We start from the raw sequence: 72089 nt of genomic DNA, 5'->3' as shown, positions 1-72089 counted from the left end.
AATAGCTCATTGGTTAGCTCCTATTTTCTGTGTAACTACAAGTATTACAATATATTTCTCCAATGATAGCATTTCTTTTTAGACAAGTTAAGATTTAGTAGATAGAATCAAAGCTTGAATTTGGGTACACTACAATGAGTTTCAGTGATATCAATTATATTATGGCACTTTGGTGAAAAGTAAATTTGGAGAAAGGAAAATTAAAAAGCATTTATAGTTTGGAGCACAGGCTACCAATGGGTTCTGTCTTGATGTCTTTGTGTTGCTGAATTATGCTTAACTTAGTTGTGTGGCTTAATCCAGAATTCATTTAATCCTCTCCTAAAAGTTGTCTTCAGGTAATAATTATGAGACAACAAACCACAGAATCTACGTACACCATTGCATTCTCATCCACATCATTCACGCTGGTGAATTTCATCAAGAGCTAAGAACATCGCAACATCTTGGTCATCACATTTTCAGTTACTAAAGGATCTCAGAAAACATACACAAGGTATATATTGGTGATTGCTCCTCTATCAACATACTAAATCATTGTAATATGGCCCGTTTCCCTCCTTCTTCCATCTTCATAGATAGGATTTCAAATCAATCACTGTAAATTAGTGGCCATAACTTGTTTTACACAGTGATTTTTCTAATTGAATAGGATGCAGTTCTGTGGTAATATGATTAAAGTTGACCTTTAGTACAATGTAGCTATTATAAACTGGATAATAAGAAACTGAGATTGCTGCTCTGTTTTATTATAAACTATATATGCAGTAAGTACTCATTATTGAATATTGTTGAATGTTTATCTATCTATCTATCTATCTATCTATCTATCTATCTATCTGATCTGTCTATCTGAAAAGAGACCAAAAAGTTATTCCTAGTGACCCCTGTTGGCTTCCTGCTGCTCTTAGCATCAAAAGGAGCTTCCTGAATTTGCTTTAACTTATTTTTCAGATATTTTTCTTCCTCACACACAGTGTGTATACCTTTTCCACTTTGAAGTAATAGGCTTCAGTAAACATCCAAAATTTATTCTTGCCACGTGACCATCATTCTAAGAACAACAGCTCTCTGAGGAGCAGGGGCATAGCTAGGAATAGAGACTAACACAGTAAAGACATCTAGAAAAGGAATACGTAAGTTACCTCAATACTGTGAATTTAAAATCTTGGTTATGTACTGAAGAAGACAGAAATCTTCTCTGAAGGACTATTTACACATAAGCAATGCTTGAAAAACCTAAAATGTTAATTTTATTTTTATCAGCACAATACTTTGTTTTAAAGTTCTTATTTGTAATTTAATACTTGAGTCTATTTTAAATCTAAAATAAAGTATAACTTTTTAAATATTTTTCATTCATCATATATCAAAATAAAAGGAGGAACATACACATTAGAAAAGAGTTCAAGATGAAAGTAAAGAGATCATAATCAATAAGTGAAGAAAAACAGAAGGTCCTGGTATAGCTCAGCACAGAAACATAAGCTTCTAAACACGTAAATATTAATTCTCAGAGAACAGTGAAATTCAGACAATAATTGAATTCTACTGACCTTTGAAGTGTCAATTTTCAACTACCTGCAGTTCATCAGCCAAAGTAATCCTTAAACTTTGGTGGAGCAGGTCTTTGCTTCGAAAGTAAAATCCAAGAAAAAAACTTTCTTCCGGATAGAATACAGCTAGAAAATTTTAATTGTGTTAACACATATTTCAAAGCACGAAATCTGTTTTATGTGCATGCATATGAGTATGTGCTATGCATAAATATGACAAACTTATGGTATCAGGAAAGATTAACAAATATCTTCCAAGGAAGGTTGCAGGTATGCAGGGGGCAACACTGTAGAAGGTTGGGCTAACCTGTGTCTGTGAGTAAAAGATGATTCCATCAGAATCTCTAGACACTGGACATTGAACTGTAAGATTTATGTTTGCCCTCCTGAGTTTTAATCATTAGTTGGACCTCTCCTTGTTATACCCCTATTCTCTTTTGGGTTGGGATGTTTGTTCTGTTATTTTATACTGCAAATATGTAACTTTTTTTTGTAACACGTTACAGACAAGAGGTTGTATTGTCTCAGGTAATATTTGGACTATGGGCTTTCAAACAGTATTGGAATTTCTAAAGACTATGCATACTTTTTAAGGAAAACTCAATGTACTATGAATTATGAGGTGTCCATGAACCTTTGGCAATAAGAGATGTAAGTCTATGGCTTGAAAGTGATGTGTTTCAGTGTCAAATGATTATTAGGTAGACAGATGGATGAGATGATACGAAGATGGATGGAGAGATGGATAGATAGATAGATTGATAGATGATAGTTAAATAGTTTGATGGTATGTTGATGGTAGATGGTAGATAGTTGTTGGAAAATGAATATACTTTCATATATATATATATATATATATATATATATATATATATATGATATATATATATAGTTAATTGATTGATGTGGGAAGTATCATTCCTGTGGCTTAACATCTACATATGTGTGTATAAACAAATTGTTCAAAAAACATAACTCTGTTGACAACAGTTTTAAGTGAAATAAAGTGATCCAAGGATAAAAGAGGTGAACACAGAAAATCTCTGTCAATAAAATGAAAAGAAGTTCTTATATACCTTAATATTTAACAAGGTAGGTTTCAAACAAAAACAACATTGAACAATATCAAATGTACACTTCCTAATAGCAAGGCTACATTTTATTATGAAAGTATAAATAACAGAGTTATTAATATTTATGCACCAAGTAAAACAGTAGTAACTTCAAAAAGAAAAAAAGTTATAGAGCAGAAAGGAATATTAGAAATATACTAACTTAAATAAATTTTAGCATATCCTTTTAGTCTAAATTAATCAACAAAAAAAAGGATGTAAAAGATTTAATATCACATAGAAAAAATAAAATGGATACATATCTAAAAGCTTGCCAAAAAACACAGATGAAAACAGTGGTTTGCTCCTATGTTTGGAAGCTGAGGAAGAAATTGCTAGAACGTATAATAGTGATTAAGAGTCTGGGAAGACTAAGGAGAGAGGAGGGTAAAGGAAGGATGGATAAGAAGTTCTGAATCACAGATACCATATGTGTGGGATGATGTCAGTTAACAACCTATCACAAGTTACACAATGTTCCAGGAGATGAACTTGGTGAGTCCCAGCATATAATGATAAGCAGAAGAAAATGCTAATGAACCCAATTTGATCTGTCAGGTTGTATGCATATATCAAAATATTAACACAGAAGCATTAGTATGCACAATTATTACATGCTACTCTGAAAATTGGACTTAATTTTAAAAGTGTACTCTCAATAAACAGAAAACATGCCACTTTCAAAGTCACAGCATCTCTACTTTTAAATTTTAGAGACAGGATCTTACTATGTGTTACTCCATCTTCCTGAGATCTTTGAATCCTCCTGCCTCAGCCTCCAGACTAACTGATATTACAGGGGTGCTGAATCACCATGCTTGTTTTAATAAATATTTACAGTAGAGACTCAGGGCCAGGCTTTGATCTCCATCTCTATAAAATATACCATGTAATATAACAAAGAAAATAGCATTAATTTCTACAAAGGAAAAATATAGGTCTAGGTTAAATCACTTGCCTCACAAGAATAAGCATCTTTATTCTAATATCCAGCACTCTGACAGTAGCCAGGTCAGCCTGCAATTCCAGCACTCCTACTGAGAGACAGGAGGTCCAGACAAGAGAATATGCTGAAGTCTGTCATACGCATTGGCAAGCAGCAAAGATACCCTGTGTCAAACAAGCTGGGAGGTGAGGCCTGTCACCAGAGGTTGTCCTCTGAGCTCCACACGCAGACAATGACATGCAAACCACACACAAACACTTGTGCATAAGCAAACATTGTAAAGGTTAATTGCAAAATAGTAAGTGAAAAGATTAAAGAAAACATCAATGAAACACATCAATAACTGAAGAAAGACCACTTCTGGGGGAATAACCAACAATCAACAAAGAGAATAGCAATATTCATATAAGTATTTTTCCCAATCTAATGTGTAGCTGTCATACCAATTTCTCTCAGCAAAAGAACAAAGTTAATGCCTTCCCTACATTTCAGGAGAACATGCATTTCATGAAGACTTTAAAGCTTTCTTATCAGAAGTATAATAATTAATTAACTATGTATGGTAGATTTTTTTAAACATCACTTTTATATTAAATACTGTGTAAGGCAAGAAAACAATCAAGGCAAAAATTTATATACACAGCATCTTTGTATATTTCTAAATATCACTACTCAGTTTATTTGACAATGCTAAGAGAAATTTTTCATTTTTTTGTAGTGGACAAATTTGGACCTTAACCATAACAAATGATCTAATGTAATATGACTAACAGTAAAATTATTTCACAATCTGACTCACTTTACATGATGTGATGTAACACTTCACTGAAGCATTACTGACAAATTTAATATTCTTTCTCATTTAAAGTATCAGAGCTTAGAAGTTTTAATAATGTTCTGGTATCTTTTTTATTAACTGAAGCCTTAAAATGTAACATTATATCTAATTTGTTCTTCTGATCAAACACTGCAGAAAAGAGGGGGCTCCTTTTGCCTGGAGAGACTTACTATTTTTCCTAAGTAAGAATATAAGCAAATATTACTGGAAAATTTATAGTTATTTCAAAAACTCTAAACTGAATTAGTACAAATTAAAATTCTTAATGGTCTCATCTGTTAAAGAGTCCAGAGTTCACTGAATAGTCACACCACTAATCCTGTAGCAATAAAATTTTTTAAATGAATCAATTTCCAGTCTCAGACAAAATTAAAATTTTGAAACCCTTTCCTTCAGTTGATAAAGGCTATAACAGTGATTCATTACTAATAAATGGAGAATAGATAAGAGAGGGGAAATTTTGATTTATCTCTCTCCCTGATACCTGTTTGCTATGATTGATCCAGTGATCTCTGAATTCCACTGAAATTACTGAAGCAGGTAATATGGCAGAAAATATTTACTGTCTGGTTGTTGAGTACAGGGATTTACCTGACCAATCTTTCATGTTTTTGTTCATTAGTTAGTTTGTTTCAGAGACTGGAATTGGAGTATTTGCAATGATAGAAATGTTTGTCACCAGGAGTAATTACTGTAATGTTTTATTTCTTTTTTTATCAGTGTGTGTGTGTGTGATCTGAATGTGGATACACAAGTATGTGGAGGTTTGAGAAGAACTCTGTGGGATCGGTCTCTTCCTCCACCTTTCTGTGGGATTCTGAGAACTTAACTTGGGTGCCAGATTTGTGCAGAAAACACCTTTAACTGAGGAGCCATCTTGGCAGCAGGGGACTAATAACTGACTTTTATATTTTGTCTCCTGTGAATCCTTTATAACTCCTTCATTTTTATTTCTCTTGAAGTTCTGTCTCCCTGGTTCATGGATGCTACACTGAGTGTGGGATGACTCTAGCAACTATGCAAAACATAGAGACTCAAAATCACACATTCCTATCTTCTCTGGCCACAGAGATAACTTGACAGCTTCTAGAGTCACTGAGGAGACAAGCTGCCAAGTTTGTCTGTGAAGAGTTATCTAGATTGGCTGGATGTGTACAGAGTCACATTGAATGTAGGCAGCACTGTTCCTTGGGTTGGATTCCTGGACTTTATAAAAAGGAAGAAAATGAGCTGAGCATGAACACTGATTACTGACAGTGGGCAGTGACATGTGAGTTACATATCCTTGAATGTCATTGGGATCACTAGCATCTCACCCTCCCATTAGGTCAGAACAGAACCTACTCTAGAGCAGTTCATACTCTAGGTGCTGAGACGCAAGAGTGATTTTATTTTTAACCAGCATAATGCAATATATACTGACTGACGTGCAGCAGTAATCTTGAAGACATGGTGCTTGCCCGGGTGTGGCAGTGCTTAGGACTCCGGTCATATGGATATGTCAGGCCTATGACATAAGCACTGGCATCTTGCTATTGACTTTGGGTATTAACAGATTATAGAACCGAAACTCCATGTTTTCCTCAAATCTATATTTGTCATCACTTATCGAGGAATAATCCATCTGAAGTGTGACTATGGAGATATCTCCCTGCTTGTTTTAGCCTAGCAGATTATGATCTGCAAGCATCATCAGCCTTGCTTTGTACTTTGGGCAATTGTGGCATCTATTAGGTTCCTTTCAGGGAAGTCGGACATCAGTTTTGGTGGTTTAATCTGCTTACTCAGTTGATTCCATTCCTCTCAAGCCTAACTCGAGCTGCCTCACAGTTTGCTCAGTGCCCTATATATTGCTTTCCCTTGGGTTTCTAGAGCAGATGTTCATCAAAGGAATGCTTGAAGGTTTTGAAATATGTGGTCTCCCACAGTAAGATCTATGAAACCAATAGAACAAAACATGTCTCCCTTTATCTCCCTGGTTTGGATATCCCTGTGTGTTACTTACATTTTACTTTGCTGTGGCTAAATGCCTAACAGAGGGACCTTGAGGTTGGAAGGAGGTAAGTTTGCTCATAATTTGAAAGCCGTGGTCAGATCCTACACATTGAGTAACTGGCAGAAAAGACTGAGCGTTCCAAGGAAGGGACTCATTTCTTTTAGATTTTCTTTTTCGCAACTATTTTGTTCAATCTAACTTTGCCCTATTAAATTATTTTTAGAGCACTGACTGTTTATAAGTTTCATGTTTAACAACATAGGAATTACAGCACTTAACAAGCTCTACACTTTAACAATTTCCACATTTTATTGGAGATCAAATACTTTGATAAACTTTCATATTGTAACAACCCCCAGATACATAAATTTTACATAGTTGTAAACATCCACAGTATTTCTTATTGGTTTTCTCCTAGCTGTGGTTTAATTGACACCTGATAAGTGTTTATAATTATGGCATATAGTATAAGGATCTGATACATGCATGAACATGGAGTAGGTTTACTGGGAATCCAGGTGTGTAGCTCAGCAATTAAGAGCCAGTGGTAGACCCTGGGTTCAATTTCCAAAGCTCCTAGAGGAAACATGCAATTCATTTCCATCACCTCATATTTTCCTATGATATTTCTATTATGAAAATATTTTAAATTCCCTCTTCTGTTATTCATACTCACCCAGTTGTGCAACAGAACACCAGAGTGTATTCTTCCTATTGGTCACTTTTTACCTCGGGCAGTTTCTCACTAATTCTCTCTTCTACCATCCTTTTTTCCTGACTCCTTCCGTGAGATCTTCTTTAGATGACACATGAGTGAGACAGCATAGTTCCTGCTTTTATATCTGGTTTGTTTACCTTTACATACAGTCTATTTCTTCCATGTTTGCTGTAAAGGACAAGATAGAAGAACTCTCCATCAAGCATCTACCATTTTGCATTATCCATCACCCGTCAGGGAGACAGTTTTCATTTCTTAGCTACTATGAACACTTCTACAAAAATGGAAGTGACATTGATTTGGTTTTTCATTTAGATACACAGCTGGGAGTGGGATGGCTGGATTGTATGGTAGTCCAGTTTTATTTTTTGACATCTTCATATTTTCCAATATCGGCTATAACAATTTTCCTTCCCATCAAGACAGAATCAAAGTTCTACTTTTTTCCACACTCCTAATTTTTCTGAGGCTCCATCATATGGGTAATTTTATCAATGTTTACAAATTTCATTGATTTTTTTTTTACTGTACATTTACCTGGTTTATTGTTTTACAGATAGAGAAATGTGCTAATGTATTATCTTCCTAGTAAGAAATGAATTTTAGTATTTCAGTAAACTGTTTTCTATTTACTCATTCTCTCCTAAGTGTGTGTGTGTGTGTGTGTGTGTGTGTGCATAAATATATATATATATGTATATATGCATTTCATGTGGTTTTGGGGAGGATATTTTAGTGTCCTTTAAAACATACTTTTTGAGATTTTAATGGAGAACTTATGTGGTGGTATTATGTTCCTCAAAATATTGTGCACCCTAATAAACTTATCTGGGATCAGAGAACAGAACAGCCACTAGATACAGAGGCTAGAAAATGGTAGCACTCACACCTTTAATCCTAGCCTTCTGGAGGCATGGATCTCTGTGAGTTCAAGGCCACACTGGAAATAGCCAGGCATGGTGACTCATGCCTTTAATCCCATAAAGTGAGCCTTTAATCCCAGGCAGTGATGGCAGAGAGCAGAAAAGGATCTAATATAAAGCGTGAAGACCAATAACTAGAAGCTTTTGGCTGGTTAAGCTTTTAGGCTTTGAGCAGCACAGTTCAGCTGAGATTCATTCCAGATGAGGACTCAGAAGCTTCCAGTCTGAGGAAGCAGGATCAGCTGAGGAATTAGCAAGGTGAGGTGACTGTGGTATGTTCTGTTTATCTGATCATTCAGCATTCATCCCAATACCTGGCCTTGGGTTTGTTTCTATTAATAAGAATTTTTTAAGATTCATGATATAAACTTATAGTAGGATTTTGCTAATCCAAGCAAATTGCTTGTTGTATTTGTTTACAGGTCATCTGACAAACTCTTTCCTAGGAAGGGGGTTCACTTCAGCATCATGTAGAAACACTCATCAGCTCATTTCCTCCTTAAATCCTCAGTGTTCACCCTGTGAAGTAGTAAATGCCTGCGACTCAAGCTAATTGAGAGGCTGAGGGCAGGGAATGGTTAGTTGTAGGCAGGGTGCCATGAGATAATACTGTTTCAAGTAAGCAAACATTTCTGTATACATTGTGTGTTTCATATTGGCAAATCTGATTCCTTTTTTTGATATTTTATTTTATGACAAGAACATGTTACTTTTTTGTTTTCCTCATGATCTTCATAAAATGAAATGTGCTACACTATTCATTCTCTTCTTGCTCAGCTACTTTTCTCTATTTATTGTTTATAATATGTTTTAATTTCTATTTTACTTATTTTTATTTTCTTTTATTTTTATTTTAGCATGCAAAATACCAGAGAGTTTTTTCCAATGGCATTTTCACACATGCTTGATTTTAGTTGACCCTCCTCTTCCTCAAATTTCACAACCATACATGTACTTATATTTTATGTAAAGGAATATCTCAATTATTTCTTTTACTAAGGAATATATATTTCAGGCAAAGTGTCTCAATGGGTAAATGGTCTTGCATACAGAGCTGAAGATCTGAGTTAAATCTTCATTATCTCATAATGTGGGCTAATTCCTAAGAGCTGTCTTCTGACCTCCACATGTGCACCTTAGTACATATTTGCCTGCAGACATACACACATACACACACACACACATACACATACACACACACACACACACACACACACACACACACTAAATAAAAACATATAGACATAAATAATTTTAAAATCTGTATTTTATATTGCCTTTGAAAAATAAAATCTAAAATGAGTTAATCCTTGATTCAACTTTGACAGAATGATATTTGAGTTTTTATTTTCATATCTAATCTTCCCCATCTCAACCTCAAATTCCTAAAAACATCCCAGTAATATTTGATTCATTTGTGCTATTAAATTTTTTCCAGTGTAAGCCTTCCTGTTATTTGATTATTTTGTAGCAACCACTTCATATTACTCCTCAGGATTGCATATACTTATAGACTAGGTTGCTTCTTTAATAGGTTTATAAAATTATTTATTTTGGGTGTATGTATGTGTGCCTCTGTGAGTTTGTGTGAACCATGTGTGTAGAAGCATTGGTGTCTGTAAGCCACCATGTGAACACTGGGAGCTGAGTATGGCTCCCCTTCAAGAGCAGTGACCCCTTAAGCAAGGGGCTTTCTAGCCCAGTGTTGTGGTTTGAATGAAAATGGACCCTACAGATCATGTTGAGTGCACATTAGAAGGTGTGGCCTTTTGGAGTACGAAGTTGCCTTTTTTGGAGGAAGTGTGTCATTAGGGGTGGGCTTTGATTTCTCAGATATTCAAACCAGCCCCCAGAGTGGATCCTCTTGCCTGCCAATCCAGACGTAGAACTCTCAGCTATCTCTCCAGCACCATGTCTGCTTGTGTATCCCATGCTTCCCTCCATGACGATAATGGACTAAATCTCTGAACTATAAGCCAGTCACAATTTAATGTTTTCCTCTATAAGAGTTGCCAAGATTATGGTGCCTCTTTTCAGCAATGGAAATCCCAACTAAGAACCCAGCAAGATTGATTTTCATCACTGTTTGTCTGCCCTCCATTTTCTAGAGATCACTGATTTCTTCTTATTATTTATTACTTTTCCTATACGGATCTCATATTGGAAATATAAACAGCACTTTCTTCCTTTCTTAAAGGTCTTCATGTGTGTTTCAATCACCCTGAAGTATGAATAACATTTTGGCCATGATGTCCTGTCCTTGGATCAAATCCTTGCTGTGCAACAGACCAAAGTGCTGTTCTGGTGATGCTTACCTCCCATGTTGACTAGAGATGTGTCTGTCTCTGGTCATGTCTTTTGTAACTGAGAAATCCATTCTTTCAGTATTAAAATCTGTATATTTTTAAAATTTTTTGCTTAGAATTTAGAAAATAAGATATGGCCAAGAATAACTTTAGCCCTATTTAAATCATTTTTCCTAAGACAGGAAAGTTGAAATGTATTTTTTCTACTGTCTACTTATTTGTGAAATGCAATTCTGTCTTTTACTCCATAATTTCCATCACTCAGGAGTTTTACTTGGAAGTTGGTTACAATTATATTTTAACTCCATAGTTTGATCTCTTAAGGGGCTCTTTATCCCCACTACTATTCTTCTCATGTTTGAGATATTTTCTTAGTTCTTTGAAAATTCCATATATGTTTTAACCATATTTACCCCCAAACTCATTCCAGACTCATCCCATCCTCCCTACCCACAAACTTTCTATCTTTTTATCCCCATCATACCCAATTAGTGCCTCCTTATATTCTTGGATGAATGGACTTCCACTGGAACATGGCTGACTTATCAGGGGCTACATTCTTAGAGAAAACTGCCTCTCTTTTCCCCAGGAAATAACAATTGCCAATAATTTCTTGGCTAGGGTGGAACTTCCTGTCTTTCTTCCTTCTCCATGCTGGGATTAGTCCTGGTTTGAGATTCCTCAGGTCTTGTGTCTGCTGTTATAACTACTGTGAGTTCACATGTGTAGCTGTCCTGTTTTGCCCAAAAGACACTGTTTCACTGTAGTTATATAACTCCTCTGGGCCTTCGATTCTCTGCATCCTCTTCTATAATAATCCATGAACTTTGGCAGGAGGGTGGGTGATATAGATGTCACATTTAGGGTTCAACATTTTTCAGCCTCTTCTTCTTGGCACCTTGGCCAGTTGTCAGTCTCTGAGTTCATCACCGCCTACTGAAAATAGAAACTTCTCTGATGACAGCTGAGAGATGCCATAATCTATAGGTATAACTCACTAGGCCATCTAGTGCTAAACTTCTCATTATTTTATTTGCTGAATTTTTAAAAGCTATTTTAATTTCAAAAATTATTTTAAATCAAATCTTATTCCCAAAGAATGTTGTTGAATTGCCTACATTTTGCTTAACTGCTTAACTTATAGTATATGTTAAATGCCATGTCTGGTAAAGTGGGAGCAGTCAATTATTACTCACAATAACCAACAAGAATACCAATAATTTTCTTGTTTTGGAGATAATGAAACAAAAATTTTAAGGAATTCAGCAGTTTTCCCAAAGTTATGTATCTAAATCTGCTAGGCTTCAGCCTGGAAGTTAGGGTTTCTTCATTCTCTTTTAATTATATAACATGGATTTATGTTGTAGAGTGAGGTTAAATCTAGCACAGTTGGCATTTTAGTCTGGGATGGGGCCCAGGAAAGCTCTTAGCTTGGGATTTGTTTCCATGTTTGCTAAACATGTCCTCTTCCTTACAATTATCTCAAGAAGGCCTTGGCTTTAACTAGAAGGATTCCATATTTCCCTCCTCTTAACACTTGTAAGAATCACTTGTCATAGGCATTGTATCAGCACTGCTGAGCTCATGAAGAAATATCTAACTCATCTTCATAAAGGAGCAGGTAAGAAAATCAGATCATCTAGAGTTCAGGATTATCTTTATATATCATAGAAACCCTGGCAATAGACACTCAAAGAATAAATAGGAAAGTTTTGTCCAAAAGATTCACAAAATATTTCCTGGCCAGTTTCCACTGAGAAGAATTTACAGTTCACCTTAGTTTAAATCTTAGGAACACCCTTCAGCATGCTCAGCCTTTGATGTTTTATTAAGGAAGGGAAGGCTTTGATGACCCACTCATGGGCCCAGGGACAGTTCCTCTGCCAATCAACATCCCCCACTTGCCAACTATCTTCACTAAAAGCCTAAACTTTGGTAATATTTTGGTCAGACAATGGCCTGTATTTAAAAGCAGCTTATTTCATAACCGCAATTTGAAAAGTAGTCCTTAGGAAAGTATAGAAAAACTGTTGTTTATAATCAAGAAAGTAGAAACATCATTTTGAAAACTACTTTTAGGAGATGCTCATGAGTCTGTAAAAAGGTGTTTTCTTAAAATCTTTAATAGTGTTTTGCTATTGGAGTAATTGGTGTGTACTAAGTATTTACCATTTACTCAGGATCTATGCCCACCTTTTTTAGCCTGCTCTCCCCTTGATCCTGATATTTATGGACTGTGTGAAGACATCTTAGCTCACTTGTTTCTGTTGGGTAAACAGAGCAGACAAGACAGGGCACAGGGCAGGAGGGTAGAGAAAAGAGGAAGAAGGGTGTTTATTCTCTCATTTTCTTTCTAAAGGAGAAGGAAAGGGTTAATGATTCCTTTTACTAAATCTTCCTGTTGCACATTAGAAGCCTTCTCCATTCATCTACCCATTCTGGGTGGCAAAAAACAAAAAGTGCTTTCTTTCCTCTGACTTCAGATTTGGATGACTTCATGCTGATGCCAGCATTAAAAATTGTACTCCCGCTTTATTGATTCCCCTGACCACTGTAAGTCTAACTAAATAGCCCCTGGTTAAACTCTCTTAACCCAGGATGAATCTGATATGTGAGCCTTTTTCTTGCATCGTGGCTGGTGTATTGTGTAAAAATACTCATTTGTGGATTGTTTAACATTAACACACAAAAAAATATATAAGAAAATCATAACTGAAAGCCAAAATATTTGGTCTTAATTTGAATCTACTTTCTGCGACTTTCAGAATTTTAGTGAACTAGAGTTCTCTGTAACTCAGTTTTCTCAAATCTGAACTTCCTTTCTCAGAGGACTGTTTTGCTATCAAGTTTCAATGGGATAGAAATTGTTAGTGTCTTGGAAACATGATACTGTGTGAAGAGACTTTCTAACTATCCCCAGCATGGTTAAGCTAGAACTGACTCCTGAAATGTGTTTAACTGTAAGTGCTTAGAGTTAGTACCAAAGTGTGTGTGTTGGGGAACTTGTCATGACATTTGAAGACAGAAGGGGAACAACAGCTAATTGAATCAGCTTAGATACTGAGCCGATGTCTGCTTCATATCCTGTTTAGTCTGGGGCATCACCTCCCCATATACAGCTCCCCCAGGCGTCTCCTGCATCGTGCCTGAGTTTTTGCCTGGATGCAAAGATTCTGTCTTCTTCCTTAGCTGACCCACCTTATCATACCTGGGAGCACTGAGAGACAGATGTTGATATCTGGTGTCTGGCTTCCAGATCTTCATGGTCCAGTCCAGGTGTTCTTCACAGGTACATTTCTGCAGGGGTATGTCATTTCATGCCCCTAGTTCATAGAAAAGGAATTTCTGCCAAGTTTTTATTTGGCTTCTATAATTGTGGATGCTCTAATCTTTATTTTATTACTTCATCTGCATCATTGATGGTTATTCTGCTTCACTGAGTTCTAACATATATGAGTCCTTTTCTTTATCTTCTCGGTGAGAAGTCTATACTCTCAGTATGAATGAAAAGATAACAGACTATAAGGAATATGTTCCCTGAACAGACTCTCAAATAATCTAATATGCATGTTGCCTTGCTGGATCATGAAGTGAAAGAAAGAAAAGAAAAACATCATAAAAACCTAAAAGTCTTCATTTTAACAATCAAGCTAACCCTACTTCATCAGTTTGAGATTCTTCAGAAAGAGCCTGAAGAGCAAATCTTTATGGTATTTTTTTCCTCCATGGGCATAATACCGAAGCTTTGTTCATGATGAGGAAAGGATATGGGGTGACAATTATTATTAATATTTATTATTAATTTTCACCAGGTTATGAACAAGCCCTGTTTTTCTTTTTTCTAAGATTCCTGTCATTGTTAAAGTTTTACTCTTTGCTCCTCTATAAAATTCCATGCTTATTTAGCATGTGATATATTTGAAGCTGCCAGGAGCAATCCACTTGGAAGAGCCCAGCAACCTTATGCTTGGACCTAGAAAGTTACAGAAATAGTCCTCTTTGTCTCTTTGATTCTCTCTGGGTCATTTAATAGGAACGATTCCTCTTTATTCTTTTTCTTTTTTCAATGTTGCTTTGTGAGTCGGCGTTTCAATGCATCTGTCAAGAACCTTCCACTTCAGAGGTTAAACTACAAGATCTAATGAGGCAAAATTATTTTTAGCTTAGCCTCTAGCACTATCAATTCCAGGAAAATTTTGAATTAAGCTTTGTGACTTTATAGGAGGAAAAATCAGACTGCTAATCAGTCTTTTAACTCTCTCTCTCTCTCTCTCTCTCTCTCTCTCTCTCTCTCTCTCTCTCTGTGTGTGTGTGTGTGTGTCTGTCTGTCTGTCTGTCTCTCTCTCTCTCTCCTCCCTCTTTCCCTTCTCTCCTTTAAAAAAATTAAAATAAACAATGTCTGTGTGTCATAGAGTATCAATTGAGTTGTGGTTTAATTAAAATATTTTATACTCCTCTCCCTCCCTCCCCCACTTTGTGTGTGTGTGTGTGTGTGTGTGTGTGTGTGTGTGTGTGTGTGTGTGGTGTGTTATTGTCCTTCCTTATCTGGTGAGTGCTATTGGATTAGAAATGCAGACTTTCCACAACCAGTTATTTATGACCATAAAACATATTCTATGTTCTTCAAGTAGAAAAATAGCATTTTCTCCATAAGTATAATGTTGAGACTGAAGGAAAAAAGAGGCTACCACTTTATTCTTATGGGTAGACATATTTCTCCTATGGTAAGTGTCCACTCCAATTCAGAGTCCAAAACACACAATGGTATGTAGAAGAAAGTAGACTCAATTCTTAAAGTTACTTGTGACTTTATTACTGAAGAGAATGAAAATGACTCAAACAATGAAACCAGAATAGCTCTGTGATCTTAGGTAGATGACAGTTTATAAGAAAGACAAAATATGAAGTTTGAGTGACATCCTGAAGATGAGTTAAACCAGTTTAAAGAAGATATAAAGAACAAATGGTGTAAAGTTTTATATGCACTTGTAGGACTCTTCAAGATCAGTAAGTCACCGGTCTGGATCTGCTCAAAGGTCACATGTATTTGGGACTTGAGAGATGGTTCAGCAAATAAGAGCACTTGCTGCTCAAGCAGAAAAACCAAGTTTAGTTCCTAGTATCCATGTCAAATGGTTCACAATTGCCTACAACTCCAGTTACAGTGATTTGAAGGTCTCTTCTGACCTCTTGGGAGACATATTTGCACTCACTGAAAAAATCCACCACATAATTGATAATAAAAATAAATAATTTTAGAATGACTTTGGATTAATAATATTATTCATAGATGCAATTTATCCACAGAAACAATCTATTGAAATGTGATCTAAATATGTAGGTATTTGCAATAGAATTCTGCCTCCTTGATTATGCTGTATTGAAGATATGGGTGTCAGTGGAAATCAATGGGAGTCCTAAACAGGATGATTTCTAGCATGTGCACAGCTGGTAAGCATGCCTCATGGACTCTTGATTACTAAAATGTCTGCTACAATGAAAAATTTGATAGGGTGCTTTTAGAGAGCAATTACAATTAAAAAACATGCCTTATAGACAAAATTTGCTTCTATAAATTGCTTTGATTTTTAGTTGGCTGTATCCTTCCCTACAGAATCCACAAATATAATGATTCATGCATATATGAAAGATGGAAAAACATTTCACAAATTGTTAGAAATGTCTAAGTGTGTCAAGGAACAAATATAAATCTTAAAAATACATGAAATGTTATTATTAGGATTTTAAAAGGAACTAAACAAACAAAACCCCAAACAAGACAATGTTCATATGTAAATGTACAGAGTCCATTAAAGATGAACTGTGAATCAAATGTGGTTTAATTTCTGGCATATCCTGGCCCTTCCTTTCTTGTCCTTCACTTCTTTTCTTCTTTCTTTTCATTTCCCCTACCCCCTCCTCTCCTCTCCCCTCACCTCCTCTCCTCCTTTCTCATCTCTTCTCCTCTCCCCCCTCCTCTGTTCTCTCCTTTTTTAATTTCCATGTCTCTCTTAAGCAGAAAATCATCTGTTTTTTCTATATAAGGAGAGGCAGCAAGCACTGAAATTTACCATTGGAAAAGGGGAAGATATAGAGATTTTTGATAGTAGCTCTACTGTGAGGTAGAACTAATGCCAGAAAACAAAACAAAGAAAAATTTAAAAAATCCTTCAATAAATTGTTCAGTAGCATGTATTGAAAAATGTATGCTAGAGTTACTTGTTAGCAACTCTAACATAGGACCCAGAGATGAAAATGAATTAGAGGGAATTTTATCATTAACAGTTCAGTAAACGTCTTTGTTTCCACATATCTTCACTCTTAATGCACCATTATTGAGATTATGATATAGTTAACAGCATTTTTCCATTTCTTTCCTCCCTCCAAGCACTTCTTGCTAACTTTCTGTTAGCTTTTCCTGTGCAATCAGTATCAATGCCATTTGTGTGTGTGTGTGTATTTTCTGGTTTTGTTGGAATTCTAATAAGGAATCATTCTAAAAGATATCTAGACACAAGTATATGACTACACTGTTCTGGGCAACTATAAAGGCAGCTTTTGAAAAGTAAGCCTCAACTTTCTTCCCCATTTTGCCCATTAACATCCACTTGTATAAACAGATGACTTCACTGTTCTTCTGTACAGTTAAGGGGAAGGTTTTTATTGAAGATAAGAGAGAGAGAACAGCCATAGGCACCTGGAAGAGTCCAGAGCAGAAAGAGAAAAGAAATAGACTAAACATGGCCAGCATACTGGACATAACCAGGGTTATCTGTGAAAAAAAAAGAAAGAACAGCTGGAGGTAGAGAATAGACAAAGTATAATGAGATTGGCAGGAACAGGAGAAGAGCTGCGCTATAAGAAAGATGAGCAGCTGTGGGGAGAGATATCCATAAGCTGGAGGAAGTTTTGGGTATAGGAAGAGTTGAAAATGTCTAGGATGCTAGTATGGACTTTGAAATGCTGATAGTCCCAGGTATATGTTAACTGGAGAGACAAATGTCCCTTTTGGTGGGAGGTAAGGGAAATGACTCTGTAGTTGGAGAGCTTCTCTCCAGGTTCCACCAAGCCCCTGCAGTCCCACAACCCATGTATAAAATAATCATTCAGACACTTATATTATTTAAACTGCTTGGCCATTAGCTCAGGCCTACCATTGTCTAGCTCTTACTCTTATATTTAGCCCATTTCTGTTAGTCTATACTTTGTCACATGGCTTGTGGCTTACCAGTATCTTTACATGTTGCTTCTCATGGCAGCGGCTGGCAGTCTCTCCTCCAAGCCTTCTGTTCCCAGCCTTCTCCTCTTCCTTGTCCCGCCTACCCTATCCTTCCTGCCTGGCTACTGGCCAATCATCACTTTATTTACACAGAGTGATATCCACAGCAAGACTCCTTTTGGTAGAACAGAACCAGCTTAACAAGTTCTTGAGAAATGTTACCTTTTGTCTAACAACCAGAAAGGAAATCTTCCTGTAGTCCAGACTGAGCTGAGCCTAGACTCAATTTTGGAGGAGTCTGTGGTTATGCCCTTTGGTGGGGGTACTCTCTGAACCTAGGTTATATAACTTACATGTGAATGTCATGGTCTCAGAAAGGTATGAGTGGCTTGACACAGCTTTCCAAATGATTGAGATATGTACTAGGAACATACATACCATGGCTTCCTCTTCCAAATCCTGTGGGATGCACCTTATTTGCATGCTGATTGAACACTATATCAAGGACAGGCAAACTAGCCTTACATTTACTGGCAAGCATAGGCAAAATATGAAGAAAAGAAGTTCAATATGTAATGTTTGATAATTCACAAAATATTCCAAAGCTTTGGCAAAGTAGTCATTGTAAAATAAGGACCCTGCCTCTTCTTCCTCCTACTTTTTTTTTTTTTTTTTAGTGCAAGAAGGGGTACGGGGAGGGAAAGAGAATAAGTGTGAAAGGCTGTGTTGGAGTGAGGACATGAGAGAAGCAGACAGACAGAATAGGGAAGAGACAAGAGGAAGAAGAGAGTCAGTGGGCAAGAGGCAAGAAAGGGAAGAGAGAGAACTGTGCACCTTTAAGGGGTGCGCATGGCAATAGGTGATGCTGTAACTGTCTCAGAACCATGCTTTCTTTATGGCATAGATTCGATCCTGAGGAAGACCCCAATGGGGACTTTTTATTAGTTTCTGAACATTACAACTATGAGGATTCTAGTGCTCTATAAGGCAAACAGGACTTTAGACATACAGTCTTTTGAACACACAGCATGCTGAGAGTTCAGTTAGAAAGTCATGACTCAACCTTCCCGAAACTGCACTGTATAATTATCAAAGGGTGTCTCCCAAAGACAGCATACAAACACTACTCACAGTAAACTATCATGTGAGGTATTTGGGAAACCTGTGTTCTCTGATGGGTAGTAGACATTCCAATTCTGTCATAACCCGTTCACTACCATGATACACTATGCTGAATAAAAATTAATTTTTAGATTCCTTCTGCTTTTAATAGGCCCTTGTCTAAGAGTAGGTCCCTGCTTTTGCTGTCCTATATAAATAGTATCCCAAGAAAGGCAGTTATTAAGGGGGTTGGTTAATGATCTCACCCTTCTCATCACACCCGACCTTGGTGTTTCTCTTTCACTTCTGGATACCATATTTCAGTACTTGCAGATGTTCAATGAGCACAAAGCTCAAGTTTCAGAAACCCAATGTATAAGAGGAATGCTCCTCTTTGAAAGATTTCAATACCTTTTTAATTTATTTTTGTTTGTTCAACTCACTTTTAAATAAACTTAAGTTTATATAAACTTAGTTTATTTGATTCTTCAGTTCTCACCATTGTGCGATATTTGCTTTATCCCTCTTTTTGTGTATGTTTTCATGCCATGCTATTTTTCCTAACAAAATTTACATTCATAATAACCTTTTACTATTAAACACTTAGCTGTGTGTTTTCTAACAAGGATATCATCTCATATAATCATGGTATAGTTATCTAATTGAGTGTCAGAATCCACTGTCTAACCTAGATTTTATCCAGATTCCCACAGAATTCATGATCAGATACTCTTCTGTAGTTGGAGTTTTCCTGCCTGGCCCACAGTCAGGACAAATCTCTGTCACCTGCCAGGCCCATAGACGCTTAGACCCAACCAAGTAAACACATAGAAACTTATATTGCTTACAAACTATATGCCCATGGCAGGCTTCTTGTTATCTACTTCTTCTATCTTAAATTAACCCATTTCTGTTAGTCTATACTTTGCCACATGGCTTGTGGCTTACCAGTGTCTTTACATGTTGCTTCTCATGGTGGCGGCTGGCAGTGTCTCTCCCTCCGCCCTCCTGTTCCCAGCCTTCTCCTCTTCCTTGTTCCACTTACCTTATCCTTCCTGCCAGGCTACTGGCCAATCAGCACTTTATTTATACAGAGTGATATCCACAGCACTCTTCGGTAAATTTACTGATTCCTACACCACTCCCAGATTGAAGACAACTCAAGTAAGAGGAATTTAAAAGCACACAGAGACATTTTTTCTAAAAGATGTACAACTGGACCATAAATGCATGAGAAATTGGTCAATCTTCTTAGCTCTAAGAGAAATGCAAATCAGTTCCACAATGAGCTAACAACTCATCCCAGTGAGATCAGCTATCATCAAAAAGACAAACAATACTGGCAGAATTGAAGAGAAAGAGGAGCCTTTTACACACGTGATATGAGTGCAAATCAGAACAGCCTTTATGGAAAGCAGTATGGAGGCTTTTGAACACTAGCAAAAAAGTACAACTGTATAGAAACCTACAGATCTTGGCCATGCAGAGATGTAAGTTGGCCTGCTTTTCAGAATTAATCAGAAAAGTGTACCTTTCCCCTTATTTTTCTCTATCTCTTTTATAAGCATGCTTTCCTAATATTTTGGGCTTTCCCTTACTTCAGTATTTTCAAATTTCTGGGAGCTTGTTTGTGTGTCTGGCCTCTGTGCCTGGCTCTTTTCCTTGTCTCCTTCTTCTCTCTTCTGGGTAGCAGCTGAGATTTGACAGCTTACCTGCCCAGCAGTTTTCTCTTGCGATCTAATAAAACTTTCCTTGTGCTTCCATTTGTGTCCATGATTACATCCTTTTGTCAATGAGACTAAAAAACCCAAAGGGACCTCACACATCCTTGCATCAGCCATTCACCTGTAAGAAGTGATGTTTAGTAGGAAGCCAATGAAGATATATCTGCAGGAGTGATAAACCATTTATGTGGGACTTCAATTCTCATTAAAGGTGGTGGTCTTGAACACCTTTAATCTTAACACTCAGCAGACAGAGGCAGCTGTATCTGTGTGAGTGTAAGGCCAGCCTGGTCTACAGACTGAGTTCCAGGATAGCTGGGACTACACAGAGAAACCCTGTCTAGGAAAACAGATAGATATATAGACAGACAGACAGACAGACAGACAGACAGATAGATAGATAGGTAGATAGGTAGATAGTTAGATAGATAGATAGATAGATAGATAGATAGATAGATAGATAGATAGATACATACATACATACATACATACATACATACATACATACATACATACATACATAAAATAAAAGGCATTATAGAGGAGTGAGCCTGACCCCTGAATTTCTCTTGAGAATTCTGCCTTGACATATTCTTGAGAATTTTTGCCTTGACATTTCTCTTGAGAATTCTACCTTGACAAGATCTCAATTCTATGAGATCTTCTACATACTTCTGTGATTCCACTCACTATGATGAGGATGCAACGAAGAGAGATAACACATCATGATGACTGAACTTTACCCTTCCAAAATTGAAAGCTGAATAAACCTGCTACACTGTGAAAGAAAAATGGTACAGCTGCCACATGATCCAACAATTCATTGTACATTTATCGAAAACTAAGCACAAAAAAACAAAATCAACATGTGAAGGTGCATTTGATGAGGAACAAATGCTTATATTTTATTATCTGGGGGTTTAATAATTGCTAATGGCATACATACATATATGTATATATACATATATATCATAATGACATATGTATTGAAACAAAGGATTTTGAATACACTCACCATAAAAAGTGATAAAAATATATGCTAATTATCCTCAGTTGATTCATAACCATTGTATATATGAAATCAAGATTTATACTCACAAATAAGTAATATATATATATATATGGCAAATTAAATTTTAAAGTAGCATTATCAAATTGTCCCCTTTCTTTAGTATCTTACATATATATATATGTTATATTGTCAGGATCTGTAACCGCACCTATCTGAGAAAATAATGATAACAGAAATTCAAAACAGGCAAGAGCAAAAGTAAACAGACTTCTCTATCTTGTCCCAGGGCACAAAATATAGCACATCCACCTCTGCTTACTCAGCACTCTGTCTTGGATCTTAGGGAAGAGTAATCATTTAATTAATAGTCATGACTTACATAGTCAATGAAGTAATACTCTCTTTCTGACTAATAAAATATATGAACATTTATTGATTATTCTAGGATATTCATCATTCACTAACAAAAACACCAGAAGTTTGAGAAAGACTCCAGAAGCTATAAAAAGTGCCCTTTGACAGGAGAATATTTTATCATGAGTGTGTCTAGTGGGCAGGGCTGTCAGTGTTGTAAGAAGATGATAGCTTGCTGGCAGTTGAGTTTTACATATTGCCAAGGACAAAGGCATGAAGGTCATTGTAAGCAAAATATCAGATGCAGAAAGTAGTGCAACAAAATGAGTGTGGATGACTAACGGGAGCAGGAAGGGGAAGTGCCCGATTCACAGCTGCTGATAGGGAAAGGTTCAACAGGAATGGGAGCAAGGGGAAACTCTGCAGGTGGGTAGAATGTAAAGTCTTAGAAAGCCATGACATGTTTACAAAAACAGCAGTACATGTGGCTGTGCATTTAGTTGCTGCATAGTCCCAAGATTTCTCAGAAGGATCCCACAAAATGCTGATGCCCTCCTATGAATGCATAACAAAAATGCCAAGCCTCATGTTTATATCACCTTTACATACAGGTGAAGAGCCTAAGGTTTGGAGATGACACAGAACAAGTAAATATGAAGCAGCCAGAGTGCAAATCCAATGATTTTGAGCTCCAAAATCAATGTTATCAACCATGTTATTTTGTCTATAAACACTCTTATGCATAATGAAGTATGAGTCAGCAAGTAGAAAAGAAGGCTGTGGAACCTTGAAAAGAAAAGGCAACTTTATTTGGATCTTTGTACTTTTAATTTTCAAAGGAATTAATAACAATACCAAAGACCATCATAACATTCAGTAATGAAGGCCACAAGAGTTTCTCCACTCTCAGTGTTATGTAAATGGTAATGGTGGATTTTATTTCTAGTGCCTGGATATGCTGTAGGAATCCAATAAACTTTATTAATTTCAATCAAGGGTCTCCAAATGCTTGTGCTCAGACAGGATAGGCACCAGGAACACTTGGAAACTAAAATCTCAGAACACTGTATATTGGAAGGTGGATTCAGTGGGGAGCACGTATCGCTATAGCACATTGTGTTTGGTGCTATGCACTTCTGTGTAATGTCCAAGAAAGGAAACTGAAACTTAAGCATGTTTTAATGTCTTCAGACCTCCTAACATAAGTAGTTACTTATACAAAATAAGCGTGAGCAGACTTTAATTTTCCTTTGTACAGGTTAGGGTTTTTGTTAACACAACATAGTATTATGTTGTGGGGAGAGGGAATCACAATTGAGAAAATGCCTCTAAAACATTAATTTCTAGGCAAGTCTGTGGGAGAATTTTCTTGACTAACAATTGTTGTGGTCCTACATGGTATGAGAAAGCAGGGCAAGCAGGCTATAGGGAGTACGCCAGTAAGCAGCTCTCCTCTTGGCATCTGTTTCAGTGCCTGCCTCCAGGTTTCTGCTCTTCTTCAGCTCCTGCCTTGGCCTTCATAAAATATATATAAGCCAAATAAATCCTTTCCTCTCCTATTTGCACTTGTGTATGGTGTTCATAACAGCAATAGAAAACAGACAAAGAAGCCACAAAGTGGTAGCACATGCCTTTAATCCCAGCACTCAGAGATAGAGGCAGGTGAATTTCTGTGAGTTCAAGGCCAGCCTGGTCTATAGACTGAGTTCCAGGATGGCCAAGGATACACAGAGAAACCCTGTCTCAAAAAAGCAAAAATAAATAAACAAACCAAAAACAAAAGAAAGAAAAAAAATGAAAAAAGAAAAGATTCAGTACAAAAATGACAATGTCATCTTCCTACCTTCAACTGAAATTTGTATTTCTTTCTAGAAAATATGCCTGAATGCAAGAATCAACAAGACAAATGTGATTTTTTGTTCTAATTAAGGTTGCCTTATTATGGAAGATATTTTTTAAAAATAACTTTATTGTTTCAGGATGAGTGGGCAGTCAGGCCTCTCTACTGTGGGGCTTGCATACATCCATTTGCTCCACTAAGCATTAAAAACACTGAGGAAAACTTGTGACATACTAAATGTGTACACGTTTTAACATTTGTAATATTTTTTGACACAACATAACATTTATACCAAATTTACATGTTCTGGGTGTTATTAGAAATCTAGAAATCCCTGGAGTTAGGCACAGATAATATGTACATACTCTGCAGTTTATATAAGAGGCCTTGATGCCGATGGGCATCCTGGAGCCATTTGGTCCCCTACAGTAGTGAGGGACAACTGTGTTGCAAAGCTTGAAGGCATTCTTCTTAATTTTTTTTTTATTCTCTCACATATCACAGCCTGACTGCCGTTTCCTCTGCCTGCCCCTGAGTCTCTCCTCCCACCTCCCTTCTCCTCCAGATCTACCCTCTCCATTAGCTCCCCTCAAAAAAGAATAGGACTCCTAGGCACATCAACCAAACACAGTAAGACCAGGCATATACAATCACACCAAGGCTGGCGAAGGAAGAAGAAACCCCGTAAGAAGAAAAGGTACCACAAGTAGGCAAATGATTAGAGCCAGTCCATGTTCCTAGTGTTAGGAATCCCACAGAACACTGAACTACTCAGCCACAACATACATGAGTAGGGCTTGGGTCAGACCCCTACAGGCTCTCTGATCTCTGCAAGGCCCCATGAGTGAGGGTCAGTTGATGGGCTCTGTTCAAGTGAAGTCCCTGACTCCTCTAGTTCCTCTGATCGTTCTCCCACTCATCTGCAGGATTCCTAGAGTTTTACCTAATGATTTTCTGTGCGACTCTACAATCTGCTCCCATCAGTTGTTTGGTGAAGTCTTTCTAGTATCTTTGATATTTAAAAAAAAAATACATTTTGTAGTTTGGGAGAAAGAAAAGTTTTAGAAAGTGACACGAAATAACTTAAAAATAAAACTGTTCAAAACCAAATTTCTTTTTTACTATTTAGGATTGTGTTTATGCTATAGAATAAGAGAGAATTATGGTTTGCATTCGGTATCTTAAGTACTATGTTCGGAGTCTGATTTCCGGGTATCAGACTCGATGGCTATATATTAAGGGGATAAATTCTTCTCAGCTGTATTTAGAGTATTACAAGAGGCAATTTGACAGCCTTGCCTTCTACTGAGAAGGTTCAACTTTTGATCTTAAAATAATAGGAAGGCTCTATTTTCCCAAGAGTCAGTTATTTTGAGCACCAAAGAGTTCAATGGCAGTTCAAAATGCCAACTAGAAACACTTTGAAATACACGGCAAAGAGTAATTTCTAAAAGTTAATTGTATCTTTTAAGATACAAAACAGCTGGTTTCACTGGTAAAAAAAAAATCACATTTGATAGAGTCCATAAAACTCAGGAGTAAAGAAACCAGATATATTGAACAAGAACATATATATTTAATGCAAAGAGAAGGCACTTTGGGTTTAGTAGAACAGGCAAAGAACTTGGAGATGGTAAAAATTAATATCTTAAATAGCTTTGTCTCTTTTAAAGTCATAGTATTTACTTTAACTTTACTTATCTATTGTGTATGCACATGTGTGTGTGTATCTGTCTGCAAAAGTTCATGTGGTAGTCAGAGGACAACCTTCAGGGGTTGGTTCTCTCCTTTCAGTTTTATGTGGGTTCTCAGATTTAAGCTCAGGTCATCAGGCTTGTGTAGCAAGCACTTCAACCTCTGAGCCATGTTGCAGCCCCCAAATCAAATTTCTTCTTTGAAGACACTGTAGGTGTTTTATATCAGGAGCAAATATTTCTGATCTACATTGGATTATTCCTTGTAAAGAAAATAGAAGGAGCAGTCTTGGCTTCTTGTTACCTCCATTCCTTCCTTGTCTCTAGATAAATTATAATTTCATGTGAATCATAAATCGATAGATAATAGCATGAATGTGACCTATTCAACACTTTTCTTTGTTCTTTAGAAAAGATACTGAAAAAAAAAAAAAAAAAAAACCTCAGTTCTCTGTGGAGGGGCCCCACTGAAGAGGTAATTTGGTAGTGGTTAAGTCTGTCAGGAATAAGAAGCTTGAGGGCGTTCTTCAATTAGATGATGAAACCAGAACGTGCCGATCTGCTTAGAATTTTATTTTAATTTTCAATTATTATAAACTATAGTGAGTCTTATTTAAATCTTCAAGAATAGTATTCTGTGATTTACAGTTCAATTATGAAACTCAAATGTCATGATGAATATAAAACATGCATAAATTCAAATCTCCATAGAATCATGTGCATCTTTGATTCTAGCCATATACTTTATTGCTAAAACTCAATTACCAAAAGAACTATTGGCAGGAGGCTCAGACTGAGGCTTAGAAATTCTGAAGCATCCATGATGCATTTCCAAATTGTCTCAGCTTCTGAGGAAATGTGCTATTGTCTATGGATCCCTGAAAGGCTCATTTACATTTCTCAGAAAATGTTTGCTCACAACTGGATTGCAGCTACTAAGAAGTTCTGTTGGCATCTTATCTACTAGCACTTGCAAATATGATATTTGGGGTGATTTTTATTAACATGTTTAAGATGAACTCTTTACAGTACAGGTTGGATACTCAATCGTGTAGGATGGTGTCCTTCCAAGAGAGAAGAGACACAAATAGTGGGCCACAGAAGAAAAAGACAGAGGCATGGGTTGGTGGGATGCATCTACAAACCCAAAGAATAACTGAAGTATTGACAAATATTAAACAGTGGCAAAAGGCAGGAAAGGATTTCCCTGTCAGTTTTCACAGGGAGTTCAGTGTGAACCTAACTTCACTTTGACCTGAAGGTTGTTGCCTTCCAAACTGTAAGAAAATCAATTGCTTTTGTTTGAAGCCATCCAGTTTGAAATACTTTATGATCAAAGTTCTAGAGAATAAGGCTTACACAGTCAGTAGCTGGAAAGCTTAGGCAACGCTTTCCATGGTCCAGTAAAAAGACAATTGATTAGTTTCAGCATAGTCAGTTGCTTAACTTGGTATTTCATGTGAACTTGGAGAATACAACAAACATTGTGTTCCCTTCTCCTTCACTTCCTTAGATACTGCTAAAATCAGTATTCCAAAATTTGAACTGGTTTCAAATGTTGGCAGTGTTATGCCTTTGGAGAAGAAAGGATCATGGTATATGAATGGATAACCAAATGGAGTACAGGCAGGCTAACTCTAAAACTCAGAAGCAAATCAAAAAGAGTTTTATTGATCTAGATCATTACTCAGTATGACATCATCCAGCTTTTGTGGATTATTAAATTCATCATGTCATTTTGAGACCACATTTGAAGTCTGAGTGCTTAAAAACCTATAGGATATAAAGACTGAAGGAGTCACAATTTCTCTTAGTAGATGTGTTCTTAACCTTTTAACTTAACTTTCAGCATTTAATCTCACCAAATTCACTGACCATATATATCTTAGGTATGTAAGTCTTGGTCACCTTTATTCTATTCAGTGTCTTTATGTCTACCATTCATGGATATTGCCCATGCCTGTAGCTGATTATATTTCCTAACCTGGAGAGCTCCCAGTCCTTTATACCTAAATACAAACTTGAGTGTCATAACTATCAACTCTGTCCTTCATGAAAAATGTGCTAATTTCTGTAAACAATACCAAGCTCTTGACATGATATGATTGTGTAACTCTTATTTCTAAGCCATCTTCTATTTCTATCTGATGCTGCTATATTTGACATAAGGGGAGGGAGTAGAGGGCAAACAGTAGCCCTATATTTCAACAAGATTCTTATCTCCTTGAGATTAGTTATCTATTACATGAATTTACAGTGCTGTTATTTTCTTCAGCACATAGAAGGGTGAATAGTACAGTAGGTGACCAATAAAACTGTAATTTGACTTGGTGACAAGAAATTCAATAAATGGCTTCAGCCAGGTTGCAGGTCCGTAATCCATATAAAACATGAGATTCAATCATTCTAGAAAATATGTGCAAATCCCTGTCAGTCCTACAAGACAGAAAAACATGAGGGGAGCTAACAAACAGTATTAAACCACTGACACCTGTTTCAAATGAACATGAAGACATTTACATATCTAACCTTTTTAATTCTTAGAATAACTTCCAATTTCAGATCATCATTCTGGATTTCAAAATCAGAAACCTGAGATTACACAGAACATCTTGAGGTGACAGGACTGGGCAAAGGCCATTATGTGATACTCTGCTTCATCTTCCAGAAAACATGTGTGATAGGGAACAGAAGAACATTTTGAGAAACAGATCTAGAGAACACTTTTTGAATCCTCCATGAAGATGAAAGTTCATATTAAAAATAAATTATCAGCTAGCCACTACATTCTTATGACAGGGCAAATGTGGTCTTCTCATATTGAACAATGATCTCCCAGAACATGAATGCCAAGCACTAAGGTTGCTTCATGGGAAGTATTAAGGAGTAAGAGTGGTGAAGGCATGCAAAAAGAGTTTCTATAAAAGGAGAGCAACATCCCCTGAAATGAGCTTTATTTATTATGGTAGTTATACTCTGTAGAATAAAACTATTTAGTGGTTAGCCTACAAATTAACCTTTGAAAATTGATCTTGGAAAAGCTGGCCTGATCATTCATTAACATTTACTTCACATTTTTTTTAATTTCATGGTATTTTATGAGAAAACTTCAGAGAAGATCTCATTTTGACTATAAGTGCTTTGGGAATGTAAGATATGAAACTCATTAATTCCTTCTGAAAGACAATTTAAAATGTTTAGGAATGTAAAGGACCATTAAGACATATGGCATAAAATGTAATACCCATGCACTGGTTTAAGAAACCTAGGTAAATTATTATTATTGAGAATTTTATACATGCATATAATGTGCTTAAATAAATTTAACTTCTCATTTCCTCCCTTCTAATTCAGCCCCTAGACACCTTAACACTTTTCCCTACCAACTTCATAACTTCATGCTCTCTCTCTCTCTCTCTCTCTCTCTCTCTCTCTCTCTGTATCTCTCTCTCTCTCTTTCTGCCTCTCTCTCTCTCTCTGTGTCTCTCTCTCTCTGTCTTTCTGTCTCTCTCTCATCCAATTAGTGCTATATACATGTGTATAGATGTAGGGTCATCTACTGGGAAGCCTCTCAGGGCTTTATTCTTGAAGAATACTGACTCACTCTCCCAGAAGCCATTAATTGTCAATGGCTGATTATTTTTAAATATAACACTCAATGAACTTTTTGAAAAGGAGAGGAGTGAATCCTAGCCATGGAAGAACGATAACAGCTGAAGAATGATGTAGCACGAATCTTAAAAGGTCTTATTAATAAAAACAAACCTAAAGCCAGGTATTGAGGTGAATGCTGGAAGATCAGAGAAGCAGAGCAAGCCACAGCCTCCTCACCTTGCTATTTCCTCGGCTGATCCTGTTTCCTCATACTGGAAGCCTCTGAGTCCTTATCCAGAATGAATCTCAGCTGAACTGCTGCTAAAAGCCTAAAAGATTAACCAGCTCTAGTTCCTGGTCCTCATGCCTTGTACACCTTTCTGCTTTCTGCCATCACTTCCTGGGATTAAAGGCTCACTTCCTGTGATTAAAGGCTTGAGTTACCATGTCTGGCTATTTCCAGTGTGGCTTCAAACTCACAGAGATCCAGTTGGATCTCTGCCTCCCAAGTGACAGGATTAAAGTCATGTGTGCCACCATTTTCTGGCCTCTGTATCTAGTGGTTGTTCTGTTCTCTGACCCCAGATAAATTTATTAGAGTGCACAATATTTTTGGGAATACAATATCACCACAGAACAAGGATGTTCCTTTCAGAAGTACTGACTGCCTAGGTTTGTGGTGTTCCCTGTACCTGCAAAGAAGATGGTGGGAAGAACTCATTAACAATGTTTCTTTGTTCAGTGTAAGAATAGCTTCCTTCTGAATACAGATCTATCAGTTAGAAATGGCCATACAATACAAAGACTTTAGTGGATTCCAACATCAGTGGTTAAAAAGAGATGTGGGGATAATAGCACTAGACTATTTTTATATCTTAGCCATACATCTCTAGAACTCAGTTACTCAAAATATGAAAATATCTAAATTGTAACTTTATCATACTTCTGTGAAAAATAAATACTTTCTATTGTTCATTTTTTCTAGTTCTGAAAGTTGAACCCAGTGACTTGCCAGACAACCACTTTATCACTTAGCTTCACCCAGGTCCAGAGTTTGTATTTATAAATTCCTTATATAAAATAGCCAATATTAGGTATTTAAGGAATCATAAAAATGTATAAATGGATTTTATAGGATTATTTGAGTGCTGATGTCCATGCTCTCCCCTTCATCAGAAAAGGCATGCTGAAGTCACACAGTGAAATATGGTCAGAGGAAGACCTGGCTTTTCCAAGTCAAAAGTTTCCTTACCTCTTTTCTTAATACATGTTGTATTCTTCAACATTCCTCAGCCATGGAATTCACTACTAACTTTCCTGTGAGAAAATTGCCTGTCTAAAAATACAGGCATAAAACTGATAAACAGGTTGCTTTGGTTTTAAAACCCTCCAGGCTCCAGAAGCTAAAGGCAGAAAGATAAGGGGTGATTTCTGGAACTTTCGAGTTAGGCATTATTGATAATCAAAATGTGAATTTCCCACTAGATAGAGGTCTTAAATGATCTGCTCCACATATCCTTTGAATACAAAATAAATCATTTGAAAAAAAGATCTCAATGAAAGACATGCAAGAACAGTAATAATCGTGAGATTTCAGGAAGAGCCAGTAATAGTAAGTGACGGAAGTTGTGAGGTTGTATGCTGAGCTCATCCAGAGAGACTTAGAAGCCAGTCCAAAGGGGGAAGGCAAAGGTGCCTTGATATGATTGAAATGATTATTTTAGCCGGGCAGTGGTGGCGCACACCTGTAATCCCAGCACTAGGGAGGCAGAGCCAGGTCGAAACTCTGTGAGTTCGAGGCCAGCCTGGGCTACCAAGTGAGTTCCAGGAAAGGCACAAAACTACACAGAGAAACCCTGTCTCGAAAACGAAAAAAAAAAATGATTATTTTATTTCATATCCAATGAAATAGAGGGAAGGGAGAGACTGATTTTAGAGGAAAAGAAGAATAAAGACAAGACAGAACCCATTAATTACTAACATGTGTGATTACCACCTACCTTAGTATTTCTTTATAATCATCTAACAAAATAGTTTTTTGTGCCTCACTTGGTGATGGGAAAATTAAATATAATATGTTTTTATGTGCTTATTTACCTAGTAATTGATGGAGCTGTAATTAAAATATGAGGCATTCCGTGGAGCCAAATTCTAATGGAATACCTACTCCTTCTGTTTTGTAATAACCTGTTTTATTTTCTCCCACTTGCTGACCCTGAAAAAAAATGGATTCTCACTATGAAACACTTTTTTCTTAACTGTTCTCACTGCCAAAAACCCATCACCTTGTATTAGAAGGTACTTCACTGCATGTCAGAAAGAGAAATTGCTCTTCTTAGGTTAACTATTTTTAGCACAAACTGACTACTGGGTTTATCTTAAAAGATGCTGGCACTGTTCATGGGGCCTGGACTGCTTCAGCAAATCTAAATGCTAATTGTGCTGACAGCACTCAGCAAAGCTTTGGCTTTCAGTGTGGTCTAATTGGAAGGCTGACTGGAAGTTCTTGTTTCATGTAAATGTGCAAAGAAAGATTCTTAATCTCAGTCCTAACATCCTACTTGCTATTTTTAGCATGTTTACTTCCCTAAATAGTTCAGTTGCCTGAAAATTCATTTCCACCATGTTTACTGAAAGCAGAGAAAGAGGTTATTAAACATGAAATTCAAAAGGGCTTTAGATGCTTAGCTATACTGAAATAACTTCTACAGAACTGAGTTGAGAATTGCATGAAATTATTCATGATAGAATGACCTCTCATTTTAAAATTTTTGAAAGACCCAAATAACTCCAAACAAAAGAGGAATGTTGATATTGGTGTTTGTAGCCTGATGTGAAGACATCCCGTGTGTAATCCCAGCTCATGAAGGCAGAGACAGAGGATATAAATAAAGGGAAGGATGCTTCCACCACCACACACATACCTTGTGAGCTCACAAACTGGCTAAAGAGACTAACTAAACCTCAGCGCTTTTGATTTACTGAGAGAACCTGCTTCAGTAAATGAAGTGGTGATTGATGTCAACCTATAGCCTCCAAATGTACATACATGCACATACATGTATACATACATCTGCATACATGTACCCAGATACAGGTGAACATAAATACACACATGTACCACACAGCATAAATCCAAAATTAAAGATAAAATTAGCATTACCTATTAACATTTTCTTTATATTTGAGAATTTTACACATGTATATGATAAAATATCATATCTGATCCCCAAGTCCCCAATTTTCCCCACCCAGCTTCCTCATATCCTCCCAGAAGTCTTCCCCTCACAATCTCATGGTTTTTTTTTTGTGTGTGTGTGTGTTTTTAATTGTCCACTAAGCCTTACTAATGCTACCCATGGATGTATGGATATGAGGCCAAGTTAGTGGTCACATACTTAAAAGTGTTTCTCCCTTCTACTAGCAACTATTCACTTCCAAGAGCTCTCAGTAAGGTGTAGGTCCTGGAGATCATCTACCCCAGCTCTGCTGGAATTTGGGCTAAATTGGTCTTGCTCAGGTCTTATTCAAGTAACCACATCTACTGTAAAGTTGTATGATGGCCATCTATGCTTGGAAGATAGCGTTTATCAGTTCTTCTCTCCATCCTCTAGATCTGCCTACTCTTCTGCGTTGCTCTCTGAGCCTTGGTGGTGGAGAGTTTAATATTGCAGTCAATTTTAGTGCTGAGTCTTATTTTCTCAACACATTGGGCAGTTATACTTCTCCCCATTAACCACTGCCTGCTGCATAAAGAGGCTTTTCTGAACTGGGTTGTGAGCAGCTCAAATACATGGATATAAACATAAATATTTAGAATGAAATTTGACAGCATGACCATTTAGCAAAGTAACAATAATGGATTTTATCCTAGGACTTCCCCAGCCATAGGCTTTTGAACATGGCTGGTCCTATAACCCTCTTGTAGGGTAGACCTCAAATCCAACCAAGTAATTAGTTATACTATAAGAGCATTATAATTTTATTCAAATTTAATTTAACTAGTATATTAAAACATAGATGTTAGGCATATTCAAGGGTACAACACATTATTTTAATGCACAAATACCTATACTTTATAATTATGAAGCAGGCTAAAAACTTAAACATTCAAAATCCTTTCTTCTGGATTTTCAAAATGTACAGTGCACTGTTGTAGGTCATATTCACCCTGCTCTTAACTGACTATAATTTAGTGTTTATTTCTCAACTTTTCCTCTTTTTTCTGAGCTCTAGTTAACTTCCATTGTACCCTCAATTTCTACCAGGTCACTTTTGTTAAGTTAGGGTGTTTTCAGTTGTTTATTTTCTGTTGTTATTTTGTTTCTGTAGTTCAAAATAGAGCTCAGGGCCATGTACATGCTAAATTCTCTACCATGAGCTATAGGCTCAGTACTGAGATACAGTTTATGTATTCAATACATGCTCAAAAATCATGTGATATTTGTATTTCCGTGTTTGGCTTGTTCATTGAGCATCATGAGCTCAAACCATGTTGCTACAAATGACAGGATTTCACTTACAATTCAGTAGCATTTTATTGTATTTGTGCAACAGTTTTTAATTCACTCAGCAACAGATGAGCACTTACATTGTTTTCATGGTTGGTTATTGTGAGCAATTCAGTAAACATGGAGTATAAGTATCTCTTTGGTATATGTAGCTAGAGTTTTCCTGCCTGGCCCAGTCAGGACAAATCTCTCTCACCCACCAGTCCCACAGTCGCTCAGACCCAACCAAGAAAGCACACAGAAACTTACATTGTTTAGAAACTGTATGGCCGTGGCAGGCTTCTTGCTATTTACCTTTTCTATCTTAAATTAACCCATTTCTGCTAGTCTATACTTTGCCACATGGCTTGTGGCTTACCAGTGTCTTTACATGTTGCTTTTCATGGCGGCGGCTGGCGGTGTCTCTCCCAGCCTTCTACTTCCCAGAATTCTCTACTCTCTTGTCCCGCCTATACTTCCTGCCTGGCCACTGGCCAATCAGAACTTTATTTACACAGAGCGATATCCACAGCACTTCCCCTTTTCTTTTTTTTTTTAAGAAAGGTTTTAACTTTTACATAGTACAATTACATATAACAAAACAATTATCAAGCAAGAATTACAGTTACAATATTAAAGAAGATATCCTATCTATCTTATATTTGTGAGTCTAAGGTTTTTATATCTAACTTATCTTTTATCATAACTGAGGAATTTATAACTATCTAGTCTTCAACCACATCAAAGACCTTAGAAGGATATAATATTACCTGAGAACTGGGAGAAGGATGTAAGCATTTTCCAGGAGTCTTGTAAGAGTAGACAGAGACAGCTGGCAGCCTGGACAGTCACCTAATGATCCTTTGTAAAGTTGGGGCATTTCTCTTCAGCCCACAGGGCTAGAGTCTCTCGGTCACTTCTCTCAGTGTCCTGTAGAATGTCTGGCAGTTTCCTCTGTGGAGCAGGAACCTGAAGGACCATTTTGTCAAGCAAAGTTCAGTGGTCACCTTTTTATAGGTCCTGCATGTCTAGTTGATCGAGCAGTCCAGGCAAGAACAGTTTCTTGCCCAAATGGCTATTTTTGCCAGGGTGAAGATAAACTCCATATGAAGTGTCTTCAATGTCCATCCTCCTCTCTGAAGTAAATTGGTGCTGCCAGGAGCAGACATGTCTCATTGTCCAGAAAGTCTAAATTTTAAAAATATTTTAAATGCCATATTCTGAAGACCTTTGAAGTGTTTGAGGATTACCTGTATATCTGAAATATCTCTCTGTATATCTAGAAGACTTAACTAACATGGCTACGAGTATGATTATTGTAGATGACTAATTATTAATCTATTTTTAATTATCCATTTCAATTTTAAATGAGCTATACAAACATAATACCTTAAACATGAGTAGAAATATGCACACAGTATAATAAAATTAACTTTAAGTTTGTATCAATAGACTAAAATCTATACCAATGTAAAACATTTTAAACAAGTTGTTGCTATTTAGAAGTAAGTTCCTTAATCTACCCTTTCATCCTATTATATCTGTATCAGGTATACAGATTTTAAAGTGAGCATGTTCTTCAGTTGCAGATACCATTAGAGGCGAAAAACAGCTTAGTTCGCAGTTTTTAACATATAGCTATGGAAGTTTGCTTGAGCAGCCAGTGACTATCAGTTGCTTTTGCTAATATTAGCTATTGGTTCTTGAAATCACAGGGTTTTAAAAATAATGTCTTGCTTGTTTTGAATAATTTTTTCTATTTTCATGTAATTCTTTTATCCTTACTGAGACAGAAAAAAGATTTTATTTATAAATTGACAGCTACTTCTGATGAGGGTATTCAGTTTACCATGAAGGATGCAAGACAAAAAAAAAAAAAAAAAAAAAGGAAAAAAAACATTCAAGAAAGTAATTCAATATGTTAGCCTGCACATTACTTCGTGTTCTGTCATTTGCTAGCAAATAAATTATTTTCAGCAGGTGAGCAAGTGCTTTATCTCTGCAAGGAACAACTTCTTTAACTCATAAGAAAATAAATATAAAGAAGAATATGTTTGCAATTCATTTATATAGAAGTTTTGTAAGAAAAAGCAAGATGGCATTGGCATTTCTTTAACACAGTGTCAGTTATAGAGTTTGATATATTTGTTTCCTATACAATATACTTAAATGGTTATTTTATTTATGATACTTAGTATCCTGATTTTAACTTTCATTATGTTGTTATTATCACTTTATATATCAAAATTTGCTTTGTTCTACATTGCATCCCATGAAGAGAACATTGACTTTCAATTTCAGTCAGCAGATATGATGAACAAATTATGAAATTTAAAACTCTTAGTACATCATCCCTTGCCCCAAACTAGTCCTATTATCACTAAGTGTGTCTTCTTATCTTTATTCACTTTCATGTACCTCATGGAAAAATACATTTATCTCCTTTAGATAGATTTATTCTGAAGCAGCAGCAGCAGCTTTAGCAAGCTTCCTACATCAGGTATTGTCCTCTTTATAACAATCACACTTCACCTTGAAACAAAACCAATGTCTTTGCACTGGGCACACTTGTTTTCTCTATTTCTCTTGATGCATTTTCATTTTAGACCCTCAAGAAATGCACAAAAAAGTCACTGATCTCAAGAAAAACAATGTCAGTTTCTTATAGTACTTATCTGATTCAGTTTTAAATAATTAAATTAAATTAATGTTTTCACAGAAAAGTAAACAGCCTTCAATTCAGGAACATTATAAAAGCAAAAATAATTACTGAAGATTGGCATGCCTTTTGGCACTAATAAACTAATTATATATTTAAACTTAAACTCATGTGACAATTGTTCATGAATCATTTTATATATCCAAAATGTTTAGAATTTATAAACAAAATAAAAAGTAAATGTGAAATGTTAGTATATAACAACTACAGGCAACAAGTCACAGAAAGATTCACTGGTAAATTTTGTTAGAAGAGTGAACTGTACAAAAATAAACTTGATTTTCTTCACATAAGAAATGTAAAAACACATTAATTATTCAATGCTAAAATAAATGTTCAAACCATCTGAAGCCAAATAGAGCTTTGTTGCCCATAAGAAATAAATGTTTTGTAAAACTTATATGTAGAAAGTGATGTGGCTTTAACAGTATAGTTAGAACCCAGCCATAAGAAGGAGGTTTCAAACATACTGTTAGTGTTTTAAAGGTACATCATGAAATTAAAAGGAAACACTTTTACAGTGAGGTTTATGTCAGATAGCATTTGTTTAAAGGTCTTTGTGAGAAATTCTCTCTAGTAATTGAGAAACAAAACACAACCTCCTGAAATCTCCTTTGGATGACAGTAAGTAATTCAGAGAGGAGAAACTCAGCAGAGTGGCGAGGTGATCTGCATTCTCCAAACTAATAGGCCACAGCAGGTCAGGACAGAAATATAAATGAGTGCATGAGACCCCTATCAAGAGGGAAGGTGGAGATGGGGCTTCAAAACTTTCTGAAGAAAAAAAAGTGGGGGTAGATTACTATTCTTCAGTTGCGAAAAAAATCAAATTATACCTCTGCTCAGAGTCAGTGGATAAAGAAAATATTTTCTGTAAGATGGCTAGAAATGGTATCTTGAGTCCAGCAAAGAAAAAGGGAGGAAAACAATGGAAATAATACTAAGGAACTTGAGAAACAGCACAAGGATGAAAGAATATAGTTGGCTCTACTAAAGAAAGAAAGACCTGGTGACTGAGAGATAAGCGAGAACAGCTAATAAACTGACATTTCTGAAACTGACTGGTCAAAATAAAACTATAAAATAAACATATTTCAATAGAGCCCAAATAATAATAATAATCCAGGATATCTCTCAGTGAAATTTCAGAATGCTGAAAATAAATACGCTAAAGACAATTTGTTTTTAGAATAAATAACTCTCCATCCAGAATTCGATATACAATAAAAATATCATTTAAAAGTGGGGAATAAATGAACACATTTTAAAATTAAATCTAATGGTTTGAGAGTAATCACAGCAAAAGGTGATATGAAAGAAAGAAGACCACTTGGGAAGGAATTAAGGTGAGGGAAATAACCGTGGCTCAAAATATAATAGGCTAAAATCTAAATAAATAATCACCAGTTTCATAATAACAATTAATATGTGATTTAGCTGAATATGATAGCAAATAAACTATATCTCCTGCACTAGAGGCAATGATGCAGGGGAATCATATGTTAGAGGCTGACTGAGCTACTTAGCAGCTTGGATACCAGTCTCTGCTCTATTGTTAAACACTTTCTCAAAGAAACAAGAATTAATTTATTGGTATATTAGTTGATTCACTATTTCTAAGTAAAGGTAAAAGAAAACATGGCTAAAGTCTTTGGTTTCCTTTTCCTGTTTAGGGATGGATAATGATATTTATTTATGTTTTATTAAGTTATATGTACACATAATACCCTTAGATCCACCACTTGTGTGTGTGTGTGTGTTTGTTAATATGTGCATTACTTCTGTCCTGCTTTGTTTCTCTGCTGCTACAATAAAATAATTACCAAATACAACTTGGGAAAGAAAAGGTTGAATTGGCCTACTGCTTTCTGTTCATCATGGAGGATAGCTAAGTTGGAAACCAAGAGGCAGGAAACGAAGCAGAGACCATGAAGGATCATGGCTAAGAGACCTTCTTCACAAGGCTAGCTCAACCTGTCATCCTATATAACACCTGCCAGGAGGAGGAGTACCCACAATGGGCTGGGTCCTCCTACATCAATCATAAATTTAAAAAAAAATGCTTTGCAGACATGCCAACAGACCAATCTGATGGAAGAATTTAATCAATTGAGGTTTTCTATTCCTAGATGAATCCTTCTTTCATCAAGTCAGCAAAACTTCTGGCCTACTGGAGGAAAGTAAAGGAAAAGCAAAATTAAAAGTCTTCCTCAAAATAAATGAAAGACTAGAAAAAATGTTTCCAAAAATCACATTCTGAAAGAAATATATAATAGCATTATTTTGCATGGATTTAGAGTTGCTAGCCAGTGAGGTTCCATAGACTGCCCAACATACATTTTAAGCCATTTCCTTTTTTTCTCCTTTTTTTAAAATTTATTATATTTGTGTTTTAATTTTACACATCAGCCACGGGTTCCCCTGTGTCCCCCCTCTGGCCCCCACCACCACCTTCTGAGCAGCCCCTCCCCTCCATTCCCATCTCTTCCAGGGCTAAGACTCCCATGGGGATTCATTTAAACATGGTGGACTCAGTACAGGCAGGTCCATTCCCCTCCTTCCAGGGTGAGCAAAGTGTCCATGTGTAAGCCCAAGGTTCCAAACAGCCAGCTCATGCACTAAGGACAGGTCTGGGTCCCACTGCCTGGATGCTTCCCAAACAGTTCAAGCTATTCAATTGCCTTACTTATCCAGAGGGCTTGATGCAGGTGGGGGCTCCAAGTCTCTGGTTCATAATTCATGTGTTTCCATTCCTTTGGCTATTTATCCCTGTGCTTTTCCAATCTTTTCCAATTCACACTCTTACAGTCCCTCCCCTTTCTCTACAATTGGACTCCTGGAGCTCCACCTGGGGCCTGGCTGAGTATCTCTATATTCACTTCCATCAGTTATTGGATGAGAGTTCCAGCACAACCATTAGGGTGTTTGGCCATCTGATCACCAGACTAGGTCAGATCAGGTTTTCTCTCGACCATTGCCAGCAGTCTACAGAGGATGTATCATGGTGGATTTCTGGGGACCTCTCCAGCACTCTGCCTATTCCTGTTCTCATCTGGTCATCATTTATCATGGTCTGTTATTCCTTGTTCTCCCTTTCTGTTCTTGATCCAGCAGGGATCTCTTGCTCCCCTAAGCTTTCTTTCCCTCAAAACTTACCCTTCATTACTCCCACTGTTGTCCAGGTTGTTCATGTAGACCTCATCCATTTCTCTGTCATTGGGTGATCCCTGGGTCTTTCCTAGGGTCTCGTTTTCTAGGTAGCCTCCCTGGAGTTGTGTAGCAGTCTAGTCATCTTTGTTTTACATCTAGTATCCTCCTATGAGTGAGTACATACCATGTTAGTCCTTCTGAGTCTGGCTTACCTCACTCAGGATAAATTTTTCTAGATCCTTTCATTTGCCTGCAAACCTCATGATGTCATTGTTTTTCTCTGCTGAGTAGGACTCCATTGTGTATATGTACCATATTTTCTTTATCCACTCTTCAGTTGAAGGACATCTAGGTTGTTGCCAGGTTCTGGCTATTACAAACAATGCTGATATGAACATAGCTGAGCAAATGCCCTTGTGGTATGATTGAGCATTCCTTGGATATATTCCCGAGAGTGCTACAGCTGGGTCTTGGGGGAGATGGATTCCCAATTTTCTAAGGAAGTATCATATTGATTTCTAAAGTGGCTGTACAAGCTTGCATTTCCACCAGCAGTGGACGAGAATTCCCCTTGCTCCACATCCTCTCCAGCATAAGCTGTCTTCTGTGTTTTTGATCTTTACCATTCTGACATGTGTAAGGTGGTATCTCGGAGTTGTTTTGATTTGCATTTCCCGGATAATTAGGGATGTTGAGCAATTCCTTAAATGTCTTTCAGCCATTTGAACTTCTTCTGTTGAGAATTCTTTGTTTAGTTCTATAGCCCATTTCTTAATTGGAGTGTTGGGCATTTTGATGTCTAATTTCTTGAGTTCTTTATATATTCTGGATATCAGCCATCTGTCAGATGTGGGGTTGGTGAAGACCTTTTCGCATTCTGTAGGCTGCTGATTTGTCTTATTGACCATGTCCTTTGCTCTACAAAAGCTTCTCAGTTTCAACAGGTCCCATTGATTGATTGTTTCTCTCAGTGTCTGTGCTACTGGTGTTATATTTAGAAAGCATCCAAATTAACAAAATCAGAAATAAAAAGGGGGACATAACAACAGACAATGAGGAAATCCAGAGAATCATCAGGTCATACTTCAAAAACCTCTACTCCACAAAACTGGAAAATCTAAAAGAAATGGATAATTTTCTGGATAGTTACCACATACCTAAGTTAAATCAAGACCAGATAAACCATTTAAATAGTCCAATAACCCCTAAGGAAATAGAATCAGTCATTAAAATTCTCCTAACCAAAAAAAGCCCAGGACCAGATGGTTTCAGTGCAGAATTCTACCAGATATTCAAAGAAGACTTAATACCAATACTCTTTAAATTGTTCCACACAATAGAAGCAGAAGGAATATTACCAAACTCCTTCTATGAGGCTACAATTACCCTGATTCCTAAACCAAACAAAGATGCAACAAAGAAAGAGAACTACAGACCGATCTCCCTCATGAACATTGATGCAAAAATACTCAATAAAATACTGGCAAACAGACTCCAAGAACACATCAAAACAATTATCCACCATGATCAAGTAGGTTTCATCCCAGGGATGCCAGGGTTGTTCAACATACGAAAGTCTGTCAATGTAATACACCATATAAACAAACTAAAAGAAAAAACCACATGATCATCTCACTAGACGCAGAAAAGGCATTTGACAAAATCCAACACCCCTTCATGATAAAGGTCTTGGAGCGATCAGGAATACAGGGAACACACCTAAACATAATAAAGGCAATCTACAGCAAGCCAACAGCCAACATCAAATTAAATGGAGAGAAACTCAAAGCAATACCACTAAAATCAGGAACAAGGCAAGGCTGTCCCCTCTCCTCATACTTATTCAATATAGTACTTGAAGTTCTAGCCAGAGCAATAAGACAACATAAGGAGATTAAGGGGCTACAAATTGGAAAGGAAGAAGTCACACTTTCCCAAAAATTCAACCAAGGAACTGATACAGCTTATAAACACCTTCAGCAACATAGCAGGATACAAGATCAACTAAAAAAAAAAAAAAAATCAGTAGCCCTCCTATATACAATAGACAAACAGGCTGAGAAGGAAATCAGAGATACATCACCCTTTACAATAGCCACAAATGATATAAAATACCTTGGGGTTACTCTAACTAAGCATGGGAAGGACCTATATGACAAGACCTTTAAGTCCCTGAAAAAAGAAGTTGAAGATGTCAGAAAATGGTAAGATCTCCCATGCTCATGGATAGGCAGGATTAACATAGTAAAAATGTCGATCTTACCAAAAGCAATCTACAGATTCAATGCGATGTCCATCAAATTACCAACACAATTCTTCACAGACCTGGAAAGAATAATACTCAAATTGATATGGAAAAACAAAAAGCCCAGGATAGCCAAAAGAATCCTGTATAATAAACAACCTCTGGAGGCATCACGATCCCTGACCTCAAGCTCTACTATAGAGCTACCATAATAAAAACAGCTTGGTACTGGCATAAAAACTGACGTGTGGACCAATGGAATCGAATTGAAGACCCTGACATTAACCCACACACCTATGAACATATAATTTTTAACAAAGAAACAAATAATGTACAATGGAAAAAAGAAAGCATCTCCAACAAAAGGTGCTGGCATAACTGGATGTCACCATGCACAAAACTTAAGTCCAAGTGGATCAAAGACCTCAACATAAATCCAGTTACTCTAAACCTGATAGAAGAGAGAGTAGGAAATAGTCTTGAATGCATTGGCACTGGAGATCACTTTTTAAATATAACACCAGTAGCACAGACACTGAGAGAAACAATTAAGCCATTTTCAATGTTCCTGTTTATACATCCCCAAACTTGACTTTGGGAGCCTATTGCTAAAGTTATCCCATAACCAAGTCATATAACATGAAAACAATTAACTTGGCAAATCACCTGTAAATTTAACCAAGCCTAAATTTTTGAATTTAAAGCCTGCTTCTTAGAATTTCTGGCTAGATAAGCCCTAGTGGAGAAACCACCACTATTACTTGGATAAACATACATAATATTAAACTAACTCTTAATGACATTGTTATAACAATAGATTAGTTCATTTTCCAACTATCATCAGAAACGTAGATGGTGACTAATGCAGAGAGCTACCACTGGTCAAAGTGCAGAGAATTATAGATTGTGGAATGCTCAGCTCTACATGGGATATCTGTAGCATATCTCCTCCTCCTGATGCCCAGGCATCATTCCAAAATAAGAATAGCACTAGTAAGAGCCAGAGGCAGTGGGTGACTATTAAGAAACTGTATTTTTTAATGTAACACATCTGTTGCACATATAAACTCAAAATAGTTGTGACTTCATGCACAAAACCTGTGCAAGTTCAAGCCAGACAGAATCCCAATGTAAGATGGAGGTGAGTAGGACGTAACTGAGTGCCCTTCTTAAGTAACTGATAATAAGCCAAAGTAAATTCAGAAAAATTGTATGAAACAATAAACACCTAAATTATATTAGAATGGCAAAAACTGAGTAACAAGAAAAAAGTATACTACCTTAGGACACTTACATATGTGACTAAATATCGTATTTTAAAAGTTGAAGGTCTTGTTTGTACACATTTCAGGATAACAGCTGTTTGGAGAAATGGGTCATAGGTGTGCTTACACATTGCTAGTATTCTTTTGCATAGCAGGTGTGGATGCACATGCCCTAAGAGATGTGGAAGTGAATGGAAGCTTCTTTCATACTTGCTCTTCAAAGAATGTGACAAAGTTGATACGTGTTCTGTTATATGTTATATGCAATTAAATTACAAAGTGAAATACATGATAATATGAAAATACTCTATGCTTGGGTTTATACATTTAGAGAAGATTGTCTTCAGTTGCTAATATCTGCCCACTCTCAGAGGTTGAAAGAATGGGAGAAAATGGGGGCATAAGGTGACAATTACTCTCCTATGTTTATTTACAATGTTTTTTAGCTAACAAATGTGTGTTTACATTTAAAATACAATGAAGGTATGTTAATTTTGTCATCAAATTTTAATATAGAAAAATAAACTATGCTAGTAATGTGACAAAGTAGTTTATTGCTTTTAGTTTTTTTAAGTTTTACAAAAATGAATCTGTGCTCTTTGCTCCCCCTTGGGATTTGCAGTTTTGAAAAATGTTTTTGAGATTCAGCCATGCTGTAGAATGTACCATTACTTTTTTACACAGTTGTGTAGCTGTTAATTTTATGAATATATGATAAAACATATTACCTATCCCAGTCTTTGATTTGTAACTTTGTAGAAATTAAATTTTCATGTCATATAGAATAAATTTTGTTGAATTAATTCCAATTAAGGACTCTTTCTCTTCCCAATATGTGACTTTTATTGCCTCACTTTACAGAGAAGCTTCCTATTTCCCCACTGTGCATTACTACAGTGGGTGAAATTATTATATCATAGATCAAAAGTGATTGGATATAACTAACTGAACATAATTCAACCTACAATGTCTGAAATTTATCTGAACTTTTAATTAAAATTTTAACAGATTTTAACTGGGTATGAACCATTTTCCTGAAATCTAGGGTCTATGCAAGCATATTATATACAATAATCCAACAAATACCCTGAATTAATTAGATTTCAATTAAATAAAGAATAACTTACTTGAATTTTCTAAATATTCATATTTCAAGATATGTTCACTAGCTCCTTGTATTTCACATAACCTTGCAAAGAAAAGCTACAAACTCAAAATGATATGCAGTCATCATTATCAATAAATGTTAGTTAAATCATCTCTGCAAGTCTATCAAAATTAGAAAGAAATTGTAGTTTATACTGTATTAACATGAGAATACCAGATATCAGTAAAAATGATCATATAGCTGTATTTTCATTCCAAATAACCTGTCTCTCCTGTGGGTAAATGTAATTGTGTCCTGAGAGGTCTTGTCCTCCAAACTCAGCCCTCCTTCATCCTCAGAGATACCCTGCATCCAGTTATTTACCAACAAATCCTATAGGCAGCATTACATATTAATAATTTTCTTGTTTTATAATTGTTGCATGTATGGTGTTGAATGAATATGTGTCTAGTTACCTCTTTCAGCTTTTTACAAATGACTGTGTTTTATGTCTTCAGTAAGGTTTATTGACATCAGTGCTATACCGTTTCCATTATCAGGTAAAGTGTGTGTGGATGTGTGAGAACTGCACTTACATGGGATAGTTAAACAGTCGCCCATTGACTTCTCCATTACACAGGGAGTTATGAAGCATACACTCTTGAGAAATGTGGAGAAGTTTATATAAAGAATATTAAAAACTTAGAAGAAATTAATAGATTCCCAGTATAAATTTCATCATAAAAATTGCATCAAGGACAAGTAAGAAAATTGAATCATTAAAAAACTATTAGTAAAGATGTTTACACATAAAAATACCAAGTGTACACAGTGTCGTTTCCACAAATGCTTAAGAAATTCTTATTTATGATAAATATATACAACAAAAAAACATAAAATTCTTGTAAAACATAATATCTCACTTTATACATGATGACTCTAACTGCTAGAGAGAAATTGTATACTTAATTTTATAATAAATTTTAATGCAACAAATCATTCCATATATTCCCTTCTACATAAAATCTAGATCTTGTTATATATAATATAAATTAATTGAAAATTTTTGAAAATGTATCAACAATTTCAAGAAATTACTTTTCTACAATCTAGATGTAGTTTATATTAAACACTGCTTAGAAGTTATTAGAAATAGAATAAAATTTTTAATAAAATCATTCACAGATAAAATACTGCAACTTCATATAGCACAGCTTAAGGAAAAAGAGAAAAGTGGAATTTTTTTTTCAATTCTCAATGTGTTTAATGTTATTTATAAAAAACCAAGCCACTGCACCAAGGCTAAGCAATTTTTTTTTCATTTTACAATGCCAACCACATTTCCCTTTCCTATCCTTCCTCCCATCCCAACCTCCCATACCCACCCCCCATCCCCCACCCCCACCCTCCGCCAGCCACCTTCCCACACCCACCCCCAATCCACTCCTCCAAAAATGATAAGGCCTCCCATGGGGGAGTCAACAAAGCTTGGTACACTTGGTTGAGGCAGGATCAAGCCCCTCCCCCATGCATCAAGTCTGATCAAGACATCCCACCTTAGGGAATGGGCTCCCAGAAGTCAGCTCATGCACCAGGGATAGATCCTGATCTACTTTCCGGGGCCCCTCAAAGGGACCAAGCTACAAAACTGTTTCTCACATGCAGAGGACCTAGTTCAGTACCATGTAGACTCCACAGCTGTCAGTCTAGAGTTTATGAGTTCCCAGGAGCTTGGTTCCATTGTCTCTGTAGATTTCCTCATCATGATCTTAACCCTTCTTGCTCACATAATCCTTCCTCCCTCTCTGTAACTGGACTCCCAGAGCTCAGCCTGGTGCTTGGCTGTGCATCTCTGCATCTGCTTACATCAGTTACTGGATGAAGGCTCTATGATGACAGTTAGGGTATTCACCAATCTGATTACAGGAGATGGCCAGTTCAGGCACCTTCTCCACTATTGCTAGGAGTTTTAGCTGGGGTCATCCTTGTTTATTTCTGGGAATTTCCCTAGCACCAGGTTTCTCCCTAACCCCATAATGGCTCCCTCTATCAATATATCTCTTCCATTGCTCTCCCACTCTGTCCCTCCCCCAACTTGACCATCCTGTTCTCATTCTCTCATGTTCTCATCCTCCATCCCCTCCCCTCTACTATTTCCCCACCCCCAGTTTACCCAGGAAATCTCATCTATTTCCCCTTCCCAGGATGATATATGTATCCCTCATAGGGTCCTCCTTAGTTACCTATCTTCTTCAGAGCTGTGGGTTGTAGTCTGGTTATCCTTTGCTTTATGTCTATTATCCACTTATGAGTAAGTACATACCATGTTTGCCTTCTGAGTCTGGGTTACATCATTCAGTATGATATTTTCTAGTTCCATCCATTTGCCTGCAAAATTCAAGATGTCATTGTTTTTTTTTACAGCTGATTAATGCTCCATTATGTAAATGTACCACATTTTCTTTATTCATTCTTCAGTTGAGAGGCATCTAGATTGTTTTCAGGTCTTGGCTATTACAAATAATGCTGCTATGAATATAGTTGAGCAAGGTCATTCTGGGTATATGCCCAACAGTGGTCATTGGATCTTGAAGTAAATTGATTCCCAATTTTCTGAGAAGACATCATACTGATTTCCAAAGTGGCTGTACAAGTTTGCGCTCCCAACAGCACTGGAGGAGTGTTCCCCTTGCTCCACATTCTCTTCAACATAAGCTATCTAAGGTGTTTTTGATCTTAGCCATCCTGACAAGTGTAAGATGGTATGTCAGAAGTGGGGAAGGGGGATGGAAGAAAGCATGGGAGCAGGAACTGTGGTTGATATGTAAAATGAAAAAAAAAAAAAACTAAATAAATTTTAAAAAAGAAAGAAAAAGAAAAAGAGAAAGGACTTGGTGGCTAGACATATTCCACATAGATAATGTGGAAGGTGAACTAAAATACCAGGGTAGTTAGTCACTCCAGGTTCCTTCCTCTTCATATCCCATCCATTTCTACATATTTGTACACCCTTTATATGAAATTTCCTTCAGCAACAATTTTTTACTATATGACAAACATGCAAAATTCAATACAGCAGACTATCTAGGACTTATTCACCTTGCAAAATTTGGACTTTGTACCAGTTTAATTTTACCTCTTCTTTTCAGCTCTTCACCTAGTCAGCTATCATTCTACTCTATGCTTTCATGAGTTTTATCATTTCAATATAGTCCAAAGTATGTTGTATTTGTATCTTTGTGACAGATATATTTCACTTAGTATAATATCCTCAAGATTTCTACATGTTCTTGCATATGACTGTATTTTCTTCCTTCTTAAAGGCTGAATTGGGTTGGATATATATCATAATGTAGCCTTTCATCAATTGATAACTTGCAGATCATTTTGACTACTGTAGTTAACATATCTGCATGGGTATCTTACTATACATTGATTTCAATCCTTTGTATGAGTAACTATAAAGCTAATTACTAGATCATAAGAAATAGTGAGATCCACACTGTTAGAAATATTGAATGGAAAAAACTTCGGCACAACTTTGCATTTCCACCAACATATAAAACAGTCCTGACTGTCCACAAGCATGTCAACTCTTACAGTCCTTTGGTTTTCTTACTGAGAGGTACTAGGTGGCATTTTACTGTAGATTGGATTTTCATTTCCATGATACACACTGATGTTAGAATATTTTCCTATGCCTGCTGAGTGTCTGTTTATCATTTTAAGAAAATTTCCATTTAATCTTTTCCCACCTTCATTTTTTGCCATTGAATTATAAGAATTCCTTTATATATTTCAGATATTAATCTTTATCATATATATTTTGTCTTTCATTCTATCAGGTACCTTTTCACCCTTCCATTTCCACTCCTGGGCAGAAGCCTCCTAGATTAACATAGTCACACTTACCCATTTTTTATTTTATTGCCTGTGGTTTTACTGACATATTAAAGAATTGCAGCCAAGACTTACAGCATGAAAATTTTCCTTTTCCTTCTAGAAGTTTCATAGTTTATATGAAATTTTTTGACCATTCCTGCCACTAGAAGAATATTACTTTAGTCTGATTGATTTACAAATAAGAAAAATGTGTTGGTTATCATTGATGAGAGAGTAAAGTCAAAAATTAAAGTAGGGTGTAGCATGAATCTTAAAAGTTCTTATTAATAAAATCAAACCTGAGGCCAGTTATTGAGGTGAAGGCTGGAAGATCAGAAACACAGAATAAGCCACAGCTTCCTCACTCGCCAGTTCCTCAGCTCGACTTGTTTCCTCAGACTGGAATCCTCTGAGTCCTCATATCCGAAAGGATCTCAGCTGAACTGTTGCTCCAAAGCCTAAATGCTTAAGCAGCCAAATGCTGCTAGTTTCTGGTCTTCACGCCTTATATCTCTTTCTCTTTCTGCTGTCACTCCCTGGGATTAAAGGCTTGCTTTCTGGGATTAAAGGTGTGTGTCTCCATGCTGGCTGTATCCTCAAACACACAGAGATCCACCTAGCTCTGCCTGCCAAGTGCTGGGATTAAAGTCGTGCACCACCACTGCCCAGCTTTTGCTATGGCTTGCTCTGACCCATTTTCTAGCCACCATTTTTGGCTCTGTATCTGGTGGCTGTCTGTTCTCTGACCCCAGATACATTTATTAGGGTGCACAATATTTGGGGGAACACAATACCACCACATTAGGGACAGAATCTGTGTTAGTGAATCCTTATGCTACATTTAAGGGATGGCACCCTATGCTGCATTTCCATGGAGCAGTGAAGGGGAGGCCCCTTCATTACTCCATTACAAAGCAATTTATTCAGTTCATAACACCTCATAATCAGGAGGTCAAATCTCTTTCAGCTATTTCATCTCTTCACTTTGTCAATTTAGGGGTAAGTTTCTACCTTGGAATTTCAGGGGGATATGTATATATATATATTACTCAAAATTCAGAGATTTCAGAATAGAAAGTGCTTTGAACACAATATTACTCTTAGTGATTTAGAATTCACTTTGAAGACTTCAAAGATTTTAAAAAAATCTTAGTGCCTGCAGAAATCTAAACAAAAGTAAATCTTACAAAAGAGGTTAAGCTATAGATAAAATGTTAAATTTAAAGGCAAATTTTTATTTTATCCAAGGAGCTTAGATTTGATAAATGAAGGTGCCTTAGCTATCAAATATATAACTTTAAAAAATCAGATTTTTTTAAACTACAACTTGTTGATAGTCATAACTGAATGCTTAATCCTGTGTATTGCTTGTCTCAGATATAAATGTGTACACATTCTGTGTTGTTTCTTGTCTAATCTGAATCTAAACCTACCTGTCTCATTTTGTGTTTTTTCTTGAAAAGTTTTCCCTAAGACCTATTATTAGGGAACATCTCTCTTTCCAAGATTTTCCCAGGGATTTGATTTATAGGCAATATTTACAGATGAACATACAGTCTCCAGGAAGCCATTTTTACTTCTGAGATGCTGAGGTATATGTGGACTGGTGGTGGGGGGACTCCCCCACCTTTTCTCCCCAGGGTACTCTTGAAGAGTGAGGGATCAAAGATTTAGGTAGAAATATAGAGGGAGAGAGAGACAGATAGAAACACAGGATAGCCTTGGGAGGGCCTGGATTCTCATCCACTGAGCCATGCTGTCTCTTCTAAAGGGCTTTTTAGAGGAATGCCAAGGGGTGGAGCAAAAGACCTCCCCCCTGGCACAGCCGAGTGCAGACCCTTCCAAACACCTGGTAACCACGCATGCATATGATCAATCCAACCCTTTATGCAGACCTGCTGAGTAAAGCAAGTTCAGATCTCACTAGGAAACCTCTGTGGGCTCCCACAGTGGACCACTCAAACACATAATACCCAGGTACACACCTGAGAGGTTTAGGAAGCAAGAAATGTTAGTATAGCCCCCAACTTCAAGCATCAACTGTTATCTCCATCTATTAGATCAAGTGACTTATTTCTCTCTCTCATATACATATGCCTGCTTGAGCTTTAACTATATAATATTGTCTTTTATAAAAGATGCCTGTTTAAAAAGGAAAGTCTATTTTTCCATGGAAACATAACATCACAAGGAAAAGAAGAAACACAGGTGATATTTATCTTAAAACTCTCAGCTTCTGACATATTTTTAACAATATGTTTCCAATTATCTGAGCAGAATTTTAGGAAAATGGAGATGTGAAGTTTGAAATGAGTCATTAAAAAGAAATCTTACAAAGCTCCTTTGACCCCATAATTTGGCCCTTATTTTTTGTTTGTTTTTGTTTTGTTTTGCTTATTAAATTGCATTTGTCAAAGAAATGTCAAAAACTCTCCAAAGATTGTCAAGGTCTAGTTCTCTTTTCTGGACAAACTTGGGTATCAACAATATGAGGATCTGTGGATTAAGGCTGAGATGAAAAACTCTGTAAAGCATCATGATGGAGCTTTGAATGAAGTGAAATATCCCAGTAAGACACCCAGGTAAGTCATCAGGGCCTTGGGAACTTTATACTGGCATCTTTTATAAGTGAGGAGATTGATAAAAGGATCTCCAAGAGGACAGAGGACAATGTCAGCTTTGTCCTGTTAATAGATATTTAAGGAAAAAGTGTTGTTCTTACAATGAGTAACATATATACTGCAACACTGTCTTGTACATAAATAAGTTACTTTCTTTATATCAAGAATGATGATGAGGAAAGGGACTAGTGTAAAGTCATGCATACCTTCTCATAAACAAATGCAGAGCAGATGAATCTTTGGGACCAAAGTCCTTGTCATGGACAGCCACAAGACAGAAGGTGCCAAATTCCAGGCAGCATAATACTGAATTTGAATGTTGAGTCCTGGATGGTTACTATGATAGAATTCCTTTTTTTTTTCTCTTTCAATTACCTCTTAGTAGGACTGCCCTGTATTTTATTTGATTGGTAGAACAGAATCCAGTACAGCTCTTGGTAGGAAAAGTAGATATTTCTTTTCTACAATTCAACCTAATTTTCTTTTAATTTCATAATTAATTAAAGTAGCATAAAATAATGTCAGTGAAATTGAAATCTCTCTCTCTTTTCTGTGATTGAAATTAAAAGACATTTCCAGGTATAAGACATGGAGTATAACTGGAGAAAATGAAGAAGAGACCATTCTTCAACATCCTTCAAGATACCCACCTTGTGAGTAAGGGATTAGCTATCAGTGTTCTCACGATATACTTGCCCTTCAGACCTGCACAGGTCTGAAAGATCTTATTTGCTATGCTTACACCTAGTACTGGGGATAGCTACAGCCTGAGAACTCATTTACCAAATGGACAGCATAGCTAGTGGGCTCAGCATAGAGTAGAAATAGAGCCTTGGTGTCTGGGTCAAGCATACCCTCATTTTTCCTTCCTTGTATGGGATATTCTCTGTTTTCAGTTGGCACAGAAACCCTCCCTGCCCTCCGAGACTACTTCTCAGTCTGCTTCCCCAAACAAACCCATCCTAGCATCAATTTTTATAATGACTCAAGATGTATGTTTCCCCATGACCATGGACTTATCAAAGAAGCAGTCAGTAAATGTAGAGTATCTTAATTTTCTCTCCTGATTATATGTCTCGGCACCTTTTATCATTGGTCTGTGTGTTTACATAAGCAATATTTTTGCCATGATTTCTTTCAACTATCATTTCCTAGGCTGATAAACATTGTTTCTGTCCAAGGATTTGTAACTCATTTGACGTTGGTGACCTGTCACACTCAGTGAGCCTTTGTTCCTTCACTGTGTAATACACAAATAATATCTTCATCAGACTAAGACTACAGCAAGCTCTGACTCCAGTCGCTGGTTATTATTAATACCTGTGATTTTCTCTTCTTTTCTCTTCTATTGAACAATTTTCTTTGTTGCTTTATCTTAGCCCTTTACTCATTCTAAAATACTCTTTCACTCCTTGTTTGCAGTGGATGAGGAATCTTAAGTATAAACCTGATACCCTTGACCTCAACTGGTGGGCTTCTGATTATCCAGATTTCAAACTGTACTTGGATATTTTATACATGAACAACCAAGTAGATAAACAAGTTAGTGATGTATTCTTTCTAAAGCCCTTCTGACCTCAGTAGAAAAATGAAATTGAACTCTGTTCCAGGATGTAATTCACCTGAGATGCAAAGAAAAACAAACACTAAAAGCGTTTTTCATTGTGAAGCCTTTTCTAAGAAGCAAAGCAGAGCAAAATTTCAAGACAGGTTTGGAGTTAATGACCTTAAAGAATCTTTCCAGGCATGAACTTTCCTCTGTAGTTTGATGTTGTACCTAATTGTACTTGCAAGCAAGAGAGCTGAGGTAAGGCTGCTAGGGGAGGAGGAGGGGGATGAGCAAGAACAGGGAACAAGAGAGCAGGGATGGGGGTAGGCAAATAAGAACAATACATAATAACATCTAGGTGTGGAAGTCACCTCCTGAAGCCCATTCTTCTGTGTGCCAACTAAAATCCAACATAAAAGAACACAGCGAAAATGGGTATAGTTATAGAAATATCCACAATGGCAAAATCCTTCAAGATGCCAATGGAAAAGGTTGTAAAATTATACAATACTAGTGAAAGATACAAATTGAAGTCAAACTACATTGTGAAAAACTCTCATTATATATATGAAAGCTTACCACGGTAAGGATGTGCTGGCATGCACTTTTTCAGAAGTGTCAAAGTATGCAAAAACATAATTTGAAATTTTATTTTAATTTAATAGCCCATCCTACTGAACACTCAGACTATCCAAAGGTAATGTCTCAACATTAGCCAACTTTAAAAGGTTAAGTAATAATAATTAAAACATTATAATATTGGTACAGCCACATATAAAAATCCTCAGGAAATTGAGATAAGTCATTATGCCCTTACAAACCCAAATTGGTCTGATACTTGGTGCAGTTGGGAAACAGCCTTAAAAAACTGATAAAAGCTTATTTAAAAAGATGGAACAAAATATGCACCCAAAAAAAGAAATTGGAAAAACAGAAATAAATACAGAGTGAATAGTTTTTTTTAAAAAAAACCTTATCAAGTATTAACATTTTATAAAATGTTACTCTTTATCATAGTCATAAAAAGTAAAAAGCTAGAAAAGATACATTTTTAGGAATAGTAATTTTAGGACTATAAAAACATAGTGGTTGAAAAAACACTTCAAAAAGTAGAGAAATAAAAAAACAATAAACCTGAATAAACATCACAAATGAATACAGAAATGAACACAAGAATGTAGAATAGTAACTCTAAAAAGAGAGCATATATAAGATATCAGAGAATAAAATTTTAAGGCTGTTTCCCAACTGCACCAGGTATCAGACCAATTGGGGTTTGTAAGGTCATAATGACTTATCTTTATGAAATTTTAAAAAATGTACTTACAGCCGGGCAGTGGTGGCACGTGCCTTTAATCCCAGCACTTGGGAGGCAGAGGCAGGCGGATCTTTGTGAGTTCGAGGCCAGCCTGGTCTCCAAAGCAAGTTCCAGGAAAGGCACAAAGCTACACAGAGACACCCTGTCTCAAAAAAAAAAAAAAAGTAATTGCTGTAAATTTCTGAGAAAAAGAGGGAATTCTAAATTAATTTTAGTTTAAATTCCACAACTAAGCAATAACAGGATATAGAATAAAAACATTTTCAGAAATGCACCAAAAAAGAATACCATCTTTATATCTTTCTGGAAAAGCTGTTAAAGGTTTGATTTACTTTGGCATAATGACAAAGGAGATCCAGGAAGAAATGGTAACTAGAGATCCAGTACAGGAGAGCCTGATGCGATATCTCAGAATGACAAGGGCATCCGAATAACAGCCCTCAGAGTAACACTGAAGCAGAGTGACAGGAGAAACACACACACACACTCACACACATACACCTATATACACACTCATACACATACAGCTAAAAGCTATACATACACTCGCTCACATATACTCATACACCCCACACACACCTATATGCGCATACACCTATACACACACCCAAACACATACACACATACATTTATATACACTCACACTCATGAAGCCTCACACACACACAACACTCACACACATACACACACACAGACCTGTTACTTCTTGTGCAACTTTGCTTCCTGCTCAGAGCCACCTCTGCAGCAGGCTGCCTGTACAATGTGTGATAACAGTTCCTGCCTTTGCCCCTGGGTCGGCCTCAAACACTCCATGACACACAGCTGTTTCACTCTTGTCCTTCTGTTCGTGGTTGAAGGCATATCAAGGAAAGTTAGAAGTCGAAACTACTCAACACTTCAGCACAATCCTCCAATTCTTTTGTATGTTTCCATCCCTAACCACTGACCTAATAACAAGAAGCTTTCTTCTTCCAGATACCAGACCTTGTCACCATTGCACTGATTGATGTCCTAGAAAACTGATGCCAGGATTTGACTTTGAGGTTCTGCTCTGCTGGGATTCATGGAATAACTATCCTGTCAGACTGTGATTCCTGTTCAGTGTTAATATCATATATATTCATTTATTTCTACATGGCCATTGTAAGAATATTCAATGTTGAGTTCGGAAAAGAAATATAAATACTAATAAAAAAAAAAACTGAGTCGTCTCTGTTACTTTGTTTCTAAAATTGATCTTTAAATTTTCTTTATATATTCTCATAAGGAAAATGAAATAAAAATACATGTTCCCATGCTTTATGATCTGTGCTGTGATATGACTTAGAAGTGTACAGTGTATACTGTTTACTCAAATCTACAATTTAAAGTAAGTCCAAGCTTCAAAATCTATTTATTCATTGAAATTTTTATAAGCAATTTCTTTACATCTAGCCAGTTGCAGTAATAAGTATTTGCCTACCTTGATATTATTGAATATTAAAAATGTTTCAGAAAAGATATACTTCTTTTCTTAAAGTCTCTGAAATTTTGGAGCTGGAGAGATAGAGCAGTGGTTAAAAGCCCTTGCTTCTCTTACAGAGAACCTGGGTTTGGTTCTGAGCACCCATGCAGAGGCTCACAATCATCTGTCACACTAGTTCTAAGGCATCTGCGGCCCTTTTCTGGTGTCCTCAGGTACCAGGTAGACACATCTTTCACAGATGTAAGAAACATTTATACACCTAAAAGAGAAACAATATGTAAATCTTTTAAAAGTCACTTAAATTGTGTTTTTGTTTTCCCATTTAGACATATGACTAAGTTTTTGTTGTTGTTGTTGTTGTTGTTTTGTTTTGTTTTGTTTTCCTTAACAGGCCAGGCTGTTTCTATGTTGTGATAAAGACCATGACCAAAAGCCATTTGGGGAAAGACATTCAACAGCCATCCTCCTCCTTCCATCTTCTGAGGAAATCACTGCAGAAAGTCCAGGTAGGAAACATACTGAGTTTCTCCACGTGACGTTTGGCATCTTTTCTTACACAGCTGAGGACCACCTGCCCAGTAGTGGTACTTTCTACAGTGGGCTGCACCATTTCACAACAATCCACAATCAAGAAAACACCCCAGAGACTCATTCTACAGGGTATCTAATGGAGGTGTTTTCTCAACTGAGCTTTTACCGGATTGACAAAAACTAACCATGACAAGTGATGACTGTTGAAACAACATTTGCTGCTGTTGTTTTTTGTTCTTTTTTTTTTTTTTTTTTCAGGAAAGCAATACTTACCAAGGCAGAAAAAAAAAAAACACAAAAAACATGTAAGCTTTGAGTAGAAGCATTAATATTAGGGCAGTGGAAATGCGAGTTTAAGAATGTCTCTTGCTTTTTAATTTGTCTTTGTTTGGTTTATTTGAGATTATATTATACTACTTACATTATTCCTTCCTTCCCTTTCCTCTCCACCAAACCTCTCTTATTACCCTCCTTATACTTCTTCCAAATTCATGGCTTCTTTTATTTCATTAATTATTGTTACATGCACCGTATGTATATGTATATGTATATACCTATGTATTCCTAATTACAACCTGCTTGGTCTATATAATGTTGATTGCATGTTTGTTTGCAGGGCTGACCTTCTGGTGTTGGCTACCAGTAGGTGTGCTCTTCCCTGGGGGTCTGTTCCTCTCGCTCTCAGCATGTCTTACTTGACTGTCATGTTCTGTGTCAGATGGAGACCTTGGGGTCTGTCTCCCATCCACCTTTTGGCCTGTCTATTGCCACCCTTGCTCAATTTATGTTTTGACAGTCATGCTGGTAGGATATTATGTGTGTAGCTTCTGCTTTTGCTAGGATACACAAACACATTTGTTAAAACAAAGGTTCATGCCAGGTGGTGGCGATGCACGCCTTTAATCTTAGCACACAAGAGGTAGAGCCTAGTTGATATCTGTGAGTTTGAGGACAACCTGGTCAACACAGCTAGTTCCGAGATAGCCATGGCTATACAAAGAAACCCTGTCTAAAAAATTAAAAAAAAAAAAAAAGAATTCATTGTTTACTCCTACATTTTACATTTCACCAGTTCCAGTTGTTAACATTTTACCAGTCCCAGTTGTTAACATTTTCAGGTTACTGCCTCTGGACAATATGTCATTATTCAATTTTTAAAAGCCCCTGACTTCATTTTTTAAATGACCAAATAGCTTTTTATTTTTTAAAAAAGAAAACAAAAGCCATGGAAGATGAAGCCTCTGACTCTGACTCAAATATTTCCTTCCACTGTATCTGTCTTCCTTTAATCACAACAGATCCCATATCAAGAAAGTGTTACATTTATGTAACTTTGTATCAACATAGTTGTTATCTTGGTCGGTAAACAATTTTCTGTATTCAACAAGTTCTCTCCTAACTATTAAGAATTTCTGAATGGCATGCTAATTTTCCCTAAAAAGCATCTTTCTTATATCTGTACCTAGTTAGTTTATTTTTGTTTAGAACTAATTTTAGTACGATAATTGTAAGTATACATTCATATAACTTTAAAATTTACCATTGTCATAATTCCACCAGAGGACTATTTATAACCTAATTATGTAAATTATTAGGGATGTAAATGTCAGCTCAGAAAAGGATACTGTGTGACAAATGGTTGCATAGTCACCTATTAACTGGATGAGAATGTAGCATCTGCCAGCACCTATTAATAGCCACATCTGTATCTCTGTTGCTATCATGTTAAGTACTTGATCTGAAATAGAAAAATAAATATCCCAATGTAATTTGTGAGAGCATATTGTATAGAGAGGCTTGATTATGTCACACTTCAGCACACACTATTCATCTTCATAGAATCATGTCAAAGGACAAATGAAGGTCTTGATAATTACTTCCCATTTTTGACAATTATAGGGAGTGAAGCCATGTCCACAATGCTCACCTGAGTAAAATGATATCCCCATCTTTATTATGCCACCTTTTGTACATGAGAATGTCTTAACTCAGGAATTATACTATAAAACTGGTTCAATATAAGTGTGTTTCTGAACTTTTCCATTCATAACCCCTTCTTAGTATCTGTTATGATCATCTGATATTTAGTAAGCCTTCTGGTACGCAAGTACTTCCACAGATGTGGAATGCTTAACTCTGGAAACGCCAAACTCGGTTTTAGGGAGCACACTGACAGGTTTACATAAGCACAAATGCAAACACATGCACACACAAAACAAAAACAGTAATTATAAAGTGCAAAGAAAACATTGTGGGTATTCTGAATTCAATACTTAATGCTATGGTAAATGGAAATTTCAGAGAGACACTTAAATAAGATTTTAAATAATAATGTAAGTGGTATGAACTTGGTAATGGTTTTAATATTTTGTTCTTCTCTAGGAAAGTATAGTGGATGCTTACCTCACCCTTACCTTGCAATTCAGATTTTTTTTTCCTAAATCATGTTTGGAGGGGGGAGGGGGTTTATGTGTATGTGTTTGTATTTTTAATCACGTTTTTATTTTTCCTCTTTTTTAAAAGATGTATTTATTATATTATTAATGGTGTGTGTGTGTGTGTGTGTGTGTGTGTGTGTGTGTGTGTGTGTGTGTGTGTGAGCATTCAAAAGGAAAACATTCTAGAATCAGTTTTCTCCTTCTGGGTGAGCATTGTTTTGCTTTTTCTGAAATACCGTGTACTCCAGACTAGTTGACACATGAACTTCCTAGCAATTCACCAGTATCTGTCTCCCATCTTATTTAGGAGTTCTGAGATTATAGGTATACACAACCATAGCACACCTTCTTTTTGTGGACTCTAGATGTAACTCAAGTCATCAGGCTGTGAGTCAAGCAATTTTACACTCTATGCTAGCTCACCTGCCTCTCTTTCCCTTTTTATAAAAGGTTTATTACCTAGCTACTGAATAGTATCACCTATTTTTAATACTTGGCATTTTCTCTTTTAATCTCATTTCTTCTTTTTTGTATATTAATCTTTATCCTAAATTATGAAAATAAGTCATTAAAATTACTCCCTTTGATCCTACTTCTTGGTAAGGATAGGCTTACATAATTCCATTCTCTGAATTGTGATCTGGACATAGTTCAATGCTTTTGATAATCATAATATACCCCAAATAATGGAATGATCCTTGCTGTGTGTGAAGGGGCCCCAAAACAGATTGACCACACAGCTGCCATGACAGGCCTAGAGCCCAGGCACAGCTTCTGTGACAGGCTTACTGGCAGGCAACACCCAGATCCAGGAAAAGCCATAAGCCGACACCACCCAGGTATGATGAAGTGCCTAACACCTCAAACATTCCAACCATTAGATAAGGTGGCCAGATGTCCCTGAGTTTAGCACCTGCCTATTTTTGTTTTACAGATACCCCTAGACAACTGCCAGCCAATCAGGGTCCTAAACCCTGGAAATCCCCTCACCCCAACATCTGCTGTGATTAAAAAAAAAAAAAAAATACCCTGCCTGGCCTCAGGGCTCTCTGCTCTCACCACTGCATGGGACAGACCAAGGGACCAAGCTCAGAAGTTGAAAATAAAGGCTCTTTGCTTCTACATGTGAGATTCTGTCTCCGTGGTGGTCTTTTGAGGGTCCCAGTGATTTGAGCATAACATTATGTCTAGAGGTACTTTGTACCTTATTGTCTATTTCTTTAAAAAATAAAATTGTATATGATTGGACCTTGACACTCATATCATTTTTCAATATGAAATTAGATTTCCTGAAAATTTGAAAATTAGCTTCAAGGTAAATATCTCCTAACTCCATGGAGAGTCCTCATTTTCCTCTGTAGATGGGAAGTCCAACAGCTGGTTTTCTTGAGCTTTCCTGCCCTTGTTCTCTTCCCATCTGTGTATTGTGTTCCTGTGTTGTGCTTCCTGTTTGATATTTATTGCTTTTATAACAATTATGCCCTTCATGGCGCCAGGTTGGTTAGTTTTGAGAGTTTACAGACTACAAATGGATTCCTCCCCTTCCATTTTTGCTGGAGACTCACTACAGGAGTGGCTAAAGCCTGCTAGTTGTGACCACCATTCTCAAATTAGTGGGCCAACCATGCCAGTGAGTTCATCTTATTACTTTAAGTGTCTTTTTTTTCATATAATGGTTCTGCCCTGAGCTCATCTGGTTTTTTAGACAAAATAACTTTTGCTACTGCTGCTTATTTTCAGTTCCCACTTATATTTAAGTTTTCTAGGGATAACTTAAGCTTAATTTTTGCGTATGTGCTCTTTTACTGAATTTATATAAAAAATTACACACCACCACCACTGCCATCATTCCACAATTTACACATAAGGAGTTTACAAACCCAATCTGCTTTGTCTTGTGATGACCAAATATATACTGAAGGAAGGTAAGTGATGCATGGGGACAAGTAGAAGGTGAATTTGCCACAGAGAGAATATATATTCTCATATCATAATATCTTATATCTAACAATTGACAAGAATTACCTATAATTTGCCTCTTCTCACAGATATTCTGCTTATGCTCAACACAGACTTCTCACATCTTACTAAACAGGTTCTAACTTCCAAATGTCTCTGCTGAGAATAGAGTGTTCATCTGATTAGGCACACACACTTATAGAATTCCATGGGTTGTAACAACGCATCTCAGTACTTTGTTTTATTGTAGAGAATATTTCACTCACAATCCCAATAGATAAATCTAGTTTCCCTTGTTACTTGTGTTAATAGATGTGACAAAAATTACCCTTCGGAAATAAAAACACAAAGATAAAAAAAAATCCTACTTTTGTTCTTCTCTCTTTATTCCTAGGCAAAAGGCTATTTAAAAGAATTAGTAATTTACAAAACAAATGTAGTTCCTTAGATATTCTTTCAATAATAAAGTGACAGGGAAGTGGATGTTCCACTCAGATACCAAAGTCAAGATGATTAAACATACACTCGGAATTTGACTCATCTTTGGCGTGATCTTCACTCTACCGCCTTTCTTCTCTCCCTGTATTTACCACCTTCTGTTCAGAATACAAAAGCACCATTTGTGGATTTCCTAGGAGCTGGAAGGAATGAGAATGGGGGACTTTCTCCAGTGCAGATGAAAGACTGCTTTAGGTGCAGGGCCGACCTTTTCGCTATGAAGAAAGAATAAGGCTTAGCACCACACAAGGTTGAAATAGTAATTTAGACTGTCAATGCCTTCACCTAAATTGTTCCTTGGCAGCCACACCTGTGTTCCAAGTGTGTGTGTGTGTGTGTGTGTGTGTGTGTGTGTGTGTGTGTACATCCTCAGAATAAGCATCTTTGTCCTTAAAAAGCAAGGAAAATAAATAAATGAACAAATTTCTAGAATGTATTTGAGATTTGGTTGCTAAAATATTCACTTTGATATCTCTAAATGAAATGGAAGATCTCAAACTGCATTCCCTTTGGCAAATGTGATTCTTCAGATAGCAACAAAGAGATTGCATCCAGAATTTTAAAGGATTTTTTATTTGAACTCAAGCAGAGAAAAAGGGAGGCACAGTAATATGCAACTGAACAAATTCTACTAGTAGCAACAGGTTTAAATCTCCTTAGGATTTGCACTTAAACAAATGTAAAAAGTCTATGTTCATCCAATATCAACATTAATGATCTGACCTCAATATTATAGTCAATGAATTTGCAAAACTAACAAGAGTGCCTATAAAAATAGAGTATTGCTCATTAAATAAGCAGAGGATTAAAAATCCAGAGTGGTCATTCCTGAAACACACAAACAACAAAATCAAGCTCAACAGATTGTATATATATATTTGTGCATATGCATGTGTGTGTGTAACAATAATCAAAGAAAAAGAGTCTATCATTTTGAGACTGGGGTGCCATGGGAGGGCTTGGAGGGAGGAAATAGATGGTAGAAAAGTGATATCATTATATTTCAAATAAATGAGAACTCAATGAGTATTTGTGAAATTGTTTAATTTATAATAAAAAAATATATACTCAATAGAAACATTATTAGTGAAAAGGAAGCTCAAATCCTTTATAGTAATAATAAATTACATGGGAAAGCAGGTAAAGTTCAACTGTGCAATTATAAAAATTGGTCTCTATTTGTATATCTCACCAACTTAATAACAGATCCCATGTCCTATACACAGCACTGTATCTGCAGGTCTATCTCTCCTACAATGTTAGTGGATATCTGTTCAGTGTAAATGTGATTCAAATTAATTTAAGTAAAATATCAAATTTTAAGAAGATAAAGAAATTTATGAAATTTCCAAGTGGGGTACTGAATTACTTGCAGAGCCAATGAAAAACTCAAATGAGGTAGAACTCTACATTAACTAATAATTGCAAACAAAAGGCAATTGACATTAATGCTGAGTTATTGGGTGCTTCAAAGGAAGAGGGATTTTAATATCACAACATCAAAGAGAAACTGGCAAAGCCTTTGAATGTTTTAACAAAATCATTTCTTTTTAATGCTATAAAAGAAGAAAAAGCTTTTCATTAATTTTTATTCATTCTAACACTTAGATCCTGGCTACATTTAGAAACTGACCTTCCTTAAATAAAATATATTGAGTTTCAATATTTGTTCTCACATTAAAGATACAATGTCAATATTTTTGTCAAGGTCACTAAGCTCTACTGCTTTATGTTTTACTGGGTTCATGGTAGGAAGTCTTTTCTTTATAACTCTTCTTAGATATTATTTCATATTCTTCCCAGAGTCTGCTAAGAGGCTACTGTCTTTATCTAGGTGATCATCTCATTATTGTTTCTTGGGAGAAATTGGACTAAATAATATACAATTTCTCTCAAAATATAGCCTTTAAGTCATAACATACCAGCAGTTATTTCACTCTGTTTCCTCTCACATATTTTTTCTCTCTTTCTCTCCATCTACGTCTACTCATGCTTAAGCTGCATATTTAATGGGCATGTCAAAAATACTAGTTGTCTGAACACGATGTTGTTGAGAAATAAGCACTTGCTAATTTTGAGTAACCCTTTCTACTTTCATTAAGAACTCTCAACATCTTTGATCACCCCATACTGGAATGTAAAATGTGTTTAGGCCACTGAAAGGTTCACAGAAACATTTTGCTGTGATTATTGATAGAATGAGCTTTGGCACTAGAGAGGGTTCAGTACCATGCCCTGTTTGATACTAATTAAATATTTGTGATCAAGTTATTGAATCTATTTAAGCCATATTTTTCTACTACAAAATGCTAGAATAAAATTTTAGCAAGAATTGAGTGAAAAATTAAATTAGGTAAACATTAATTGCCTTATACATAGAAATTAGCCCTTAGTTAATTACAATGTGAATCGTATCATATCTATGATTCTTGCTCTTTTTCCATATTGAGTTCACACATGGGATACTCGTAAATGGACGGTTTATTGCAGGTATACATTAAACCAAATTGAGCCCTGTTGGATTGAACCCAATAAGCTTCAAAGTTAGTCTTAAATGTTCAAAAACCATGAAACACAATGAATCAAAAGCCATTGCATGAAAATTTTAGTGTACAATGTAATCACTTTTGATGTGGAAAAAACAAGTTTACCAGGTGATCAGTTTATTCAATAAACAGTCTTAAAGTAACTAGAGCAATATTCTGAATCCTTTCACATATACATTCCTGCTCAGTCAGATTGTGAACTACTTACAATCAACTACATGACTTGTCTCAGATATTCCATGTGCTGCGGCCTATATTGCTAGTTCACTAGATAAACATTCAGAGTCCCAGCACAAGATGGCTCATTCACATGCATGAGAACCTGACAAGAGTTAGTGTAGAGCCATGAGGGTGGTAACTGGAGAACTGCTGTCTCCCCAGATCAGAAAACAAGAGAACAAGGGAACATTGGCATCTGGCCAGCAGGAATATGAAGATAACGTTATTCTGACAGGAGTAGGGTTCTTTCACACTTAAAAGCAGTTGATTTAAAGCCAACATCTAGAGTAGGAGATAGTGACCATGTCTTATTAACTCACTCATCCCTCTCTCTGATCTTGTACTAAGGAATCTTATTGACCAAACTCTTCCAGAAATGGAGAGATTCTCTCCATTCAGTCCATAAATCTCAGACCAATAAAAAGAAAATCATAATGTAGAATAGAGAGTGAATCTGTAAGAACAGAAAATAAACTATGTCTCCCAATATATTGTGCACCCTAATAAACTTATCTGGGGTCAGAAAACAGAACAGCCACTTGATAGACATAGAGACCAGAAAATGGTGGCACACACAACTTGAATCCTAGCCTTCTGGAGTCAGAGATAAGATCCATTTGGATCCCTTTAAGTTCAAAGCCACACTAGAAACAGTCAGGCTTGGTGACACATGCTTTTAATCCCAGGAAGTGATGGCAGGAAGCAGAAAGGTATATAAGGCATGTAAACCAGGAACAAGAGCCTTGTTAAGCTTTTCATTTTTAGCAGCAGTTCAGCTGAAATCCATTCCAGTGAGGACTCAGAGGCTTCCAGTTTGAGGAAACAAGATCAGCTGAGAATTTGGCAAGGTGAGATGGGATGTGGCTTGTTTTGTTTCTCTGATCTTTCAGTGTTCACCCCCGTACCTGGCCCTGAGAGTTTACTAATAAGACCTTCTAACAATTTGTGCTACAAATATCTTCTGTCTTCAAATTCTGCTATGTTAATTGTCTCTTAGTGTTACTTTTAAACAATTACAATGTAAAGCAATTTTGACTTTTGAGGGACACAGTCAACATTAAAACAATCCTCAAACTCACTACAAAGGTGTTTTCTTCAAATCAAGTGAGAAGTGGGCATGGTTGTACAAGCAAACAATCCTATTATTCAGCAGGCTGAGATAGGGACATTATTAGTTTGAGGCCAGTCTCATATACAAAGCAAGAGATTCTGTATCACATACACAAAATTGCTGACTCAATGAATCAGAATGATACCTAAAAGATCACATGCATAGTTGGCTCTGACACTAAAGCCTGGGTGCTCTTAGGAAGCTTTATAAAAACATCAGTTTCAATTGAGACTAACCAATGCACTACAATTATTTAATATATGTCATAAATGACATACTTTGCTCTATAATGACATAGTGCCACACTAAAATAAATAAATAAATAAATAAATAAATAAATAAATAAATAAATAAATAAAGTCTCAAAATTCAAATAGCAATTAATAGAACAGAAGAAAGTCTCATAACTTCCTGAGTACAGTAACTGCCTGTATGGAATAGGCTATCCATATATTATCTGGGAAGGCACAGAGAGCTGGGCTCTGATAGAGCTGTTCAGAGTTTGTGCTGCAAATTTGGTCCCCTCTGTACAAACATAAGAGACCCATCAATGAAATAGTGACATCCCACTCAGAACTAGGGGCAGCATTATTTAAAATACACTTAGGGCTTGCATAATCAGATATGCAAGGATTGTTGCAAGGAGGTGACCATCCCTCCAGTTCTGAGTTTTCACAGTCCCTTTCTCTTCTTGTCTTATTCAACATGCGTTGATGAACAGGACTGAAAATTAGGGTAAGCACTTAACTAACCCCTCCTCTCAATCTTATAATAGCTATAGAAAATTAAAAAGAAAAAAAAAAAGATGGAGTCATCTCTACTGGCAATGGTCGAGAGGGTGCCTGAGCTGACCTACTCTGGTGATCTGATGGCTGAATATCCTAACTGTCTTATCCAGTGACTGATGGAAGGAAATGCAGAGATCCATGGCCAGGTCCCAGGCAAAGCTCCAGGAGTCAAATCGATGAGAGAGAGGAGGGACTCTATGAGTAAGAGATATCGAGACCATAATTGGAAAAAGTACAGAGACAACTAGCCAAATTATTGGAAACACATGAACTGTGGACCAAGAGCTGAGGAGTCCCCATGGTGCTGGACTAGGTCCTCTGGATAAGCGAGACAGTTGTTTAGCTTAAACTGTTTAGGGGGTGCCCAGGCAGTGGGACTGAGACCTGTGCTTAATGCATGAGTGGGCTTTTTGGAACCTAGTACCTATGGTGGAACACTTTGTGCAGCCTTGGTGCAGGGAGCAGGGACCTGCCTCAACTGAATGAACCTGCCTCTGCTGACTCCCCATGGGAGACCTTGCCTTGGAGGAGGTGGGAATGGGGGATGGGTTGGGGGGGAAGGCTGGGGGTAGGAGGAGGGAGGACAGGGGAATCTGTGGACAATATGTAAAATAAATAGAAAATCTCTTAATAAAAAAAGGAGAAAAAAAGAAAATAAAAAGGAGCTATTAGCTTCCAAGAACCTATGTTTATAAAGTTTCATATTCTAAGAAACCTAATACTGAGAATTTTATCCCTAAAAAGGAATATCTCAAAAATTTAATGAGACCAATTCCTTATACCAAAAAATTGCATAATCTAGTTTACATGTAAGCATATTTTGTATGAATCTTCTTCTTCAGTCACAGAAGGAAAGGGGGCAGGATGAAGACAAACAGAAGGATGCAGACACATACCTTAATAAAATCCCTAATAGAACTGAAGATATTCAGCTTGGTATCCTCTGAAATACTACTGGCATGCAGAGCAGTTATACTGGGTGAAGTAAAAGATTTTACCTGGATGAAAGTGAACTTTTTAAAAACATGTAAATCTACCTTCAGTTTTGAAATCCTGTGTAACAGGACAAGATTCAGTAAAAGATTGTCAGATCATAATAGAGCACCACTAACAAGAGGACAGTAAAACTTGACCAAGTTTACTTATATTCACTTATAACTAAGATTGTATTTTAAAAGACAGAGGCAAAAACGTTTCATAGCTGAGTAGAACATCTGTGCTTGAATATAGTTTACTAGAAAGTAATGGTAATGGTTCTCGAGTACTACTGTGAATCAAAATCAGCTTAGAAAAAGAAGGTCAAAATCAAAATAAAATCAAACAATGAAATTCCTTAAAGTTTTATCTCCATTGCTTTGGGGCTAGAGCTGTTTAGTGGTATTTTATTGTTATTGTTGTTAATGCTGCTGTTTATTTTCCCAAGATAATTTGTTTTTCTATTCTGGCTGGATGATACCAGTGGTCTAACTGAACTGGAATAGTTATTTTGTAGATAATAAGATACAGATATGCACTGTGGCTGTCTTATTAAGTAACAGTGTGAATTATACAAGTCACATATTCACTAGGAACATTATCTCAGTTATAGTTTCTATTGCTGTGTCAAAACACCATGACCTCTGGGTGTTGGTAGCACATGCCTTTAATCCCAGCACTCAGGAGGCAGAAGCAGGCGGATATTTGTGTGTTTGAGGCCAGCCTGGTCTCCAAAGCAAGTTCCAGGAAAGACGCAAAGCTACACAGAAAAACCCTGTCTCGGAAAAACAAAACAAAACAAAACACCATGACCAAAAGCAAGTTGATGAGGAAAAGGTTTATTTGGCTTACACTTCCAGATCATAGTCCAGCATTGGAGGAAGTCAGAACAGGAAATGAAGCAGGCCTGGAAACCGGAAGCAGAAGCTGATGCTGAGGCCATAGAGGAGATCTGCTTATTGGCTTGCTTCCCCTGGCTTATTCATTCTGCTTTCTTATAGAACCCAGGACCACCAGCCCAGGAATGGCCCCACACACCATGGGCACTCCCACATTGATCATTTATTGAGAAAATGCCTTGCAGCTGGATCTCATGGAGGCATTTCCTCACCTGGGGCTCCTTCCTCTCTGATGACTCTAGCTTGTCTCAAGATGACACACAAAACCAGCCAATACAATCATGAATAAAATACATACTTGACCTGTCTTTCAGAGCTGTTGACAATCAAGTGATGTAAATGATATAAAAGCACTTTGTAAGTAATGCAAGGCATAAATGCAAAGTACTACATATGTACTTGAACAAATTTTTGTTTTTTGTAGTAGAGGCAAGACTAGAGCACCTGTCTTCATGAGTTTTATCTCTTTTTTTGTTTGTTTGTTTGTTTGTTTGTTTCTCTAGACAGGGTTTCTCTGTGTAACAGCTCTGGCTGTCCTGGAACTCGCTTTAGACCAGGCTGGCCTAGAACTCACAGATATCCATCTTCCTTTGCCTCTTGAGTACAGGGATTAAAGGCATTATGTTATCTCAGCACATGTTATCTCCTTTATTAGTACTTTTAAAAAACACTTGACTGCATCAGTGAATGAATTGCACTTCCATATTACGTATTTAATAAATTACATGCAGTATTAAGTACATTAATACAGTGGCTAATAATTCACATTATATTCCTCATGTACTCTGTTGTCACCATTTGAAGTATGACTGGACCAAGAACTGAAAGTGTTGACCTCAGGAGACAGCTCATGTGAAATGTGATCTCTCAGATCTACTGACTACAAATCTTTAGTTTAAGAGGATTCTCCAGGTGAATCAGTTGCACATGGAAACTTGAGTACTACTATCCAAAATCTCCAGTTGTCTGTGTGATGTAACTAAGATCAGTGTTATTTGACCAGCTCTGTGGAGCTGAGTTCAATCCCCATGACCTACAATGGCAGAAAGACCAGGTGTTTGTTCATTCCCTCTGACATCCACAGGTGTACCATGGCATGCACCACCCATATGTATATGCACACCTAAATAAATAAACCAATTTTTAAAATAGATATAGTTTTTTAAAAGAAGGTTGTGATCATGTATGAAACTACAAGATTCAGTAAATCTTCCCTTTCTCTGGGCAGAATAATAGCATTCATTGCATTAATTTTCTCAAACACATTTACATTTCTCCTCATAATAATCAATTCTTAACAGTAATTTTGATTCATTTAAACTAATCACTATTAGATCCCATGGAAACATAGGGATTTAATGTTCTCATTCTAGATGAGATGTTTCGAACAGAAGTGATTAGACTCTATGTGATCAAAGTTCCCCACTGGCTATACAATATGTCTTTTGCTCCCTATTCTTCAAAGACATAAATTCATTTGACTCAGTGTAAGTTGAAACTAATTTACAATTCTTAGGGGTGGCCAACACACACAGCTTAATATTTGAATCAGATCACTCTAGTTATGGAACACACACCCTTGTAAATTTTAATTTGATCAGAGTTTTATAATTCAGAAGTAGTTAAAGGAACAGAGCAGAGTTTCACTACACAGATATGAAATAATAAAAAGAAGTAAACAGCTTTATCTTTAGTTTTTCTCTGGAAAATCTGTGCTCCAATTAATTATCCTGTCTTAAGTCATTCCCTAGGCTCTGCACAAATTAGGAGTGTCTGAGTGGAAATTAAATAAGGTGAAATCTTAACAAATGGCAGCTACATCAATCGCTCAGGCATCAACAGACCCTGCATACTGAGTGAGTGGAAATTTTCTTCCAACCCCAGATTTCCCTCCACATCTAATTGGATATAAATTGCAGTCTATTTATGCTAGAACCATGAAGAGATGGCTGGCTGTGTGAGAGTATCATGAACCTCAGGTACATTGCAATCAGTTTCTGATTAATTTGTTTCCATGGGAGGTAATGACTTTTGAAAAGTGTGGCAATACAATGTGAGCAGGGCAACAAGATGTGGCAGGAAAGTTGCCTTTTAAACCTTTGTATGAAAGGAGCCAGAATTAAGGATGTGAAGTGACCTGCCTGGCTTTGTTGGAGGAAGAGTGGAACTTTCACTCAGGGCAACGGTTCAATTTCACTTTAGACAATAGAAGAATGGAGAGAGAAATTAAGTACCAGATAATTATCAACAGCTTAGGGGAAGTAGATTTTTTCAAATAAATTCCTACATCATCACATCTGTATTCTCTGCAATGTATCTTGTCATGAATAAATACATTTGCAAAATGCCAACCTTAGTGCCAGATATAATTGAATCAGCTAGTTACAGGTCCAGACTCACTTTACACCAGTTCACACAAGTATTTATCATGTCCTATGTCTCTCTTCATTTAATACTGCATGACTGTTGATCGATTTCTCACTTTCTACAGGAATATTCCTTACTACAGGCAAAAGAAAACATGTACTTCTCCACTGATTATGACAATGTGAGAGTGGTCACATTGGCTATGTCCTTAATGTAACTCTACAAGGGAATATTTCTTGTGATTGTCCATCTCAAATGGAGTCATGGCTCATTTCAGCTAAATATAGACAGTGTTCAGTTTTCATGAATGGACTCTTCATGGCTATGCGTATATTCCTACTTCCTTGTAGACAAAGGGGTGGCCCTAATTTAAATGTCTGCCGATGACAGGATGAACATTTACCAGTACTGATACACCAAAAGGCTTAAAAATTTCTAAAAGGTTCCACTTTTCACTGCCTGAATATTATGGAGCAGTTGATGCATTCTAGGTCATTCTAATTAGCTTGGTTTTGCAGGCCATAAAAACACTTAAATGTTTTTGCCTCTGGCAGAAATTAGCTGAAAACAAATTAGACAAGTAGGCTTCAAACTTTACTTCTGTCTATCACAGCTTTACAGAATGTTCTCAATTCCTTCAGTATTTTCACCTTGAAAATGCCAGCTCACTGTGCCACTGCACTAATAAAAGAGACTACAACACATGTGGAACGTTGCCCAGTACAGAATAATGTTTTCAATAAATGCCACTTCTTCTTCTCTTTCATATTTGAAGAAGAGATCTCTGTATTTCAAAATGGTCAATAAAGACTTAAAATGTTAAATACTAAAATATAAAAAAGGTACAATAAGGACATTCAGATGCCATCTGTGACAGACATCCCTGAAACCCTATGGTAGCTTATTTGTGTTTCTAAATGTAATTAAGAAGGGAAGTATTATCCAAACTCAATATATGTTTTTACTTTTGTTATGCATCCCTGTTCTGTCGATTTATGTATATAGTGTCTCATACATTTTGGGACTGTAAGGGTTTTTGGATAACAGAATTCAATTTCACCTAGAATATATTTAATCCAATGATTCATTTATCCCATTTTCAGTGACTATTTTCTAAGATATATGGATGTAATAATACCCTGGCCCCATTATAGTACTGTATACTCATAAACACAGCAGATCCTGGCCCAACACTGCATACATATTTGTGGTGTGCTAATGGTCTTCCTGTATGTACCTTTAAAGACATAATAGTAATCACCATGATTGTTGTAATGCTCATATTGCAGGTGACAGAAAGCTAGCTGCTACCTGAGCTCTTCACGAGCTGCTTTTCCTTTGCCCACTTCTCTCAAATTTTCCATAATCCAGTAGCTAACCAATTTATGCTTTGGCACTAACGTTTGGATTTATTCTGCTTGACCAGTTCCTAGGCCATATGCATTATAGAATCATTTCTATTCTTTGTTGTCTCTGCCTATATTCTTGTCTTTTTTTTTTTTCTCATCACCATAGCATAGAACCACCCTAAGTAGTAAACTGCCACCTACTCATTCCCATAGCTGCTTGGATTTTTGCTAGTTCCATTCACACTTGTGACCTACTGGTCTTTGTTAACCCTGATATGGACACAAACAGTAGATCATCTCTTCTTTTTCAGTCATTAGTTTATGATTCTGTCACTTCAGTCCTCTCCACACACCTTGGAATTCTAGAGCAGCATTCTTCTCTAATGCCATGGCATTGTCCCATTGACTTGTCCTTGCTTTGTCATCAGTTTTCTGTTTGTTTGTTTTTTGTTTTGTTTTGTTTTGTTGAGTGAATGTTCTGATTTCAGCTTACTGTAAGCAACACTGTACCCATTTCTATGAAGAAGGACACAAAGAAGAGAAGTTATTGTTAATGCAATAGGTTTCGCATTCTGCTAGGCATTGTACCCTTTCAAAGTACTGGAGACTTTTAAGAAAGAAGACAAACTGGTTCAAAAAAGGACACACCTGTCAACTCTACCTCAGTCCCTTCCAGGATCCACAAGGCAGAGCAAGAGAGATCACAATCCTGTCAATGTGTCACAGAGAGGCATTTCAAAATAGGACAGCTTGTTAAGCTTTCTTTGGGGGAAATTAGAAGATGAAGTTCTGTAGCAGGGTAAGCATAGTGAGAACATTGTAAGATTCAAGGTGAATGCCTTCCCTCCAAGTCTAAATCTTCAAGTCCAGCTGACTTGTCAGCTAAAGGAGTATGAATTACCCAAGTCTGTTTGCCCATTCTCCCATACCTGCTTTCTGGTTCTCTTTTAGTCTTCTTCTTCTTTTCTTCTTCTTCTTCTTCTTCTTCTTCTTCTTCTTCTTCTTCTTCTTCTTCTTCTTCTTCTTCTTCTTCTTCTTTTTCATTCACCATGATTCTAATTATTTTAACCAATGCTTCAAATTTTATGACTAATAGTTTCTCCTTTGTGAGTCACCATTCCCCAGCTTTTGGTGATAGATAGTTACATGTTCTTTATGACTCCATTCAATTTCTGTGACACTTAAATATAGTCATAGTTAGCTGAAGATTAGATAGTCATAGTTAGTTTAAGATTAGATAGTTATAGTTTTCCTTGTTCAGAATTTCAGAAAAGAAACTCACTAAAGAGGTGTAAGTATATAAATTTGAAAGACATTATAAGATAGTTCTCTTTTAGAAATACAAGATAGGATAAAAAGTGAATCAGCTGGGGGCTCCACAGCCTTTGGTTCATAATTCATGTGCTTCCATTCTGGATCAGGCCCTCTGGATAAGTGAGACAATTGAATACTGTTTGGGAGGCACCGAGGCTGTGGGACCCAGACCTGTCCTTAGTGCATGAGCTGGCTGTTTGGAACCTTGGGCTTACACAGGGACACTTTGCTCAGCATGGAAGGAGGGGACTGGACCTGCCTGTACTGAATCCACCAGGTTTAAATGAATCCCCAGGGGAGTCTTGGCCCTGGAGGAGATGGGAATGGAGGAGAGGGGCTGGGGGGAAGGTGTGGGCAGGGACAGGAGAGGG

This window comes from Onychomys torridus, chromosome 4 (assembly GCF_903995425.1).
Source record: "Onychomys torridus chromosome 4, mOncTor1.1, whole genome shotgun sequence".
NCBI lineage: Eukaryota > Metazoa > Chordata > Mammalia > Rodentia > Cricetidae > Onychomys > Onychomys torridus.
The sequence above is the reverse complement of the archived record's forward strand: the minus strand, read 5'-3'. Positions refer to the sequence as shown.